Raw genomic sequence first — 71,359 nt, 5'->3', positions numbered from 1 at the left:
TAATAAATAAAAATTAAAGAACACACGATTATGAACTCGAACTTAATATCTTTGACTTTAGGGAATAATTAACGCCAGACCAACACACCCATACTGAGTACAGTTAGATTTCTTCTCTATTTCACAGAAAAAGTCAAAAAAATTATAAGGTTTGCAAATTACCTTATAACATTTTTTTTCTATTCTTCATTTTCAAAACTGTTACATAATTGTGTGTGTGTTTTGACCAAGTGGTAAGGAATTAATGCTCAAGGCCAAAGGTCTTGAGTTCGAGTCCTCTGTGGCGCGGTCTTTAAACTTTTTTATTTAATAGTGTTGATTTATCAAAAAAAAAGTTACATAATTAGCTTATGTCAATTGAAAAATATGGGAATTATAATTGATTGTGTGCATAATATGTCTTTTATAATACACATAATAAAGAAAATATATAAAGATAACAATATTTTATAACTTAAAAAAAGTTAGAATATTCATCCAGCGAAACCAAATTGAAATTAGATCCACGAATAAGTGGTATAGCTTAGGGTAAGCTAGTACTCCATGTTCTAATAATTCACTCTTAGTGAACAAAACACGTGATAACTAATAAATACAATCAATTAACACATTAACACGAACAATTAGTATTAGTTAAAAAAAACAAAGCATTTTCAATGCGGAAAATAGATTTTTGAGAGTAAATAAGTGGAATCTTACCAAAAAAGACTCGATTTGAGAATTTGAAAATACTACTATGAACTACAAAACACATTTTTTTTTGAAAACTACAAGATACGCTTAAGAGTGAGTGTCTAACTTTATTAAGAATTATTATAATTTTCATTGCTTTATCCATAATGTCACTTTATATTTTAGTGTATAACTATATTAATTATAAAACTAATAGCAGCAATTTAAAAAAAATACTCCCTCCGTCCATGAAAGAACTTCCTAGGAGAAAGTGGCACGTGTTTTAAGAAAAAATATTGTTGAGTGTATTGAGAGTGAATAAAAGGTAGTTGAGTGTATTGAGAGTGGTGAAAAGGTGTTATAATTAACATTGGGAGTTGTGAAAAGTGAAAAGTGAAAAGTAAGAGGATTATAAGTGGTGGGGTATAGTCCAAAAATAGATAGGAAATTCTTTTGTGGACGTCCCAAAAAGGAAAAATAAGAAGTTTTTTCGTGGATGGAGGGAGTATATAAAACTAGTAGGAGTGTATCGTATGTTAGTGTATAACTTTATTAATTATTTCGTTTAATAAAAAAAACTTTATTAATTATAAAACTAGTAAAATACATCTACACTTTAGAAAAATATTGAGGAGGAGCCAATTCCCTATCACTCCCTTAATTTGCTTGTCACTTGATACGAGCAACAGTTTGAAATTGGATTCTTTTTTGTATAAGGACAAATAGTGTTATCTATTCTTACACTACCCCTAGTGTTATATAATGACGACAAGTGTTATCTACTTTTTTTTATTTGAAAATTTTAATGTCACACCCCAATTCTTGAACGAATAAAATATAATCGAGGTGCGACTAAAATCATAGAAATAAATAAGGAAAGAACCTTGTGGGATTCAAATAATGGGATAAAAGTCGGGGAACAGCCTTTGAGTGAAGAAAGACAAAAATCAAGTGATATTAATCAATCAACAACATTCTAAGCCTTAGGATCACAAGTTCGGTTTCATGCTTCCGAAAACCAATGTTAATAACATAGAGCTAGAAGTTGAGAGTTTAAGCTCGATAAGAAACATAATTCAGAATTTAACATAAAAGTCTTAAGTTGGAGAAACAAAAGACAAATAAGAGCTAGTGCAACAGCGGAAGACAAAATACGGAGTTGAACTCTAGCCTCAGCTCTGCCCCGTCAGCACCGACCAATCAACCTGAAAACATTTGAAAGTAATTTTGGGCTAAGTACTAATGTACTTAGTGGGCTAGCATTTTTATAAACATTTCATAATCATAAGAGCAGTTTATCCAATTATACTTGACATGACTTAGAAGGTTTTAAATTGAAATAACTTCTAAGCATGTTAAAACATTTTATTATATTGCGCGCAATTGTCACACTCCCTTTCCGTTACTCGCTGTGATCCCGGACCTTTTAGCCACCGACGGATCCATTACTCCTGCTTTACTTGAACTGAGGGCGTAACCCAGTCAAGTTCCCATTTGGGACCCAATGCTCCGGAACACATCCCGTCGAGCACCCTTATAACGCCTCATACATGATTAGTGCCCGAATGGAGATCAACCCACCGAGTCAGCTAATAGGTGTACACAATTCTCAAATAACGTGTTAGGTCAAGAGAGAACCTCGATCGATTCATAGTTGCGAGCCTTAAACAGAGCAGAGTGCACAAAAATATTTTATTGGATAAACAGTTTATATTTCACGAATATTTAAGCTCAATAGCTAAATCATACATTTGAAAAATAAGCCCACCTGATTAGGCAATGCCTGTCGTTTATTTCTTAATTCTGAATCGGTATAGCAGTGCTACTTCTCACGATCCACAAAGCCTACAAGAAATCTATAATCTTAATAGGTCTCCTGAATCTAATCTTAAGTCATAGTGAAGTGCTTAATATTCTATGATTCACTTAGCCGGGTTTTCTAAATTTAATGAATAAATAATTGAAAATATTTCTCTTGAGTTAAGAACACCAACAATATTCTTACTCATCTTTCTTTAATAATTGGAATTATAATAAAACCAATTAAATCATAAATATTCTTATTGCAAAATATAATGCAAATCTTATCATGCTTAGCATATAATAAGAAATTTTCTTAAATATGCACATAATAATAATAAAATATTATTATGCAAATTAAAATAATTAATCAAACTTAATAAGTCTAATTAATTAAATAGTGTAGTCCATTTTAAATAAAGAAAACTGCACAGCCCAATTAAATAGATTAATAAAGGCCCAACAGATTTAATAAAAACCGGCCCAACTGATAAATAAAATAAAACAAAATTCGGCCCAACACTTGGCCCAACACTCAAAATAAATCGGCCCAACAGAAAAACTAAAGTCGGCCCAAGGCTCAAGCCCAACTTCCAAACCCTTTCTTCTTCACTTTAAACACAACTCACGCACACACACCTCACACACACACGCACGGCGCAGCAGCAGCTGCTGCGCCTCCCCCCCCCTCGCCCTCTTCTCTCATCCGGCAGACGGCGTCGTCGGCCATGCCGCCGTCCCCGACAACCCTCTGTTTCCCATTCCAGCCGCCTCCTATCTCCCTCAAACAGACGCCCATCCCTCTTCTTCTTCAACGGCGAGGAGCGCCGCTGTTCCTGCTGCTCCGGCGACCGCACAGCCGTAAGCCGCGCCACCGCCCCTTTCTCCACCGAACCCAGAACTCCCTCCGACGACTGCACCCGACCAGCCGCCGCTGCCTGAACTCCCTCACTCCTCACTTAAATCGGCCGACAGCAGTAGAAGAAGCGGACTGCCACCGCGCCCTCCACCTCCATCGTCTCTCTCTCAACCCTCCCCTATTTACAGATCCGGCGGCCGCAGCAGCGGAAACTAACCACCGCCGCCCTTCTCACCCTCTCTCTCTTCATCCTCGACAGCAGCGGGCAGAGCCGCCGTGCCGTAGCTCTTGACTTCCTCTTCCCTTTCCTCGGCCGGACAGCAGCTCGGAGCCACCGCCGACCGTACCGTCCCCATCTCCCTCTGACTTCCGGCGAACGACAGCGAGAAGCCGTCGCTGCCCTCCCCTCTACTCTCGACTCTCATGACCAGCAACAAACACACCACAAGTCGACATAACAAGACACAAGTTTGGATTTTTCTTTTCAATTTACCGATCTTGTTTTATCATCTTTTGAATGTATAACATTGTAAAAGCACAAATGTGTAGTAGTATCCAAGTTATGCAGTTTATTCTCATGCTTTGTTGGTTTGATAAGTTGTAGAAGTAAAACAGCATACATAGATAGGATGCATCGTATTGTCATTTATGCAGAGGAAATAAGTTGGAGTTTAGAAGGTAAAACCTTGATTGAATGAATTCTGCTATGTTATGTGGTGATCTTGTTTCTGTTTGAACTTCGTTGCTGGGGTGAGGAATTAGATGAATAAGGGGAATATTTAAGGGAGTAGGATGAACATGTTAAGGTAAGAAGCGTGGGTGAAGGAGTCAAAAATGGTAGGAAGCGTGCAAAAGAGTGGGCGCATGGTTGAGATGGGTGAAGGAGTCAAAATGGAGGTGCTGTACGCGCATGGTTGAGATGGGTGAAGGAGTCAAAATGGAGGTGCTGTACGCGCATGGTTGGGATGGGTGAAGGAGTGGTGCTGTACTTGGCAGCTATGGAAGCGTGGGTTGGGCTTCTCTTTTTTTTTTGGGCTTAATTATTAACAAGGAAGGCTTAATTAAAACTAGGGCCCAAAATAATATTTGTCGAGGCTCAACACATTCAAAATAATTAAAGCCTAACTTAGACTTAAATTAAATCATGTAGTATTAAAAATAATATTAGCATATAGAATTAATCACATTCATATAATTCAATTTATGCAATGCACATAAATTCAAAAGACTAAATTTTTATAAAGGCTTCTGAAAATAAATTTTGTTGGAATTTAAAATATAAATCATTTTTCATTTTTCCGGCGTAAATCATCCTAATCTAAGTTTAAAATAAATTCTAAACTTAATATAAATAGGCGGGGTGTTACATTCCTCCCTCCTTATAAAAATTTCGTCCTCGAAATTGCATATCTGGGTCATCTAGTTTGGTTACTAGACTTTCATTCCACTCAACTCTTATGCGGCACTAAATCATATATGTACTCAATTCCCTAACAGCGCGACATCGTTTAGCAAACTAGAAAATTTTCCTCAAAATCTGGTGCGTCGTTATGTCGTGGAAGGTTGTCTCGTCCTCTCCTAAAGATTGAAGAGGGATCATTCTCTTGTTAAAAAGTATCGTGGCGCTGACTTGAGTAAGTCAACCAATTCGAGGATTACGTCAAATTCTATCATAGGAATAACATGTAAGTATGTCTAAATGTTTCGGCGCCTATATCGAGCTCTGAGTTCGCGGTGACGTCCTTAGTAGCAGTCTTTCATTGTCAGTTGTACTAACTTCTAACGTTGTTACGGATGATTGTAGCGTAAATTCTAATTTCTTACAAGCAGCATATGAAATGGAAGAATAGGATACTCCAATATTGAATAAAGCTATAATCGACACGTCGAAAACATTAATGGTACCTGCCAGGTTTCCGTGATCTCCTGCTGCTTGGTGTTGGTTAATGGCATAGGCCCTAGCGTATTGTGGTTGCCCCTGATTTCCTCTAGGACCTTGGTTTTGTCGCTGTTGGTTCCCGGGATTTTGTTGTTGGGGTGCTCCACCTCCCTTCTTTGGGCAATTCGAGACATAATGCCCGGCCTCTCCGCAGTTATAGCAGACGTTCATTCCTTTCAGACATTCTCCCGGATGGAGTTTTTGACATTTTGGGCAAGGAGTTTGAACCATTGCTTGAGGTTGTGGATTCTGATGTTGGTTTCGATTTTGATTCGCCACCCATGGTTTCTTCCCATTTCCAATGTTTCCACCAGTTCCTTCATTCCATTTTCGCTTTCCCTTACTACCATCTTGAGATGGTACAAATCCAGACTGTTCGGGGGATTTTCCTTTTTCCCTTGGCAACAATGACTCAATAGTGAGGGCTCTGCTCAATGTCTGCGCGTATGTGAGACCCCCTTGACTTGCTAGGGAAATCGCTATCTCGTGACGCAGTCCGTTTCTGAACTTCTCTGCGCGTTTCTCATCACTGTCCACCAACGTCGGAGCATATCTTGATAGCTGATTGAAGGCCCTGTCGTACTCAGTCACAGTTCCCGTTTTCTGTCTCAGATTCCAAAACTCATTCTGTTTCTTCTGTCGGTAACAACCTGGTATATATTTCTCATACAATTCAGCCTTGAATTCTTCCCATGTGAAATTCTCCCACTGTTCGTCAGTCATAGTCCGCCTTACTGACTCCCACCAAAAGTCAGCTTCGTCCACCAACTGATAAGTTGCACATGCCACTTTCTCCTCATCATCACAACGGATGTAGTTGAAGATCCGTTCTATTGCCCTAACCCATTTCTCGGCATCCGCAGGTTCGCCCAATCCATCAAACGTTGGAGGTTTTTCCTTGCGAAACTTTTCCTCGGCTGTGCGATTTGGTGCTACTTGTGGAATAGGCTCTTCGGGTACAAATCCCCTACCGCGCCCACGGCCACGTCCGCGCCCTCTACCACGTCCTCTTGGTGCACCTTCCATTCTGATTGACGGACGAGAATCAGCAGACGAAGAGACTCATTCGGCATACATACATACATATATAGATATACATGAGATATATCACTTCTATGGTGTAACCATGTGAAAGACTAGTTCTATGTGGAAACTAATCTAAACTTAAATGGAATAACTTAAGTGAAACCTTAATCTCATGACATTTCTTCTACGTTATAACATATCTATGTTAAACGTTGCTATCTTATCATTTCTTACTTAAATCGATCAAGCGGAGCTTTCACGACTAACATTTCTAAAGTATCCTTGGGTAGTACTCAAACGGTTTGTAAGAGACTCATCATTCATATCGTACAGGCAGTGGACCTAACACGATAACAGAAAACTTTTCATTCATTTAATCATTTGTTTCTTTTGAAACTTTTAAACATATGGACAATAAATGCCCCTTTCATAAAATTTTTCTTAAGCCGGAAAGATTAATGGAATCTGACTCGACCATAAATTCATTGATTCGTTAAGGGCTCGGGTAGTCCCAAACACGACATACATACATACATTGGTTATATGAGTTAAAGGCTCAAAATAACAATATGAAAGGGATAAGCAATTCATATAACATCATACATTGAAAGCGCGCACTTCTTAAAAACTTTGTAAGCATTTAAAATCATTGAAATTTTTAAGTCGTACCTTTTGTTGCGGCAGTGTGACGGCGAGCTGAGGGTCAACAATTTTCTTAGAAGCCTAGAGGTACTATTCTAGACTCGACATTAAAAGCTTACGGTTATCAGAGACATGAAAGAAAACTTATGCTCTGATACCATTCTGTCACACCCCAATTCTTGAACGAATAAAATATAATCGAGGTGCGACTAAAATCATAGAAATAAATAAGGAAAGAACCTTGTGGGATTCAAATAATGGGATAAAAGTCGGGGAACAGCCTTTGAGTGAAGAAAGACAAAAATCAAGTGATATTAATCAATCAACAACATTCTAAGCCTTAGGATCACAAGTTCGGTTTCATGCTTCCGAAAACCAATGTTAATAACATAGAGCTAGAAGTTGAGAGTTTAAGCTCGATAAGAAACATAATTCAGAATTTAACATAAAAGTCTTAAGTTGGAGAAACAAAAGACAAATAAGAGCTAGTGCAACAGCGGAAGACAAAATACGGAGTTGAACTCTAGCCTCAGCTCTGCCCCGTCAGCACCGACCAATCAACCTGAAAACATTTGAAAGTAATTTTGGGCTAAGTACTAATGTACTTAGTGGGCTAGCATTTTTATAAACATTTCATAATCATAAGAGCAGTTTATCCAATTATACTTGACATGACTTAGAAGGTTTTAAATTGAAATAACTTCTAAGCATGTTAAAACATTTTATTATATTGCGCGCAATTGTCACACTCCCTTTCCGTTACTCGCTGTGATCCCGGACCTTTTAGCCACCGACGGATCCATTACTCCTGCTTTACTTGAACTGAGGGCGTAACCCAGTCAAGTTCCCATTTGGGACCCAATGCTCCGGAACACATCCCGTCGAGCACCCTTATAACGCCTCATACATGATTAGTGCCCGAATGGAGATCAACCCACCGAGTCAGCTAATAGGTGTACACAATTCTCAAATAACGTGTTAGGTCAAGAGAGAACCTCGATCGATTCATAGTTGCGAGCCTTAAACAGAGCAGAGTGCACAAAAATATTTTATTGGATAAACAGTTTATATTTCACGAATATTTAAGCTCAATAGCTAAATCATACATTTGAAAAATAAGCCCACCTGATTAGGCAATGCCTGTCGTTTATTTCTTAATTCTGAATCGGTATAGCAGTGCTACTTCTCACGATCCACAAAGCCTACAAGAAATCTATAATCTTAATAGGTCTCCTGAATCTAATCTTAAGTCATAGTGAAGTGCTTAATATTCTATGATTCACTTAGCCGGGTTTTCTAAATTTAATGAATAAATAATTGAAAATATTTCTCTTGAGTTAAGAACACCAACAATATTCTTACTCATCTTTCTTTAATAATTGGAATTATAATAAAACCAATTAAATCATAAATATTCTTATTGCAAAATATAATGCAAATCTTATCATGCTTAGCATATAATAAGAAATTTTCTTAAATATGCACATAATAATAATAAAATATTATTATGCAAATTAAAATAATTAATCAAACTTAATAAGTCTAATTAATTAAATAGTGTAGTCCATTTTAAATAAAGAAAACTGCACAGCCCAATTAAATAGATTAATAAAGGCCCAACAGATTTAATAAAAACCGGCCCAACTGATAAATAAAATAAAACAAAATTCGGCCCAACACTTGGCCCAACACTCAAAATAAATCGGCCCAACAGAAAAACTAAAGTCGGCCCAAGGCTCAAGCCCAACTTCCAAACCCTTTCTTCTTCACTTTAAACACAACTCACGCACACACACCTCACACACACACGCACGGCGCAGCAGCAGCTGCTGCGCCTCCCCCCCCTCGCCCTCTTCTCTCATCCGGCAGACGGCGTCGTCGGCCATGCCGCCGTCCCCGACAACCCTCTGTTTCCCATTCCAGCCGCCTCCTATCTCCCTCAAACAGACGCCCATCCCTCTTCTTCTTCAACGGCGAGGAGCGCCGCTGTTCCTGCTGCTCCGGCGACCGCACAGCCGTAAGCCGCGCCACCGCCCCTTTCTCCACCGAACCCAGAACTCCCTCCGACGACTGCACCCGACCAGCCGCCGCTGCCTGAACTCCCTCACTCCTCACTTAAATCGGCCGACAGCAGTAGAAGAAGCGGACTGCCACCGCGCCCTCCACCTCCATCGTCTCTCTCTCAACCCTCCCCTATTTACAGATCCGGCGGCCGCAGCAGCGGAAACTAACCACCGCCGCCCTTCTCACCCTCTCTCTCTTCATCCTCGACAGCAGCAGGCAGAGCCGCCGTGCCGTAGCTCCTGACTTCCTCTTCCCTTTCCTCGGCCGGACAGCAGCTCGGAGCCACCGCCGACCGTACCGTCCCCATCTCCCTCTGACTTCCGGCGAACGACAGCGAGAAGCCGTCGCTGCCCTCCCCTCTACTCTCGACTCTCATGACCAGCAACAAACACACCACAAGTCGACATAACAAGACACAAGTTTGGATTTTTCTTTTCAATTTACCGATCTTGTTTTATCATCTTTTGAATGTATAACATTGTAAAAGCACAAATGTGTAGTAGTATCCAAGTTATGTAGTTTATTCTCATGCTTTGTTGGTTTGATAAGTTGTAGAAGTAAAACAGCATACATAGATAGGATGCATCGTATTGTCATTTATGCAGAGGAAATAAGTTGGAGTTTAGAAGGTAAAACCTTGATTGAATGAATTCTGCTATGTTATGTGGTGATCTTGTTTCTGTTTGAACTTCGTTGCTGGGGTGAGGAATTAGATGAATAAGGGGAATATTTAAGGGAGTAGGATGAACATGTTAAGGTAAGAAGCGTGGGTGAAGGAGTCAAAAATGGTAGGAAGCGTGCAAAAGAGTGGGCGCATGGTTGAGATGGGTGAAGGAGTCAAAATGGAGGTGCTGTACGCGCATGGTTGAGATGGGTGAAGGAGTCAAAATGGAGGTGCTGTACGCGCATGGTTGAGATGGGTGAAGGAGTGGTGCTGTACTTGGCAGCTATGGAAGCGTGGGTTGGGCTTCTCTTTTTTTTTTTGGGCTTAATTATTAACAAGGAAGGCTTAATTAAAACTAGGGCCCAAAATAATATTTGTCGAGGCTCAACACATTCAAAATAATTAAAGCCTAACTTAGACTTAAATTAAATCATGTAGTATTAAAAATAATATTAGCATATAGAATTAATCACATTCATATAATTCAATTTATGCAATGCACATAAATTCAAAAGACTAAATTTTTATAAAGGCTTCTGAAAATAAATTTTGTTGGAATTTAAAATATAAATCATTTTTCATTTTTCCGGCGTAAATCATCCTAATCTAAGTTTAAAATAAATTCTAAACTTAATATAAATAGGCGGGGTGTTACATTCCTCCCTCCTTATAAAAATTTCGTCCTCGAAATTGCATATCTGGGTCATCTAGTTTGGTTACTAGACTTTCATTCCACTCAACTCTTATGCGGCACTAAATCATATATGTACTCAATTCCCTAACAGCGCGACATCGTTTAGCAAACTAGAAAATTTTCCTCAAAATCTGGTGCGTCGTTATGTCGTGGAAGGTTGTCTCGTCCTCTCCTAAAGATTGAAGAGGGATCATTCTCTTGTTAAAAAGTATCGTGGCGCTGACTTGAGTAAGTCAACCAATTCGAGGATTACGTTAAATTCTATCATAGGAATAACATGTAAGTATGTCTAAATGTTTCGGCGCCTATATCGAGCTCTGAGTTCGCGGTGACGTCCTTAGTAGCAGTCTTTCATTGTCAGTTGTACTAACTTCTAACGTTGTTACGGATGATTGTAGCGTAAATTCTAATTTCTTACAAGCAGCATATGAAATGGAAGAATAGGATACTCCAATATTGAATAAAGCTATAATCGACACGTCGGAAACATTAATGGTACCTGCCAGGTTTCCGTGATCTCCTGCTGCTTGGTGTTGGTTAATGGCATAGGCCCTAGCGTATTGTGGTTGCCCCTGATTTCCTCTAGGACCTTGGTTTTGTCGCTGTTGGTTCCCGGGATTTTGTTGTTGGGGTGCTCCACCTCCCTTCTTTGGGCAATTCGAGACATAATGCCCGGCCTCTCCGCAGTTATAGCAGACGTTCATTCCTTTCAGACATTCTCCCGGATGGAGTTTTTGACATTTTGGGCAAGGAGTTTGAACCATTGCTTGAGGTTGTGGATTCTGATGTTGGTTTCGATTTTGATTCGCCACCCATGGTTTCTTCCCATTTCCAATGTTTCCACCAGTTCCTTCATTCCATTTTCGCTTTCCCTTACTACCATCTTGAGATGGTACAAATCCAGACTGTTCGGGGGATTTTCCTTTTTCCCTTGGCAACAATGACTCAATAGTGAGGGCTCTGCTCAATGTCTGCGCGTATGTGAGACCCCCTTGACTTGCTAGGGAAATCGCTATCTCGTGACGCAGTCCGTTTCTGAACTTCTCTGCGCGTTTCTCATCACTGTCCACCAACGTCGGAGCATATCTTGATAGCTGATTGAAGGCCCTGTCGTACTCAGTCACAGTTCCCGTTTTCTGTCTCAGATTCCAAAACTCATTCTGTTTCTTCTGTCGGTAACATCCTGGTATATATTTCTCATACAATTCAGCCTTGAATTCTTCCCATGTGAAATTCTCCCACTGTTCGTCAGTCATAGTCCGCCTTACTGACTCCCACCAAAAGTCAGCTTCGTCCACCAACTGAGAAGTTGCACATGCCACTTTCTCCTCATCATCACAACGGATGTAGTTGAAGATCCGTTCTATTGCCCTAACCCATTTCTCGGCATCCGCAGGTTCGCCCAATCCATCAAACGTTGGAGGTTTTTCCTTGCGAAACTTTTCCTCGGCTGTGCGATTTGGTGCTACTTGTGGAATAGGCTCTTCGGGTACAAATCCCCTACCGCGCCCACGGCCACGTCCGCGCCCTCTACCACGTCCTCTTGGTGCACCTTCCATTCTGATTGACGGACGAGAATCAGCAGACGAAGAGACTCATTCGGCATACATACATACATATATAGATATACATGAGATATATCACTTCTATGGTGTAACCATGTGAAAGACTAGTTCTATGTGGAAACTAATCTAAACTTAAATGGAATAACTTAAGTGAAACCTTAATCTCATGACATTTCTTCTACGTTATAACATATCTATGTTAAACGTTGCTATCTTATCATTTCTTACTTAAATCGATCAAGCGGAGCTTTCACGACTAACATTTCTAAAGTATCCTTGGGTAGTACTCAAACGGTTTGTAAGAGACTCATCATTCATATCGTACAGGCAGTGGACCTAACACGATAACAGAAAACTTTTCATTCATTTAATCATTTGTTTCTTTTGAAACTTTTAAACATATGGACAATAAATGCCCCTTTCATAAAATTTTTCTTAAGCCGGAAAGATTAATGGAATCTGACTCGACCATAAATTCATTGATTCGTTAAGGGCTCGGGTAGTCCCAAACACGACATACATACATACATTGGTTATATGAGTTAAAGGCTCAAAATAACAATATGAAAGGGATAAGCAATTCATATAACATCATACATTGAAAGCGCGCACTTCTTAAAAACTTTGTAAGCATTTAAAATCATTGAAATTTTTAAGTCGTACCTTTTGTTGCGGCAGTGTGACGGCGAGCTGAGGGTCAACAATTTTCTTAGAAGCCTAGAGGTACTATTCTAGACTCGACATTAAAAGCTTACGGTTATCAGAGACATGAAAGAAAACTTATGCTCTGATACCATTCTGTCACACCCCAATTCTTGAACGAATAAAATATAATCGAGGTGCGACTAAAATCATAGAAATAAATAAGGAAAGAACCTTGTGGGATTCAAATAATGGGATAAAAGTCGGGGAACAGCCTTTGAGTGAAGAAAGACAAAAATCAAGTGATATTAATCAATCAACAACATTCTAAGCCTTAGGATCACAAGTTCGGTTTCATGCTTCCGAAAACCAATGTTAATAACATAGAGCTAGAAGTTGAGAGTTTAAGCTCGATAAGAAACATAATTCAGAATTTAACATAAAAGTCTTAAGTTGGAGAAACAAAAGACAAATAAGAGCTAGTGCAACAGCGGAAGACAAAATACGGAGTTGAACTCTAGCCTCAGCTCTGCCCCGTCAGCACCGACCAATCAACCTGAAAACATTTGAAAGTAATTTTGGGCTAAGTACTAATGTACTTAGTGGGCTAGCATTTTTATAAACATTTCATAATCATAAGAGCAGTTTATCCAATTATACTTGACATGACTTAGAAGGTTTTAAATTGAAATAACTTCTAAGCATGTTAAAACATTTTATTATATTGCGCGCAATTGTCACACTCCCTTTCCGTTACTCGCTGTGATCCCGGACCTTTTAGCCACCGACGGATCCATTACTCCTGCTTTACTTGAACTGAGGGCGTAACCCAGTCAAGTTCCCATTTGGGACCCAATGCTCCGGAACACATCCCGTCGAGCACCCTTATAACGCCTCATACATGATTAGTGCCCGAATGGAGATCAACCCACCGAGTCAGCTAATAGGTGTACACAATTCTCAAATAACGTGTTAGGTCAAGAGAGAACCTCGATCGATTCATAGTTGCGAGCCTTAAACAGAGCAGAGTGCACAAAAATATTTTATTGGATAAACAGTTTATATTTCACGAATATTTAAGCTCAATAGCTAAATCATACATTTGAAAAATAAGCCCACCTGATTAGGCAATGCCTGTCGTTTATTTCTTAATTCTGAATCGGTATAGCAGTGCTACTTCTCACGATCCACAAAGCCTACAAGAAATCTATAATCTTAATAGGTCTCCTGAATCTAATCTTAAGTCATAGTGAAGTGCTTAATATTCTATGATTCACTTAGCCGGGTTTTCTAAATTTAATGAATAAATAATTGAAAATATTTCTCTTGAGTTAAGAACACCAACAATATTCTTACTCATCTTTCTTTAATAATTGGAATTATAATAAAACCAATTAAATCATAAATATTCTTATTGCAAAATATAATGCAAATCTTATCATGCTTAGCATATAATAAGAAATTTTCTTAAATATGCACATAATAATAATAAAATATTATTATGCAAATTAAAATAATTAATCAAACTTAATAAGTCTAATTAATTAAATAGTGTAGTCCATTTTAAATAAAGAAAACTGCACAGCCCAATTAAATAGATTAATAAAGGCCCAACAGATTTAATAAAAACCGGCCCAACTGATAAATAAAATAAAACAAAATTCGGCCCAACACTTGGCCCAACACTCAAAATAAATCGGCCCAACAGAAAAACTAAAGTCGGCCCAAGGCTCAAGCCCAACTTCCAAACCCTTTCTTCTTCACTTTAAACACAACTCACGCACACACACCTCACACACACACGCACGGCGCAGCAGCAGCTGCTGCGCCTCCCCCCCCTCGCCCTCTTCTCTCATCCGGCAGACGGCGTCGTCGGCCATGCCGCCGTCCCCGACAACCCTCTGTTTCCCATTCCAGCCGCCTCCTATCTCCCTCAAACAGACGCCCATCCCTCTTCTTCTTCAACGGCGAGGAGCGCCGCTGTTCCTGCTGCTCCGGCGACCGCACAGCCGTAAGCCGCGCCACCGCCCCTTTCTCCACCGAACCCAGAACTCCCTCCGACGACTGCACCCGACCAGCCGCCGCTGCCTGAACTCCCTCACTCCTCACTTAAATCGGCCGACAGCAGTAGAAGAAGCGGACTGCCACCGCGCCCTCCACCTCCATCGTCTCTCTCTCAACCCTCCCCTATTTACAGATCCGGCGGCCGCAGCAGCGGAAACTAACCACCGCCGCCCTTCTCACCCTCTCTCTCTTCATCCTCGACAGCAGCGGGCAGAGCCGCCGTGCCGTAGCTCCTGACTTCCTCTTCCCTTTCCTCGGCCGGACAGCAGCTCGGAGCCACCGCCGACCGTACCGTCCCCATCTCCCTCTGACTTCCGGCGAACGACAGCGAGAAGCCGTCGCTGCCCTCCCCTCTACTCTCGACTCTCATGACCAGCAACAAACACACCACAAGTCGACATAACAAGACACAAGTTTGGATTTTTCTTTTCAATTTACCGATCTTGTTTTATCATCTTTTGAATGTATAACATTGTAAAAGCACAAATGTGTAGTAGTATCCAAGTTATGCAGTTTATTCTCATGCTTTGTTGGTTTGATAAGTTGTAGAAGTAAAACAGCATACATAGATAGGATGCATCGTATTGTCATTTATGCAGAGGAAATAAGTTGGAGTTTAGAAGGTAAAACCTTGATTGAATGAATTCTGCTATGTTATGTGGTGATCTTGTTTCTGTTTGAACTTCGTTGCTGGGGTGAGGAATTAGATGAATAAGGGGAATATTTAAGGGAGTAGGATGAACATGTTAAGGTAAGAAGCGTGGGTGAAGGAGTCAAAAATGGTAGGAAGCGTGCAAAAGAGTGGGCGCATGGTTGAGATGGGTGAAGGAGTCAAAATGGAGGTGCTGTACGCGCATGGTTGAGATGGGTGAAGGAGTGGTGCTGTACTTGGCAGCTATGGAAGCGTGGGTTGGGCTTCTCTTTTTTTTTTTGGGCTTAATTATTAACAAGGAAGGCTTAATTAAAACTAGGGCCCAAAATAATATTTGTCGAGGCTCAACACATTCAAAATAATTAAAGCCTAACTTAGACTTAAATTAAATCATGTAGTATTAAAAATAATATTAGCATATAGAATTAATCACATTCATATAATTCAATTTATGCAATGCACATAAATTCAAAAGACTAAATTTTTATAAAGGCTTCTGAAAATAAATTTTGTTGGAATTTAAAATATAAATCATTTTTCATTTTTCCGGCGTAAATCATCCTAATCTAAGTTTAAAATAAATTCTAAACTTAATATAAATAGGCGGGGTGTTACATTTAATCTACTTCCTAAAAAAAAGTAAATTGTCGATTGAAAAAGTAGCCTCAGCCGAGTTTGCCGCCCAAGCGACAACCTACTTTTCCGATCGATAACTTATTTTTGTCTTGCAAATCATTTGTTTGGGACATTAAAGATAATTTAGTCAATTTGGTATAAACATAAAAGTTATACTATAAAAGTGAACATTTTTTATTACAATCGAAGAAAAAATGAGTATTTTTAACTTTTACTCAGTATAGTATCCGTAAAGAAGAAAAAATGAGTATTTTTAACTTTTACTCAGTATAGTATCCGTAAATGACGTAAAAGTAATATATGAAATGCGGAGTAATTTATATTAGTCATTTGAATAATTGATTGACACCGCATTGTTTTGGAAATTGCTAAGGAAAAATTGTACTAGGTCGAACCTGTGTTATGGATTAAATAAATGTTTATCTCATTTTTTGGTGAACAAAAATAATAAATAAAAATTAAACAAACATAATACGTATTTTGTTTGCGAGTGACACATAGCACATGAATTGAAAATTTTAACTCGTAATTAAGTTTGTTGCTCTTCAATCTATAATCTATTAATCCGACCAGTTGAATATATACTACAACGAGTATGTACTAAACATTATAAATTACTTAAAGTACTATTAATTTATTCTACATAGATGGATACTGATAACTGAACTATTGATGACATTAGGTCTGCCTTTGAATGAGCCCAATTACTAAGTATTAAATCGCTCTTTATTATTGTTTGTTGGGCCAGAGACAAAAATATTAGTCGGAGATATATTCCAATAAATTGGGTCCACCCCAACAAAATCTTTATTACTATATGATTGCAATTTGCTCTTTTTGTATTACAAATTAACAAACATTATTATTATTATTATTATTATTATTATTATTATTATTATTATTATTATTATTATTATTATTATTAGATCTCCCTGAATTTCCATTTCCATGAAATAATTGAACCTATAATCAATAGACCGAGCACATAAAAAAAGTATCATTTCTACGGCTAAAAAAATAAGATATATATTTGCTTATATTTATAAGTAATACATTGAAAATGGGGCGATTATTTTGTATGTATTTTAAAGAGTAGGATTACTCTAATCTCATTCTTATAAGGGAATAAAAATCAAGTAAAATTAACTTAAATGATATAAATAATCATGAATAAATAAAGAATTAATCTTAATTTTTCAAACTAAACGTTAAGTCGACGTAACATGTGCAAGTTGTGACGAATAATTTAATTGTGATGGTTTGAAATCTTTAACAATTGATAACCCACATCTTATTACTGCCAGCTTCGCTATCTCTACTTATTTATTAGCCATTTATTTCGTTACTTTTTGTTTAATTACTTCACAACTACTTTTTGCTCACCTCCATATTAGCTAAGTCGCGTAAAAGATCATTATTTAGCCTGGGCAACATTTTAAATGAAAAGGCCTATATATCACGTATTTAGGATATATCCAAGTTTTATAATCCACTGTCTCAATATTTATATTTTCAATAAATATTTATTATAAAAATAAAAAATATTAATAATACAATGAATCCTAGCTAGTAATAAATTCTTAATCATAAAATAAAAGTTAAATGCTGAAAATGAGTATATACCCCAATAATCAACTCCATTTAACAATTGCGAAATTAAACTAAATCACAAAAAAAAATGATATTGAAAACAAATGGAAGAAATTAAAGACTGAAAAAAATAAATTAAAAGTGATAGATCAGTAAGTGAAACACTAAAATGTGAATATATATATATATATACATATATATATATATATATATATATATATATGTGTGTGTGTGTGTGTGTGTGTCCATACTCTGATGATTTACTTCAGTTATATCTTCGTTTTGTTCGTTTGAACTGTTGTGTTTTTCCTTCGAATGCAAGTTAATAGGTTATCTTGTTAAGGGGGAATAGTATTCACCCTGTTTAGTAACTTGTTGTTCTTGTTCTGCCTTTTCTTGTCTTAGAACTGTTGTGTGGTTTTGGCATAATCAAAAAGGAGAAAATTGTTGGGAACTTAATGAAATATCCTAACCCTAGTTTTGATGATACCAAAATCAATAGGTTTCACTTGTAATAGACTAGAACTGTTCGAACTCAAGTGTTAGAGTTCTTTTTCTAGTTTAGCTGGTGTTCTAAAGACTGAAGACTAAAGCCGAAGGATTGAAGACTGAAGTTGCCGACTGATGTGACGATTAAGGCAAAGTCAAATACTGATATTTGACTAACCAGTCCAAGAATCAGTTACGACTGATTAGTTAATGCGAGCCACGTGGATTCAGCGGACTGATACTAAAGTCAAGTATCAGTTAAATATTTTTCCTCGGACTGAAGCTCCAAAGCTTAAAGGAAGCCACACACTCCAGAAGTACAGCTGCATTAAATGCAGAGATCTCAGGATCGTCCTTCCTCTGCAGAGGCCCTTCCTGATGCAGTTCAGAGCAGAGTTCCGGATGCAGAGGCGTTCCAAGCTGCTCCCTCGGGGAGATGGTCCATTTCAAGTATTGGAACGGATCAATGATAATGCCTACAAACTCAATTTACCCGGTGAGTATAATGTGAGTGCTACATTCAATGTTACTGATTTAAGTCCCTTTGATGTAGGCGATGCTGTGGATTTGAGGACAAATCCTTTTCAAGAGAGGGGGAATGATGCAGTTCAGAGCAGAGTTCCGGATGCAGAGCAGAGCCAAGTTTCAGAGGCTGCACAGAGTGGAGATCTGGTACACGTGCCAGTTGGTCCGGTGACGAGAGCTAGAGCCAAGACATTCAAGGCTAATTTAATGACGTTGGTGGAAGAAATCTGGAGGCAAGAGCTGAAAAGACCAATTGGAGAACGACCAACAGATCAGAGCTCAAAAGTAGTAAATCTTATTACTTACAGAGCAGAGCCCAACAGCAGAGCAGACGCACCAAACAGAGCAGAGCCACACAGCAGAGCAAAGCTACAGAGCAGATCAGCAGAGCAAAGCTAAACAACAGAGCTGAGCATCAGAGCTGAAGTTCAGAGCGCGCGATATTTTCAGAGCTGAAGCCTGTCAGCTCTGCAGCTAGCAGAGTTGATTTTCTCGCTAGGGTTTCAGCTTGTAGAGCAAGTTTCGTATTTCCTTAGTTTTAGTTTGTTTCCTTCTTTACGTTAGGGTTTATTGTTACCTATATATATGAATGTTATGTGATGAATAACAGTTAGACGATTTTTTATAATAATATTGTGAGTTATTTCTCCTCAAGTTTCGAATTCTTCTTGAGTTTGCCAAACAAGAATTCAATCTATCGGCGAATCGACGAGTTCATCATCCCTCGTCGTGTGTCACTCAACGTCTCCGAGTTGCTGCACCGATCCCATCGTTGTGGTATAGAGATCCGTTCTCTAGGAATCTTTGTAGATTAGGTCAGGAGTTTTGGGATAATTCCATATTTTTTTTATTTCAGTTCTCGTTTCTAATCTTCCGCGTGTGTTTTCTATTCGCTCCGGCGAAGTTTGTATGATTACCGGCGAGGTTTCATATCACTTCCTTTGTGGTGATTACCTTTTCAGAGATGTCCTATCTCCTACTCCTCAAAGTAGCCGTTCTCACCAAACAAAGTAACCTCGAAGATTGAAGCCTTAGCTCAAGTTAAAATTACTCTCTAACGGAAGAATTCTTGAAGACCATTTCAGCCAACGGATCTATTCAAGATGTCTCCTATAAATAGAGCTCGAGGATCACTTCAATCTTTACCGATTCAACTACATAAGCTGAAACGCTGCCGAATTCGTTACTCGGCATTCAAAGTCATTCTAAAGTTTGAATCGAAGAAGAGAATCACAAAGCCAAAAATCAGTCACTACTGATTACATACATTCTCTTAGAACTTAGAACTTAAGCACACGCCCAGGTTTGCTGTGCACCCGTAAGCACATGTCCAGTGAAGTTGTCAGTCTGATCAACTGACCGTGGATGTAGGAAGTGTTTTCCGAACCACATAAACATTTCTGTGTTGTTTACAACTTTTAGTTTTTACATTCTTACTTGTGTACAAGCCTTCTCCAAGTGAAAACTGATTAACTGCAAAAAGAAACTTAATTTCTGACAACATGATTAATCTCACAGGCTATTTTGAAATAAAAGTTTTTCGCTGCGTGTGTTATTAGTCTAACTGATTTATCTCCGGATAGACAGTAAGATTCATAACATATCTCTGTTCAACAAACTTGACTGAAGCTTTGCGTGTATCAATTAAAGTCTTTGACTTAACTGATAACTATTTGCTAAAGAGTATTCAGTATCAGTCGCCAACCTTGTATTGCTAAAACTCTTTTAAACTGAAAAATGTTGTGTCAGTTTGTGTTTCAAGTTTCATTTTCAAAAATAGCCTATAAGTGTATTTCCCTCCCCCCCATACACCTATTTGAAATCCTCCGGACCTAACAAATCCCTTAGTTTGCAGAGGTCTTAAAAAAAATTGATTTTTTATTATACTCGATAACCGATTGAGTGTAATCAATTAACCAAAATTATAATAAATAAGACAATATATAATGTCAAATAAGTTGTTTGTAATGCGTGAATAGTCACAATTCAGTTAATTGGTAAAATTTTTGTCCCCTCTAAAATTTGAATCCAAGTTTCAAAGGTTATGAATGCATTACCAGCAGTTTATTAAACACTATATACTAATTCATATAAATTCTTATTATCATAATATATGACCATTCTCATTGGAACCATTTCCTATAGGGAATGACTAAGCTAAAAACAATTCTAAATATGAAAAATACAAACCAACTAAAATCTATGAATTCTATGCAGAACACATATAAATTCGTTGTATAAATTGTTGAATCTTGAAAATTAAAATTTTCTCTATCTATGAAATTCAAACTTTTGATCATGAATTTATCCAACAAAATGATGAATTAAACGTAAATCTTAACAATTTGAGGACTAAAAATGATTTTTACTTTTCCCTAAAAAAATAATTTTTACTTTTTTGTTTTAATAGGTGTTTTTATTTTAGTCCACCTCTATAATCTCTCTTTATATATATAAAAATGAGATAAATTATTATTTTTAAATATAAAAGGATAAATATCACTTTATGTCCCAACGTATTAGAGTTTTAACAAATACGTCTTATAGTTTGGATAAGTGCATAGAAGTACCCAACGTATCAATATTTTCTTATTTATGTCCCGAAAAAAATTTCCGGCATCAGAGTGACGACGTAGATTGACGGAAAGCCAAATAGGCACGTTACGTGGCCTTTTTGGACCAAAATAAAAATAAAAATCTCAACGTATATGAATTTTATAGAAATTGAGTTTTTATTTATTTATTTATTTAAATATTGAGTATAAAATACAAATACAAATTAAGAACAATACAGTTCGAAATTATAAAAAATTGTCAAAATTTATGTTTTTAAGCTGGATGGCCAAATATTATTGAGTTTCATTGCTCAATATGACCATCTCAAAAGTTGGTTCTAACCTAATTATATACGAAAATATGAGTTGCATTTTAAGTTTGTACTTTGTAATTTAAATTTAAGTATTATTTTCTTCGTATGATAGTTAAATAATTAGAGCCAAACATGTAAATATTACTACTATTTTATGAGTTCAAATAATTTTTAATATATTATATGAATTCTATAGAAATTGAGTTTTTATTTATTTATTTAAATATTGAGTATAAAATACAAATAAAAATTTGAAAATAAATAAATTTAATAAAATAAAAAAGAGCACATGCCCATCATCTCTTGATCAGACCCAGGCCAGGCTTGGCCCAGTCCAATTCGTAGATGGTCCTGGGTCGGGCCGAAGAACCTAACCCAAGTCCTGCCCGACTCAATCACGGTCCTGGGCCTAAATTGTGCTAGGCTCATTGGGCCTCGTCGACTCAAGCTACTTGATAACTTTAGTTACATTCACATACATATTAGGTCCCTCAAATCTCCATTTATTATTTGTAGGAGAAAGGTTTTATCAAATGAATTAAGTTTCATTATGAATAAAAAAAAAACTCTTAACACAATAGTAAATAAAGCTTTTGAAAGACTTGTATAAAATCACAAAGCAGCCAAGAAGAGAAGGTAATTTGAGTCTAGTGTGGAAATATGCTGTCGGAGAAGAAAATAGTATCATGGAATTGGTTGTCGACAGTTATATGTAAATTATTATCTATCTCTAATTATATAGCATCAAGAAAAGTTGATAATATGTGCAGATATTTTTTTAATTATATTTAACTTAAAATATTATTACTATATTGTACCATATCAATAACTTGCATAAATTCTTGGCTATGGTCCTATGTGGATCTTGAAGTACTCAAGATATATAACACATTAATAGCTTGCAGTATGAATTTTTTGTGTTCTGGTCTTTGTTATGGACTCAAAATGCGTTTTCATAATCACCAATTAAGCGAGCTTCTTGATATCTGACTATTTGATAGATCAAGATTTGAATTCGATGCATTAAAATATTAGTATAATTAGAAATATATAATTGAACATAAGTTATCAATACAAATGTGTTCAATGAGATATGTCAAATGATCTGACTTTATTTTTTATTTTTTGAAATTTTAATTTAATTATAAACAAGCTCGTTACATATCAAATCTAAGCCACCGCCAAATCCATTCAACTAAATTTGAAAATATCCATCCACATTAATAAGTGTTAGTAGGAGTATTTGATAGTGCAATATTCCAGATAGATGAATTCGAACTAAAAAAATGGTCTAAAAAATGACACCTGTCCATCTAAGTGAAAACGACGACTGTAAAACGTGTCATCTGCTCATAGGCAAGAAGAATACAAATGGAATTTAATTAAAGGAATATGAAATGATTGAAATCTCACTAGTAAGAGTGTCGGAAATGCCATCCGTTTTTTGTTTGTTTTTTTTACCTTTTTGACGTGTCAATTTTTTGGATGCCAATGTGTCGACACACTTGCTTTTTCTTTATTTGTCCTATATTTGTGTCTTGATGTTTATGAGGTATTGGTATATCAATACAATGATTAATGTCTAAGAGCACCTCCAACGGCGGGTGCAATGGCGGGATCGAACCCGGCCTATCGCACCCGCCGGCGTTGCTGCACCCGGGTGCAATGGGGGTGGGGCGATGGAACGCACCAGCAGCGAACGGGAGCGAAGGAGGGGGCGTGTTGACACGCGTTCCTTTTCAAACCAAAAAAAAAAGGAAAATTGAAAATTGAAAAAAAAAATTAAAATTTAAATAAATCGGCAGTAGCCGTTTTTTTCTTACCGTTCTATTCTATCCGTTGCCTTTTTTTTTTAATTCTTAGCACCTATATATATATATATATATATATATATATATATATATATATATATATATATATATATCAACAAGGGTAATTGGCAAGAAAATACACAACCTTTGAACCAATTCTCATATTTCCCATGAACTTTCAAGATTCTCAAAATAATTCATCACCTTTTCAAATTGTAGCAAACTTCCCCAACCAATTTTCTTATTATTAGAAAACAACCCCTCCAATTTTAGCATTTGCAGAAAAACCCCATAAAAAAAAACCAAACCAAGACAAAATACCCTTCTCATGATTTTCAAAAACAGTTTAGCACATAATCAGGCCCAACATGCTTCCGTAACACTTCAAAATAAATCTTAAATTAAACCAACATTATACCTTTGTCGACTGGTCTTCTTCAGGAGTCAGTCTTGTTGCGTTTTACGGCTCGTCTGCCTCCCCGGCACGCACCAACCACACACTCGCAAGAGATGGTTGCAACTCTTCTCCTTCACTAAGTGCCGACTAAATACTTTGTTGGAAAATTTAAAGAAAATATTTTTACTCAACCCGGATTTGTTGGACAAAAACAAAGCGTTTATAGAGGATTTATATAATAATTAATTTATTTCATAAAATTCTCCCCAAGGGAGGAGACTAACTTGTTTTAGCTACACATAGTAGCTCACACTTGTGTACATAAAAAGGAACTAAAACTTAAACGAAAAACTTTGAAAACTAAAATTTAAAAATACAAAGATATTTTTTTTTTCTAGAGAGAGGAAGTGTTGTGATTTTCCGGATGATCTTCTTCTCTCCAGCACTTGGGTTTATATAGAGGTTTGATCCCCTCTATAATTGCTTGGTTGTTGGCCTCGGATTCCATCCTCGTGGCCAGCTTGCTTGAATATGACATCCACCTTCTTTTGTCGGCCCTGATTGCCGACACTTGTTAGTGGCATCACATGGTGCTGGACCCCTGCTTTATCTTCTTGTGATAATGCTGGTAGGGACCGGCTGCTTTTCTCTCCACTCACTTTTGTCCTGGAGCTTTTGGTGAGTGGTCCTCCTGTTCTTCCACCCACTTTTGTCGTTTCTTTTGTGGGTGCGATCCTTGCTGTGAATCACATGATTCACTTAGTTTTGTCGGCCACCTTCCTTTTTTGGTGCCCGAGGTGTCCTTCCCTTTGGAGTCTGATGCTTATCATGTTCATCAGACCGGAACCTCCTTTTATCCGGCTTTGGAAAGAATCCTTTGCCGAATTCTGGCTCCTTCTGCGATGAGCATTGATCGCAGATTTTCTCGATCCAATGGCCTAGATGGGCCATATTGCAAAACTTGCGACGAGTCTCCTGGCTCCCCGCAATCTTGTTCTTCCAAATCATTTGCCGTTTCTTCTCGAAGGATTCTTCGGCAAAAGGAGTTGTTGTTCCTGTCATGGTATTAACTAGGAACGTTCCCAGATCCGAGCTTTGATAGAACTTGAATCTGGACTTCATTTTGTCCATCTCTGTTAGACAGACCCATAGACCCCATGCTCGTCTCGTGGAGATTTGATCCTCCGTAAATGTTGAGACGATTGCAGCTTGAAATTCGGGAACTTTGATCCGGTTAAGGGCTCCCGTATCAGGTCTCCGAAGCTTAATGAAGTGGAAAGCTTCTCGGATTCCTTTTCCGACTGGCTCTGGCGCTGCACTAAAACAGTACAATTCCAGAACATCTCCCCTTTTGAGGGACTCGTTATTCTCCCATGTGTCGAACACCGTTTTCTGGATCCATTTTGGTAGACCCTTGATTTCGGTGAAGACTGGGGCGGTGGTATAAACTGAGGCCAAAGCCCCAAACTCATACCATTCCTTGACATCGTTTGGATTGGCTCCTGGAGTCGTCCAAACCCTTGGATATTTTCCGGCAACATCAACCCGGCAATTTCCCGGATTAATGCCCTTCCTCGTGAGAAGTTTCTCCCACCTGTCCTGGTACATCTGCCAAGAAGGAGAAATTTCAATAAAGTCAGTATCAACCTTAACTTGGCCCGTCATGGGCCTAAGATTGATCTCTCCCTCTTTTACCCCAGAGGTGGAGGGTTGACATGTTGATTCAGGGTGTGACCCCTTAACAACATCTTTTCCTCGAGAGTCTGGCTGTGAAACCATTGTCTCAGGACTTGTGCTAGGGGTACTTGAATCCCCTGCTACAGGTAATCCGCCCTGTACGGAAAGCATTGCTTTAGCCCGATTTTCACGGACAGCGCGCAAGAGCGGCTTGTTGGTTGCTTCTTGAAGATTGAACATCTTCATGAAACAGACATCGATTTGGCTAGATACTTTGGCCTCGTCAGCCGCTTGTATCTTTCCTGCTTGTTTGGTATGCAGCACACATTTGTGCCACTCTTGTTGTAGCAGCTCTAGACTTTCAAAGAGCTGCCCCTGTATTGTCTCGATGGCCTCCACTTCAGGGAGCTCCATCCCTTGTAAGGAAATCTGCAAGAACATTCTGATCAGATTTCAAAACGACAATATCATAATCATAATATTGGCATTCTGCTTGCCATCTAATCAATCTAGCCTTTTCAGGTTTAGACTCAATCTTTTTAGTTAAGAAAGCTTTAACGTTAGTGTTATCTACTTTCAAAACAAATTTTTTAGCAAGTAAGAATAGCGGCCATTTTTTGAACGCCTTCCTGACTGCAAAAAACTCTTTCTCGTTTATGTGCCATCGCACAGCCTCGTCGTTGGAGAAAAGACCGCTACAGTATCTGCAAGGTTCTTCTCCATAAGGGGTGATCTTTGTGAGTACTGCTGCCCACCATGAATCACTTGCGTCGGTGTAGAGGACCAAGTCATCCTCGTCTTGTGGTATTGAAAGTTTTGGGAGATTTTTGCAAATCTCTTTTAACTTTTTCATACCCTCTCGATGTTCTTCCTTCCATATAAATGGAACATCTTTCTTCAGTAGTGGACTGAAGACTTTTCTGTGTTTTGCAAGGTTTTTGATAAACGTCCCTGCAAAATTGACAACTCCGAGAAAACTTTGGAGCTGCTTCTTCTCTTTGAGATCTTCTGGAAAATTCTGGACTTTCTCCACAATATGATCTTGTAGAATTATCCCAGATTCATCGATCTCAATCCCCAGAAACTCCATCTTCTGGGTGGCTATGACTGCCTTCTTTTCAGACAGCACCAGTCCTTCTTGTTGACAAACATCCGCAAAGATCTCCAGATGCCTGATATGTTCATGAATGTTTTTTGATGCAATGAGAATGTCATCAATATAAACAAACATAAACGAAGAATAATCTTTGAAGAGATTATCCATCTTTCTTTGGAATATCTGAGGCGCGTTGGCTAGCCCCATTGGCATGACATTCCAGACATAATGTCCTTGAGGAGTTGAGAAGGCTGTGAACTTCTTACTCCCTTCCTCCATGCGAATCTGGTAGAAACCTGATTTGTAATCGAACTTTGAGAATACCCTTGCACTTCTGATGCAGTTAATAAGGTGTTCTCTACTTGGGATGAAATATCCATCGAACTCAAGAATGTCATTAATCCCTTTATAATTAATGACTAATCTTGGCTTTCCTCGCTTGATCTCCCCATGATTTCTCACCAGAAATCCCGGACTGCTATAGGGTGATCTTCCTCCTTCGATTAGTTTCAAATCAAGGTGTTCCTTGATTATACTCATCATATCCTGTTGATCTTGAGGATTCATCAGGATAGGTTTGTACCTTACGAACTCATGCTCCTTTCCAGTTTTAACTTTCAAGGTTGCTCTGAGCTGGTTCTTGTCCCACCATGCCAAAGGATTCTCATGGTAACACCTCTGAATTCTCCTTTTGACGTCGGCAATGGACACCTGTTCTTCTTCCTTGATATCTTTGTTTGATATCAGGGATACTTTGAGGATTTGAGTTTCTTCCTCGGAGAGATCTGGGAATCCCTCAGTTCTGCATTTGAGCAAAACTTCTCCGAATCTCCTTTGATCCTTCATTTGAGGTCTCCGGAGTCTGCCATCATCACCACGCTTGCTGCGAAATTTGATTGGCATTGAACGATGAAAAGCTCCATTGAGCCTTTGCACAATGATTTTGTGATCACAATTGGTTGTGAACACTAGCCTCCTGGCTTCATTGTCCTGTACATACCTCTTGAAGCTTTGCAGAAAATTATTTCCGAATAATATATCTGCTCCGGTATCATGGAAATAAATTGGTGGAGTTTTGACCTTGTACCAAGGTGTCTGTCCTGCTCCGCCGATCAATATTTCCGTTTGCTTTACTCCCTTTGATAGAAGCAAAATCTTTTTGGAGAAATCCCTTCCTGCAATTCGAGGTAGATCTTTTTCCACTTCTGCTGGGAAGACTCCTCGTTTTGCTGTACAGATTCCTGCCCCCGAATCCACATAAGCAGCAAAATATTCTGCTTTGTATTTCTCGTATAACATCCCTACAGAGATGTATATTGAGAATGGACTTGTCATTGGATCATCACTCTTTGGCGTCCAATGGTGATCTCCATTCTTCCTGATTTCCATGACCATGGCTTATATTTGTCAAGGAAATCCCGTCCTAGAATCAGGACATCTGTTTCTTGTCCGGCTTGGCCTTCGGTCTGAATTTCAAAACCTCCAACCTCCAGAGTTCCGATGTATCGGTTATCCCCTGGATTTGCCATATAATACAACGAACTACAAGGAAACTGGTTTTCCCTGCTTGTTGTATCAAATCTTGTGGAAACTTGTCTCCATCCTTCTGGACATTTGAGTTTAACTTTTATGTCCGGAACTGGTGTTTCCTGGATCGCCCTTCTCTCATAAGAATGAGAGAAACTTCTTGTTATAGGCCCTGAAGTTAGCCTATTTCCTTGGAATGATAGCCTTGGTGCTCCCAGTCTGAGACTCTGGGTATGGCTAAGCACCGGTTTGTCTCCCACATCGATGTCGATTTCCCTGACTTGGGGAATTTCAACTCGGTTTGGAAGGGCTGCCTTGGCTACTTCTTTGAATATTTCTGGAATTTCAATAAATTCTTTCCCCAGAAATAACTCTGTATGATGGGAATTTGATAGGGCATACGAGACTTGATAAGTCAATGAGTATGGCCTGTTTCCATCTGTCATGTATTCCTTCTTTTTGTAGTCCTGATAGAGAGTCAGGGCTCGGCTGAAGGATGAATCCTGTAGATTATAAGCGATCTGTGGGTAGAACTCGGTTATAATCTTCTTGGCATAAAGATTGCCCGAAAAAGCTCCAATAACTGATTCTCTGGCATCTCTGACCCTTTTATCGCAGAGTGCGACGTCAATTGGTTGGTCTGTCCCTGGGAAAAGGGAAGATTTGAGTACCAATTGAATTGCTCCAATATGAATCCATTTCATCGTACTTGCGACTTCTGGCTTCATTTTCTTGAGATCCTGCCTAATATCTTCGGCCGGAACCAGCTGAATTTCCACCTGGTTACTTGTGATCTCAATTGGAAGCGCCGTTTCTTGGCTTGTGACGCCAAAATAGACATGATGCTTCCTCTTGGTTGGAATCAAGCTATTTAAGACTCGATTCAGTCTTCCATTGGAAAACCCTTGGTAGGTTTGGACCTCCTCGGTTTCCTTCTTGAGTTTTTTCACGAGCTGCTTCACCACTTCTTTTTGTGGAATCGGAAAATGGCTGGTAAATCCATTCTGATCCTCCTTCTGGGTGTGGTAAACTTCTTGTTCCTCTTTAGTCTGACTCGTCTCCGGTTGATCCATCGGTCATCTCCGAATCCTCAGAACTAAAGATCTCTTCTTGCTCATATATACTCTCATCAGAGGATATATCTTCGAATTGATACACGGGTATCAATTCTTGATGATAGATGGCGTCTTCGATATCCGGTGTAGATTCGAATCTCCTTATCATCTTTTTCTCGTTGTCTGGGCAATTGGTAGATATATGCCATTTTGCACCGCACGACCAGCAGTTGCAATCCTTGAAACTTTCATTTGTTTTGGCCTGAGTACGCCTGAAAGTTTTTCTTGCCGGGATTCTCTTTTGATTTGAGAATCGGGTTCTTGATGGTCCGCTCCGTTGGCCTGATTTGTAGGAGCGTGCCTTCTGTCTGGTCCATATAGATCTTGGCTTCCAAGAACTTCTTCTGGACTTCCTTTCATAGGGTTGGTACCTATGTTTCTTTCGGCTCCTTTTTTGATACAGCAACTCAGCACCAATCTCTGTTGGAAGATCAATGTTGTCGCACATCAATGGAGATTTCTTGTTGAGTTTTCTTAATCTCTTGAGATTTCTCTGGTCCGCCGCCTTCTGGCACCATTCGGACAGCTTCTTGTGAACATAAGACATCCTCCTCGAAGCACTGTCAAGTGGATATCCTCCTGGTGAAACATACTCATTGATGAGCATTTCCCTCCATGGACTTGGAAGCTTTGTAAAGAAAAGGTCCATGGCTATCTGGTCTTCAACTTCCCCCATATGGACATATAGGGTATACAAACGCAGAAATTCATTGAGAGCTTTGGGCTCTAGCACCATCAATCTTAGATTGTAAAGTGCCTGTTGATACTTCTTGCGCTTCTCCTCTGCGGAGCCTTCGAAGAAACCCATTCCCAAGAAATGGATTTTAATTTGTTTAGTAATTTCCTTAATGATATCATATAAAGACGTGCTACTAAACATCTCTTCCCTGGTTGGAACTTTAAGTCCTTCCCAGTATAGTCTTGCCATGCCTGCTAAGCTTGCTTCGAAGACTCTGGCAAATTCTTTTTTGTCGTAATCAATTGTGGCAATCACGACTTTTAATGATGAAGCCCATTCGTCGATGAGACCCTCCCATTCTTTGAAACTGGCTTCGTCGAGGTTGAGAATCAATCCGTATGGATGGATTGGTTCTAGTGTGACCTTTCCAACTGGAGTATCCTGCATCTGAGGCCTCCGTCGCTTGGTTCGTTGGAACTGGCTTGCATCGTCTTGAGCTGACCCCTTCTTCGACGATTCTTCTTGAGGCTCTGTTTTGGGTTCCTCATCTCCTTGGTTCATCTTTAGATCCACCATATTGAGATTAGCAAAAGATTCTGCTAACTCTTGAAGATCTTCTAATCCGATTCTGTCAAGGCTATCCATGATATTTGCCTTTCATGATTCGGATTATATCCTCCGGCTGCAACTCTTTGGGTGTTGCATCGAATAGAGATGTAGACGTCGGGTCTTTGGACCATTGATTCCGGATTTTTCCGAAACATGGTTTTCGCCTTTCGATCTCCTCCATTCTTTTCTGGATATCACGCAAGAGGGTCAATATTTCCTCTTGTTTGAGTGATATTCTGCTTAGCTCCATCGGTAGATCGTACAGCTTGACGCCATAATACTCCACCGTCTTTTGGATCTCCCGCAAGTTGACGTTGTCGGAAGAGCTTGGCTCGATCTTGTGGTAGCTTGGAAGAGCTACTCCCGCCTTGTCTTTTGGTTCCATCAATTATGCGACTGATGGGCCTCGTCTCTGGTTCGTTCAATCGCCGTTCTGGTAGCGGCGAGTCCCATGAGGTTCTCATGGTAGAATTGGATACTTGTGATAATATCACAAATAATCTCGACATCTTCTCCTCGTCGTACGTTGGTAACGAGGGCTCGATTGTTCCAGTTGAGTCCGTCTAGTAGACGGGTAATTTCACTCTCCACATGTTGTAGAGAATTCCTGTATGGTACACATCTTGGACACTCGTCCAGATCCATAAAATTCAGTGGAGTCTCCTCCCACATGGGTTAATAATAAAATAAACTAAAAATTATATAATTCCTCTATAAAAACCCGCTCTGATACCATTTTAAACAAGGATCCTTTAAACTGTTTTTTACTTGAAAGTACGTGGCATTGTCTCACAGTCCAGACCCAGATTATCAGATAATCTATCGGGCACGAGGAAAGTTTCCAGCCTATATACCATTCAAGTTTAACATATCTTGGTATAAATTGTCTTTAGTCAAAACTCAAAAGTTTTAGGGGTCAAAGTGCAAAAAATTAAATAATGGGGTTATTTTTAAATATTCAAAACTTGGAAATGGGAAATTTGAGACAAATCTCAAAGTTGGTGTATTTTTTAACAACTTTGAAAGTTGGTGGGAAAAATGAGAAAATGCTCAAAGGTTATGTATTTTGATGCTAAAAGCCCTATCAACAAATACCAAAAACATTCATCATTCTCCTCATTTTCTTCATCATCTTCTACTTATATTATTTCAACAAATAACAATGGAAGGCGATTGGAGCAACTATTGGCGTGAACACCCTCAAAATCCATCTCCCGGCGAATCAAATGCTTCCAGGCAAGGATTCTCGCCGTTCACGCAAGAATCGAATGCCTTTCAAGCGGCGGCCACCAATTTGAACCCCCGCTTTGCCGCCGTTGCCGACCCCGAGCCCAGGGGCGTAGCCAGGGGGCTAGAGCCCCCCCCCCCAAATTTTGAATTTTTTTTTTAATACTCCCTCCATCCCGCGAGTCTTGACACGTTTTCCTTTTTGGGTCGTCCCACGAATCTTGACACGTTTCCTTTTTTGGTAATAATTATTATCTTCTCTCTTCTACTTTATCACATTTATTATATTCTCTCTCCTACTTTATCACTTTTATTATCTTCTCTCTCCTACTTTATCAATTTTATACTTTATTAATTACACACTTAAAACACTAATCTACAACTCCTTAATTCACGTGCCGAACCCAAACGTGTCAAGACTCGCGGGACGGAGGGAGTAATATGTCTAAAAATGTTGTTATTATTATTATTATTATATTTGTATTTTAGTAAAAAATGTCTAAAATGTATTGAATGACCCCAAAAATTTTTTTAGTAAATGTTGAACTATATTATCTATGAAAATGTTGTTATTATTATTATTATTATTATATTTGTATTTTAGTAAAAAATGTCTAAAATGTATTGAATGCCCCAAAAAAAAAATTTAGTAAATGTTTTGAACTATATTATCTATGAAAATGTTGTTATTATTATTATTATTATTATTATTATATTTGTATTTTAGTAAAAAATGTCTAAAATGTATTGAATGCCCCCAAAAAAAAATTTAGTAAATGTTTTGAACTATATTATCTATGAAAATGTTGTTATTATTATTATTATATTTGTATTTTAGTAAAAAATGTCTAAAATGTATTGAATGCCCCCCAAAAAAAATTTAGTAAATGTTTTGAACTATATTATCTATGAAAATGTTGTTATTATTATTATTATTATTATATTTGTATTTTAGTAAAAAATGTCTAAAATGTATTGAATGCCCCCAAAAAAAATTTTAGTAAATGTTTTGAACTATATTATCTATGAAAATATTGTTATTATTATTATTATTATATTTGTATTTTAGTAAAAAATGTCTAAAATGTATTGAATGCCCCCAAAAAAAATTTTAGTAAATGTTTTGAACTATATTATCTATGAAAATATTGTTATTATTATTATTATTATATTTGTATTTTAGTAAAAAAAATGTCTAAAATGTATTGAATGCCCCCAAAAAAAAATTTGGGGGGGCTACCGCCCCCGAACCTCCGTAACAGTTCAGCCTCCCCCCCAAAAAAATCCTGGCTCCGCCACTGCCCGAGCCCGACGTGGAGGAGATTGCTTCTATGCCAGCGGCCACCAAACGTAGCAACTATTATCCGCCATAAACGGTGCTAATTTGCCGTTTGTATCTCGAGCACACCCACGACTCTGTGGTGGGTGTCGACCAAAAAGGGGCGAAGTTTTGGGGCTCCCTCTGCACCCAATACAACGCTGAAAAGCCTCGAGGATCTATTTCACGCGATGTCACGCAAATCAAATCTCACTTGTATTGCAACTTTAATTCAATCAATGTAGGATTTGAATTTGAATTGAATGAAATATTAATTTATCAATTATTGTAAATTTAAAATGGAAACCAGAATAAAACTATATCAAAAATAAAATAAAATCCATTGCACCCAAGTGGGTGCAATACCATTGCTGGAGTGGGTGCAAGGGTTGTTGATGCTCTAATATTATAGATTTTAAATTTGAGTTTATCATGTATTTGTAATGTTGTTTTTAAAATTTAATTGCTAATTTATCTCAAAAAAATCATAAAAATTTAATGTTTAAATGATATTCAATTAATTTCATATTATAATAATTGTTTTTACAGCTTATCCCATACCGTTTGAAAAAAAGGCCAAAATGCCTAAATGATTAACAACTGTCCCAACATAGTTTACAAAAAATCATTTTTTTTCTCTTGCTATTGATGCTCAAGCTCGGAAAATAATTTCAGGTCATTCGGATTTTAGGTTCGAATTCGGGCTAAGGATAAGTCTGAACCTACTCATCGAAAGATGCAGATACTACTTTGTTTCAAGTAATTAGGTAACAAAGGACAAGGACCCATGGAGCAAGCCTTTGCCATTGACAGTCAACTAAGTAGGGTCTGAGACCCCCGCGGATCTGTAAATTTGAGGAGCGTGCAAGCTCGGTCACAAATCTAACATCGAGTAGCTCCTCCAACAAATGGAACCCACCATTATTGCACCATTCATACCAACTACACCTCAATCGATATAATGTTACATAGCTTCAACTCCAGCATGTCAGTGTCATTGCAACTCAGATCCATATACTTTAACCTTAGTTACTCGAATGTCGAAACAACGAGGTTTGTTCTCTGACATCAATCTAATCGTCAAAAACACTTCTGCCACGCCGCTCAATTTTTAGGGCCACCAACCTAAATGTAGGCGAAGTAGGAGTGTAGGAGAATTCATTGGATTATCTTAAGTCTCAACACTCATTTTTTTGTTGTTGTAGTCATTTTTGCCATGCCTCCATAACTTTCGTATCAGATCCAACACCGTCTACTGATATCTTATCTCTTGAAATTGCCAAATATGTGTGAAAGAGAACAACAAAAGAAAAAAAAATTATTTTTCCTAAACAATGTTTAGATAACTGTTAATTGGAAAAGGGTTTTTGCCTATTTTTAGGAACAAGAGGAGCTAAGTTGCAAGAACATAAAGTACCTAAGAGAGTTAGTCGAACTTTTATGTAAATTTTAAAGATGAATTTGCTACTTAATCTCATATTCATTATTTTTTTTATAACTTACATAAATAAATAAAGAAATTCAAGACCGCGCGACGGAGGACTTGAAACCAGGACCTCAGGTCTTAAGCATTAACCTCCTATCGTTAGGCCAACATACGCACACAATATTCATTGTTTTTTTATAACAAATAAAGTTTGTTGGAGATGTAGTATAACTATTAGTATTAATTATATATAGAAATATAGGTTATGTCGGGCTAATAATTTCATATTTTTAAAGTAAATCATTTAACAAGAGTAAGTTAATGAGTTAAATACTTTCAATCTAAAACTTAATTTTGTTATCTGACAAGAAAGCTCTACCAAACCACCTTGAATGAAATTTAAATGAATTGAAATTCCAATAATTGGAGTCATTTCAACTTTTTAAAGAATATTCAAACTTTCTAATTTGCTCTTGCATAGATTAAATTATGGAAAATTGCAGTTTACAATCATTGGTAAGTTTCTCTCTCTTTCTCTTTCCTTGACAAATTTGAAAGAAATGAGAGAGGGAAGAGATTAGGCATCCACCACTTGTGGCAAAACCATTGGCGAAGAAGAGAGGCCTGGCAGCATGGGTCTCGTTAGATTCTCATGCATCCCACTTTTTAGTTATTTGATTAAATTCCTTTAAATGATGGAGTATGTATATTCCTCACCTATAGCAAGGACAAGTGGCTATATTTCACGAAATAAGAAAATAGTACCAGAGTTTCTTATGTAGTACAAATGTACACCTTCAAAATATGTCTTTAGCAAAATTCACAACTATTGGAAAGATAAAATCAAGATGATTGCAATTTTCCACCATTAAAATTTTAGTTATTACAAATTAGACTAATTTTTTAAACTGCTAATATTATTTTAATCTTTCTATTTTTAGTAATTTTGTCCATTTTGAAATTTAAATATTCGTGCAATATCTAAATTCAAAATTGATTATTGGATTTTGAAGTCCGTCGTCTAAATTGTCCTTCATATTATCATTTCATGGGCGAACATCTTGTGGTTAAGTAATTGACTTAAGAGTTGGCACACAACCAAGTTAGAGCCTTTTGATGATGTGAATTTATATGTGACAAACAAATACTAGTTTCTAAAGCTCTTAATCATTTTAAATTTTGATGTCAAATAAATATCTAAATATTATATACTCTTGGGTAAAAAGATTAGAAATACGAATTCATAACATATCGTCGCGCGGACTGTAATGTTATTGAAACGTTTGATTACATTTTAAATCCAATATTTACATAAAATATATCAAATTACTTGTTGTCATCTCTTTTGGATGTATAGCAAATACTATTTTATAATTAACTAAATTTTAAAATTTTGGAAAAGATATAAAATAAAAAATAAGAAGATAAAGAAAAAGGAATTAAAAAGAAAAAATATAGCTTATAAATAAATTTTCAATTTTATTTCAAATTAAAAATTTCTTTTTAATATATTATGGATAGATGTTAATTACAATTCATTCTATAATAATAACTTTTATTTTTTATAACAAATATTATTTAAATAATGAAATTTATAGTGGAGCACAGTGTGACCCTATAATCGCACGAGAGGAGATCCGAACCAAGGCCTCTTGCAATTTGATTTCTCTACACCAAAATATGTTTTATTTTCTACACATTAATACATCATGTTATGTCGTTCAGTGGAGATGATATATAGATGCTATAAACACAAATTTCGTATATTTAATTTAATAAATATAGAGTATAACTTTAATATTTATATTATAGGTTAAATGTATTTGTGCAGATTGCTATCTCTATTTGATCATTTGATTCTGCTCTTCAAGTTGACTCATGGATGGTCTTTAAGTAGCCCTTGAGATTTGTTGGAGAACTATGCATCCGATCTTATTGGACTTTATTATTGATCTTTATGATGTTGATGCAGAGGGCCTTCGCTTTGTTTTCGGAATAAATGTTGAGCTTGACTTGAGCATAGAGCTTTGGAACGTTGATGCACAGCACAGGGCATTCACCTTATTTTCGAAATAAACGTTGGGCTTGACTTGAGCTTAGAGCTTTGGAACGTTGATGCAGAGGGCTTTCGCCTTATTTTTGGATCGAACATTAGGTTTGACTTGAGCTTTGGACTTTATAACGTTGTTTCAGAGGATCTTTGACTTATTTCTGGATTGAACGTTGGACTTGACTTGAGCTTGGGGTTGCTTCCACGAAGAACGCCTTGAACCTTGACGAGAATTCTCCAATTCTTGAGCTCTTAAATTACGATTTCGTGTGTTTGGAACTGATATGCAAACCTGTATTTATAGTTGTAGGAAGAGTCAGGCTTTGAGCCTGAGCCCGCATGATTATGGGCCTAGAGTTGACATGACACGATTTTATTGGCCATTGAAGATTGATATATATCAATATTAAGATTGATATATACTAAAGATTAAGATCTTTATCAATAATACATCATATTTAATATTGAATTTTATAAAATTTCAAAATAAATGAAGATATAAATTAATAAAAATAAATTTATATTTAAATTTTAGTAATTTAAATTAATGCAATTTTAATTTTAAGTAATTGTGTTATTTAAATTGGTGCAATTAAAATTAAATGAAAAATATAAAAATCAAAACCAAAGAGAATGAGTAAGAAAATGAGTCACCTCACTATGAGCTTTTTAACTCATAAGTGGCCCCTCACTCTATTGAGTAAGGAGCTTACTCAACCACTGTGAATGCTCTTATAGATCTAGTCTAAGGTAAAAGGCAAATATATTTTGCATGGGGGACTGTGAAGGAGGATTTGGTACAAGTCCTGAAAGAGTTTCATTTGCATGGGAGATTACCTCGAGGGAGCAACTCATCGTTCATCGTCCTCATCCCAAAAACAGAGGAGGCGAGTACGATCCAGGAGTTCAGACCAATTTCACTGATTAATAGCTTGTATAAAATCATTGCGAAAATTCTCGCCGGGAGAATGAAAAAGGTTGTGGGCTCCATCATTTCGGATAATCAAAGTGCCTTTATCAGCGGACGCCTTATATTGGATGGAGTAGTGATTTTGAACAAGCTGATTGCAGAAGCAAAGAAGAAAAGATTGGGTCGGTTTTTTTTCAAGATCGACTTCGCTAAGGCCTACAATTCAGTTGAATGGGACTTTATTGACACTATGCTTGGCCTTTTCAATTTTGATCCAATTTGGAGGAGGTGGATCAAGGGTTGTCTTTCCTCGGCTTCGACTAACGTCCTGGTGAATGGATCTCCGTCGGGCGAATTTGCTTTGGAAAGAGGGCTGCGTCAAGGGGATCTATTGTCTCCCTTTCTTTTTCTTATCGCTGCGGAAGGTCTTCACGCCTTGGTTGAAAGAGCTGTGGAGAGACAATGGTTGTCGGTAGTTGTGGTCGGCAAATATAAGATTGGTGTCTCCCATTTACAGTATGCGGACGATACCATCTTCATTTTCGATGAAAAGGATGGCAATGCGAAAGTGGTGAAGGATATCCTGCATCTTTTTCAGTTCTCCTCAGGCCTTGAAGTTAATTTTTCGAATTGCAGCCTGGTTGGGATTGGGGTGGAGGAGTCACAGGTGAGTCGGATGGCAGAGGTGCTGCAATGCAAGATGGATGACCTTCCTATAAAGTATCTTGGAATCAAAGTGGGGGTCGAGCAAACAGCATTGTCGACTGGAACAGAATTGTCGATAAAATTCGAAAGAAGATTGGTGGGTGGGCTAAGATAAAACTCTCGCTCGCCGGGCGCATTACTCTGGTCAAAGCCGTCCTTCATGCAATCCCTCTTTATCAGCTTTCTTTTTCTTTCGTTCCTAAAACTGTGGTGAGATGTCTGGTGTCGATTTTTTGCAAATTCTTGTGGGGGGGAGGGGTGGGGGAGATTCGAGCTATATTGCGTGGGTCAAATGGAAAGAATTGTGTTCCAAAAAAGAAGAGGGTGGGCTGGGTTTTCGGAACCTTGAGTGGTTCAATCAGGCTTTGTTAATGAAGTGGTTGTGGAGGATCCTAGTGGGAGGTGAGGCGCTTTGGGCAAGGGTGGTCCGGTCGATTCATGGGCAGGTGCTTTGGGGGGAAGGGGGGCTGTCGTGTAAAAGGGGAGGCGGTGGGTGGTGGCCGAAAATTCTGGCGGGGGGGGGGGGGCTGAATGAGGGGTGGCTTTTCGAGAATTTATCTCGTTCTGTGGGTAATGGTAGAGACACGAAGTTGTGGGTTGATTGGTGGGTGGGGGGAAAACCGCTGCGGTTTGCCTTTCCAAGGTTATACCGCCTGCGTGCAAATACGGAGGTGACAATCGAAGAGTCGGGGAGATGGGAGGATGGAAGATGGGTTTGGGTTTTTCAATGGAGAAGAGAGTTATTCGAATGGGAGAAGGGGTTAGTCAATGATCTTATTGAGCTCATTTCTGTTGTTGCACTTTGCCCAGGAAAGGAAGACAAATGGTGTTGGAAGGCGTCCAAGCATGGGGAATACACGACCAAAACAGCCTACGACACTATTGCGGCAAGGAGGGGAGGTGTACAAGCTGTTCAAGTCTCAACTGCGGAGCTTGCAAGTATCTGGGAAGCACCGGCCCCACATAAGGCGAAGGTGACAGCATGGAGCTGCCTTAGAAATAGGCTGGCCACGACCGACAACCTCATCAAAAGAAACGTTGCTATTACAGTTGAAGAATCGTGGTGCACCTCGTGTATTTCGAGGGAGGAGACGATTTCACATCTTTTCCTCAATTATGCGAAAGTGGAGATGGTGTGGGATGCTATTCTCAGATGGATCGGTACCAGCACGGTCAGGCCGTCCAACACTACACGAGGTTCAGTCACCTGGGGAGAGGTAAAAGGAGTAGGAAAATTCTTAAGTCTCTTTGGTTGTGTACTGTTTGGGTCCTTTGGAAAAAAAGGAATGAAGGTAGGTTCGAAGGGAAAACGTGGGAGGTGCAAAATCTGGTGTTGGAAGTGAAAGGAAGGCTTTGGAGTTGGAGCAAAGCTTTCAAGCTTTTTGAGGAAGAAGTTAGTTTTGAGATGTGGTGTGCCGGAGACTTCCTCCTCTCTTCTTGTATTAAACTTTAGGTACTTCTGGTACCTGTTCTATTTTTTTTTAATTATTTTCTGATCAAAAAAAAAAAAAGGCAAATATATTTTCTGTGCTTTTAACAAATAGTAAAATTTATCATACGTTCCTAAAGATGCTCATACTGTGACAACATAATATGAAACAATTTGATCTATCTTATAGATCTAGGGCAAAAGGCAAATATATTTTCTGTGCTTTTATCAAATAGTAAAATTTGTCATAACTCATAAGAGGTGCTTCAATAATTTAATTATTATCATTTCTATTATATAGCTATGGGTATTTGGATAATTTATTAGGTCAATGAAGTCAAGAAACATCTTGCAAATCCGAAAGACTTTGTTCATTATTTTTTATTTTACATATGTGTCTATATAGTAAGACAGTTGTTGGATATACTTTGAGATAGAGACTTCTGGCATTTTCCGAACGAAATATTTGTTTTTTACCCACAAATCAAAGGTTAAGTGTAATATGTTTCCCATGTTTGTGAGGAAGTAAAAAATTTATCCTCTCTACTAAAATAGATGGTCTAGAAACCATGCACCCCCTGTGAAAAGAAAGTCTTCTAAAAGAATGATCATGAACAGTCTCAAATATTCTTCCAAAACCTCTTTTCTATACATATGTAGCTAATTGTGGCAAACACTAGAAGGCCTCTCTGGTTTATGAAGTGTATCCTTATTCAATTCTTATTAAATTTATCATAAATTTTAGAAAACATAGAAAGATAGTTCTATAAATTTATTGTTTAGTGCAAAGGATGTAAAAGAAGATAGTTCTATAAATTTATTGCTTATGATGTCTAGCTCAAACAGCAAAGGTAAGTCATTAAAGTCTATTTATTACAAGAGGTCATTGTGAGACGGGTCAATATTCATATTCAGACCATACTCCAATGGCATATTTGTAATTTTATTGGTATTTATAATTATAAATATATATTTGAATTTATATCTTAATCGACTCACAATGAGACAATTCACAACACAAGATCCCCTTTATAATTTATAATTTATAATTTATTGATGTTCGAATTTAGGTATAAGTAACATCTCATATATTTTGCCTCGTGAGACAGTTTCACAAAATACTCTCACTTATATGTTCCGTACATTCACAAAAACAAAACAAAATGCATATTTCTATATTTAATCCAAAATTCTATGCTGAAAGTAAGGATAATAATTTCCAAAAAGAGATATACAATACATATATATATAAATAAAAATGCAATGGGACATTAAACTTACTTTTTAAAGAATAAAATAACAATATATAACTTCACAAGAGGAAACCATATGATTGATAACCACATGCTCTACTTGTAGTAAATTAATCAAAGAATTTCCATAAAATGTATAGTCATTCCATTTCAGGCAAAGCATCCTTGCAAGGATAAGACACTTCTAATCCCTTTTGTCTGAATTAATACACGTCCCAAGCATCGATGATAAGTTTAATTTTATTTTTTCCCTTCTCATGTGTATTGTATTTAGAGAAGCACCTCAAAAGTTGAATTCCCATTTGCTCAAGATATTATATTATAGTGCCAAAAGTTATATTCCAAATTCTCCTCCAACCAATCACCCACTGACATTTTGTATTTTATTTCTAGAATGCTTTGGAAATGGCAAACTCTCAATTCTAATAGGAAGGTCAACAAATAGCACTTGCAACAAATCAATGGTTGAATTACTCAATCACATGAGCCTATGAAAATTCAAGATTTTGTCACATTGAGTTTGAGTAATAATTTGGCAATCTCTATTCAACTTCTATTATCAATTCTTTGTAAAAAGAAAAGAAAAATACTGTTGATGGGATAGAGGGTTGATAAAGAAAGTTGCGAATGAATTCAATTAAATTAGAATAGGCAACATGTGAAGTACGAAAATAGTTATAATTATACATACGTGTGTATATATATAGGACAAAGTTTTATTGAAAAAGATAAATATTTAAAGAAGTGAAAAAGAACCACATCCATTGATCACGATCCATCAAGCGGTCCAGAATTAAAAATAAATCTCGTGTCCAAATTTTGATGAACATATAAATAATTGTGATGAGCAAGTCAGTAATTTTTATGAACAGACGTATTTGTTGAAAAAATGTATTTGTTTATAATTTCGCACTTCAGGTCGATCCCCAAACGTTCAATAAAATTATTGTTATGTTCATAAAAAACTATTGACATGTTCAACGTTCCTAACTTTCAGAAAAAAACTTAATTTCTCCATAGAACCTAACCCTATATATATAGGTGCGGTTTCAGTGAGAATTACTCCTTCTGTCCCCTTAGGTTTGTCCCATTTCTTTTGAGCACAGTTATTAAGGAGAGTATAATTAGTGTAGTAAAAGTGTGAGGCCGTATTATTTATAGTGTAAAATTATTACCAAATATAGAAACAAGACAAGATCAATAGGACAACCTAAAAAGAAAAACATGACAAGATTAATAGGACGAAGGGAGTATAATTTTTGTAAGAACGAGAGAACCATTAAAATTATTGTATCTATTGTAAATTTAATGCACTTGAAAAAAAATCATTCCCTTCAATTCAAGATTCAAACCAAGTGATGCATTCATCCATCAAAAGGGCTGAAAATAGTTATACGTTCTTATTTTATTTAGTGGTTCATAATTGAACCTCTCCTATATATCTAATTAAAACATTTTAAAATATAAATATGTTAAATGAAATTATATATGGATATAGTGTTTCTTAAAATAAATTATAGTAATATGCAATATGGTATTATTCCATAATAATGTTTTATTTAAAATAAATAAAAATACATAATTTAAAAAGAAAAGAAAGAAAACAAGATAAAATTGAAAAACGATAAGATTGAGGACAAATACATATTATAAATTGTATGTGTATATATATATAATTCGTTTCGACTTTTTAAATGTCTATAATTTGTTTATTTTATTTTTTTTATATATAACATATATCAAATTAAAGCTCGTGTCGCAATCTTCATTTCAGGAGGCTGCTTATGTCACATAATTTTCTAAACAAAATAGCATGATTTTGAGAAAAAAAGGAATTATAGAAAAAGGAATAAAAAAAGAGCAATTTTTTTGCTTCACATAATAATCAGCCATTATTTTGAATGAAACTACAAAATTGCCGTCCAAATCAACTTGAAATTGATTTCAAATTAAAAATGATATTTATAAAATACTAGTATAATATAGATATATGAGAGTTGATTCCTAGTAATTAAGAAGTGGAAATTGAAGAAATGGTCTATTCCATGTGCCTCCTTCTCCCAAAAGTTGATTAATTGGCATCATCTGCTTTCCCAGCTCAGTAGCAAAGTTCTATCAGGCATGTTTTGTTGAGCACATAGACACCTTTTTTGTATGCATGCAGAGATTCCTAAGAATCTTTTCAACTTCAAATCCTAGCCCTCCACTTCACTATAAAAAGCCCCCTCACAACTTCAACATCTCTCACAACACAAAAACAAAACAAAACAAACTTAGCTGCAGCTGGCATTCTCAATTCTTGCATAATGTCGAGGTTGCTAGACTCTCTCTCCGTAGGCAGAGTTGTGGGAGAAGTTGTCGACAACTTCGTACCTTGTGTGAAGCTGATTGTAACATACAACAGCAACAAGCAAGTCTGCAATGGCCATGAGCTCATGCCTGCTGTCATTATGGCTAAACCACGAGTCGATATTGGTGGAGAAGACATGAGAGCTGCTTACACTCTTGTATGCTTCATTACATATCATTTCTCTGTGTTTTACATTTTATATATGTTTGCATGGCTTTTTGTAGGTCATGACTGATCCTGATGTTCCAGGCCCTAGTGATCCATACTTGAGGGAGCATCTTCACTGGTTTGTATCACATCAACTTTATTATGTTTTCACTTATACCTCAAACTTATGATTTCATTTTTTTTATTTGTTTCAGGATAGTTACAGATATTCCAGGCACCACTGATGCATCTTTTGGTACGAATCTCAAACCTCAAATAGAAATGGCAAATCACTCATTTCCAAAAGTTAAACTGACTGTTGCATAGCATAAATTTATCCCAAAAAAAAATAAAAAATCATTTTCAAGATTGATTGATTTCTTACCAGGGAGGGAGACTGTGAGCTATGAGGCTCCAAAGCCAGTGATCGGCATCCATCGCTACGTGTTCGTGTTGTTCAAGCAGAGAGGGAGGCAAACTGTGAGGCCGCCAGCTTCAAGAGATTGTTTCAACACAAGGGCCTTTGCAGAAGAGAATGGCTTAGGTTTGCCGGTTGCTGCAGTCTATTTCAATGCACAAAGAGAGACTGCCTGCAGAAGAAGATGAACCTAACTCAACTAAACAACCAATAAACTACCATGGATCAATAACTGTATAAGTCTGTTATTCTCTTTACTCAAACACTAGTACACACCCATGTTCTGTTTTCATTATATTTTTATGATTTCTGACAATTAAAATTTACAATGTCTTGGGAACTATTAGTTGGTCCCCACCAACCTTTTTGATGTGTTTAAGGTTTCTGGTGATCTTATAATAAGAAGTAGATACATTTGTACCAGATTTGTATGATGTTGTGTGGTCCCCTCATTTCATGAGTCACTATACTGATAATGCTATCACTGTTTTGCTTGTCGTTGTTGCTTCTACTTATTCAAAACTCTTACTGTTTCTTGATTCATACGTGTCATCCTTTTACTTGCAATGTCTATTAACATATGAAATCTAGAATAAAATTTGATGAAACAAGACTTTGAAAAAGTAATGAATTGTAGTCAAACCAATCTGCGGCTATTATGAGATTTACACAAGCTCCTACGTTTCTAAAGCATTGATTTCAGCATTGCACTGATGCTCCCTGCTGCAGCTTCTCCTACCCCAGAACATGCTTGAACATGTAGTTTTCTCCAATCTCATTCCTTCCGTTTTCCCCTGCTCGTTCGAGGGTGAGCGTTGTTGGGGATCGTTTTCTCCTGAATCGAATCTGGGGCAGGGTCCCTCGTTGCACGTGCACAGAGGCAGCACAAGGGAAGGAAATGGGCTGCAGGTCACGGGGCAGGAAATATCGGATGAAACAGAGTCTGAGCGTCTCTTTCTCGTATCTGGCGAGCCAGCAGCTTCGGATTCATCTTCTTCCCGGTGGTGGTGAAGCACGCAGGGTGTGCACAAGCTGAGCGATAACGGTAGTTTGAACTCCTTGGTTGAAGAGCCAGGCAACTTGACGAAAGATACAATGCCATGTCGACAGAGTGGGCAGGGGATCGAACCGGGTGGCGTTGATGATTCTGAAGGAATGTTGCTGGTTGAGCAAAGGTACAGAGCACATCTTACGCAGAGTTCATGCCCACAACCTGCAATGCCAAATATTCCACTTCGTTACTACTGAAAATCAAGATTTCAATATTTGCCATAAATCTAGTTTATTGAAACAATGAAGCTGATTGCCTTGATGCTTTTAGAGTAAGATAATCCGCAACAGCTATCTAGTTGATAACAGAGTAAAAACACTAAACCGCCACATTTTTGCACTCTGATGCTCCAACAGTACAGCAATGAACAAAAATGAAAATGTTTTTTTGAACAAATAAATAATAAAACGATAAAAACAGAAGAACAAGGGGTTGATCAGAATATATTCGCGATTTCAAGGGAAAGAGAGCACCTTCAGCAGCTATAATACATGGTCTCTCCAAGCAGACAGCACAAATTTCAGCATCATCATAAGCACTAGCTGATGGTTGCAACCCGTAGTCTCTGCAATTTTCAAGGTCCGTATCGATGATATTATTAAAGGGAAACAATTACAACCATTTTTCACATATAAAAGAAGATAATAATTCTAGATGGAGTCACATTATGTTGCATCATACCTTGCTATATTTAGCACGCTCATGAGTGGCAACGATAAATAATTAGAAGGAGGAAACGTTGGGATTGGCAGATCTGAATTAGGGTTGAGCAGCGGCTCAAGCCAATGGCGGCCCCACATCCTTGCAACATCAAGTGGAAGCCAACTGAAACAGAAGAGAGTTCATGACATGTAGTGCAAGACCAGGTACATGATCAAGTCTTGAAGTAGTATATTAACAGAGCATTACCCGTTGCAGTTTAATGCTAAACGACTAGCACCTCTTGCAAGAAGGATCTGGCAGCATTTTAGATTTCCACCACAAGCAGCATAGTGCAAAGGAGTGCTTCCAGCCCCTGACAAGTGCGAACGAGATAGCATCAAGTAGTAATGAAAAGAGGTCTTTCCCTGAAGAAAATTACATACCTATCAAATCCATTGATGTTCCATAATGGAATGTGACCGCTGATACATTTGCATGAAGGTTAAGAAGGAGCTGCACACAGTCTAAGTATCCATTTAAGGCAGACATATGAAGTGCAGTAATACCACCATCAGCAGCCTTGTTTACGAACTTGGAGAGAGCACTGCAGTCAAAGAATTAGGCAACGTATATGAAGCAAAAGGTAAAAGTTTACGCTTTAGCTCGTACCATTTTGATCTAAAAGTAGGCTAAGTTTGGAGTTAAGAGAACCTAACCGGACCAATGTTCTAGCAAAAGACCTTCCACATTCTGCCATCTATAATGAAGTACGTATATAGTAGTATCTTATAACTTCATTCTTCTTGTGATTGTGATTAATCAAACAAGATGAAAGGTCAACGCAGAATTTTGATCATCATCATCACTTGTCGAAATCCTAACAGCTAGACCAACCATCTTCATTGGATGGTTCTTTTTTTTAAAAAAAAAAGATCAATCTTTCCCATTTTCCATAGGATTAGAAATTTGTCTACCAGCAACCTCAAAGATGCTAGTATTTTCTTTTTAGATTTAGTCGACCTGCTTAAACTAATGCAGTTCTGACGGGAGTGGAGTCTATTTAAATAGAAAAAAATATGTGAACTAAGATAAGGCCTCACGTTTAGTTCAATATTGAAACTATACACGATGTCAACACGCTTGGAGAAGGTTGAATTGCGTGTAGTAAAACACAAACCTCTGGTCGAACTTTGTTTTAGTACTGGAACCATCACTTATTGTTTGAACATCCAAAGAATCATAAGGAGCACTCGGAACAAAATCAGCAACCACTAATCTCATACATCGCACGTGTCCATTGACGGCTGCAAAATGGAGAGCAGTCCTCCCACTCAGATAATCTGCTCTAGTAACCTAAAAGGAGGTTAAGGAAAGTAGACAAGCACCCGGAGTTTATCAAATAAAAGGTCCCATATCAAATCTAGAATGTGAAGATTTATATACAAGATTTGCCTAACATAGAAACGAGAGAAAATGGAGTAAGTTTATCGATGTGAAGACTTACATTGCATTTGAAAAGAATAAGAGTTTGAACAACTTCCCAGTGTCCATATCGGCATGCTTGCATTAAAGCTGTCTGCAGATGCAATTATACATGTAGTTTAAAAAAAGGATGGAACGAATATCAATTCATCAAAGATAAAACCCACCAGTAATACCCCTCAGTTCTCATCTACACAATCATATTTACAAATTAATTGATCTCCAACAAAAATAGTTATACAGAATTCCTTGTAAAATCTATGACATTCCTATTTCACCTTCCATTCGAATTATCGAAAGCACGGATGAAAATAATAGTGAAATTTTTTTACCTGCCCACAGTAATTTCTCGAATTTACATCAGCTCCATTCTCCAACAACAATGCCACAATCTAAAATTTCAGAACTCCACTAATCAGAGGTTACATCCAAAACCCACAAATTGGCACAAGAAACAACATTCCCACACGATAATTAAAATTGATAATGGCCGATTAGAAAAAGGGCAAAAAACGATGGGATTTCCCCAAATTCAAAGAAAAAAAAGATCTTTTCGTGAACCTCATTGTGGCCTTTAGCAGCAGCAAAATGAAGAGGGGAATTCAAGCCACCAAAAGTTGAGTACTTTGCAAGGCATGGATTCCACTCCAAAAGAATCTTCGCCTCCACAAAATCTCCATCTCTTGCAGCCGACACCAATCTCTCTCCAGAGGCGGAGCACCCAAATGAATTGCCCATTTTAGAACTGTTTTTCTCTCTCTCCAGGCAAGAGAACTCCCAGCTTTCTCTCTCTACGTGATTGTGTATACGCGAGTGGATTTGGAGATGCTAGAGCACGAGGATTGGGGAGTTTATAGGTAAAGAAGAAAGATAATGAGGTCAACTGTCGTTAAACAAATTTGCATGAAAGTTAATTGGAAGAAAATGGCTCCCAATTAGTCTTCAAAATTCAACTCTGCCTTTTCTATGCCAATATCTTTAAAGATACAAAAGAATGGGGAAAAGAAAGTAATCTTGAGTTCAACTTTTATAAAAGAAAAACTATATTTATTTTATTGTAGTTTCAGAAGTGAAGAAATAATCTTGACATAAAAGACAGAAAATGTCACAAGATTGGTATCAGTAGATGGAAAAAGTGAAGAAAATGTAGTTTATCTGGGAATATGTTGGTTGGTCTATTCTTGTTATTAAAAACCACAAAAATGTGTTGGTTTGTGAAAACAGTAGTGGGGAAGAAAAGAGAGCATGGACACTAACCTCTCTGCTCCACCTTCTCTCTCTCGTATAGGATGCGTGACAAGTTTATTGTTATTTTATTACTCAACTTTGGATGTATGTGTAACTTTTTAATTGTGGTTTCAAAATTCGTATCTCAGATCAACTTATGTGTTTGTCTTTTGGGATTGGGGGTTCATTTTATTAAGGGCAAATTGCATGAAAATACCTCACTTTATACCAAAATTTGGTTTTTTGACAATCTTTTTAATTGTAGCAAAAATTTGAACTACCTTTCAATTTGTTGCAATTGACTTCCGGAGTAATTTTTCGGCCAACTTAATGCTGATGTGGATTCCCGTAAAGTTGATGTGGCATGCCTCGCTGGACGACAAATTGCATGAAAATACCCCACTTTATACCAAAATCTGGTTTTTTGACAATCTTTTTAATTGTAGCAAAAATTTGAACTACCTTTCAATTTGTTGCAATTGACTTCTAGAGTAATTTTCCGGCCAACTTAATCAAACGACAACGTCTCTAATTACCTTAAGCGATGTCGTTTTCCACGATTTTAAGCAAATTACAATTTCTAGTTTATATATTTGTCGATTAGGGCTTCAAATGTCCTCATTTCTTCTCCCAAATTTTCTCATCTCAGTTGAAATTCTTGTTCCATAAATTCTCATTTGCAGCAAAAATCTTTGAACTGGTGGATTCTTCTTCTCAAACGGGACGACTGAGCTCATACAATTTCCCTTTACCTCCAAAATTCTGCAGATGCGAAGAACCAGAGCCGTGCATCTTGCAGGCTTCAAATAGTGTGACTAATCCGGAGAGGCGCTACTTTTATTTAATTCATATGTTTTTTTTTTTCTTTAGAAAATTTATGGAACAAGAATTTCAACTGAGATGAGAAAATTTGGGACAAGAAATGAGGACATTTGAAGCCCTAATCAACAAATATATAAAACTAGAAATTGTAATTTGCTTAAAATCGTGGAAAACGACATCGTTTAAGGTAATTAGAGACGTTGTCGTTTGATTAGCCGGCGAGGCATGCCACATCAACTTTACAGGAATCCACATCAGCATTAAGTTGGCCAAAAAATTACTCCGAAAGTCAATTGCAACAAATTGAAAGGTAGTTCAAATTTTTGCTACAATTGAAAAGATTGTCAAAAAACCAGATTTTGGTATAAAGTGGGGTATTTTCATACAATTTGCCCTTTTATTAATTACTTCTCCCTAGATTTACCTAAAAAGAGTTTAACGAATAATGCCTTCTTTTGTAATACTCCTATTTGCTTCATATAAAATCTGTTGTTTTTAATGAAATAGTAGCTCAAATGACTGTTATTATTACTAATTTAATAACACGTCTGAAATTAATTAGCATTTTACTTTTCTAGCATGATTGAATTATCTAATTAATTCCCTTTGAGTGTCTTCATAATCTAACAAAATGATTTTTATTTTTATTTTTTGTGATGAGGAAAACTCATGGTCCTACTCCTATCTGAAATACGTGCTGAATAAATTAGGAGTTGAGATTAGATAAAAAAATTCAACAATACATACCGATAATCCATTCAATTATATGACAAGTTGGCGAAAGTGTGTGTGCGCGCGCTTGTTTGGTGAAAGGGTATTGGATGGAGTATTATTTTAATAGTGACGCAAAACTTATTTAGCATATTTTATATTTTACAGCTGATTTGAAAATTAATGTTTCAGTTATAGTAGGTATATAGTGGAGACCGTCAAATTCTTTTATTTTATTTTTATGTCAAACTGTATACCACATTTAATTTATATTCCATTTTTAACTTCAAAATTCACACGTCGTAGGATATTTGACGAAGAATGAAATAAAAAAAATATACTTATCTTGCATTATAAAATTCTTAATGTATTTTGTTTTCTATTTTAATATAGTGGTCACGATCTATTATTTTAAAGGGGGATTTGTAATATGTCCAAGACAAAAAGTATTTATAAATATGTCCATGATTATCGTACGGTACGTGTATGTCGTAGACCTATGTATCAATATACGAATTATTCATGATAAGTTTAATAATTAGACATAGATTCTACGTAAAGAATTAGGTGGTGTGAGTGTCAGAAGACATGAATCATTATTCATGTTCCTGCTTTGAAAGAAAGGAGGATATAGTGATATGGCATATGTTATTATTTATTTCGTCTCAGATTTGATCTATTTTTTTCAACCTCTTTTTTTTTTTTTTTTTTGAGGTGGAAGAAAAAGAGTTTATAGCTGCAGTAGGTACGTGGCAACGTGAGTTCATATATATTTAATAGTATAAGGTTCAAATATCCATTAAATACTAAACTTTTATTCAATTTTAATTTTGCATATAAACTTTAAACTATAACATAATAATTACTCCCTTCGACCCGTGAAGCATGAGCAATTTATTTTGGACACTAATTTTAAGGAATTAATATTTTATATATTAAATGTGGTAAATGAAAAAGTAAAAAGGTGAATGAAGAGATAAACTTTTGTTATATAAGGAAAGTGCTCAAGCTTCGTGGTACAACCTGAAAAGGAATGATGTTCAAGCTTCGCGGGACGAAGAGAATATTAAATTATTAATTTTATTTGATTTTGTTATTAATCAAAATTTCGGCCAAATTTCATATTGACATGGCTTGCCATATATTTGACACGACGTATTTATTCTTGCGTGACAATTAATTACCTATAAAATACTAAATTTTCATTAATTTTTGCTTTTGCATACAAGCTTTATTAAACTATTCTGATTAGTCAATTCTCATTATTACGCTAATATTATTCTTTTAAATTTCATTCATTCCAAAATAGCATTACGTGCATGTATACTAATTCTTTTCATCGGGCACAATGGTAGAAGCTTCAATAGTTGAAAATATTGAAAATAAACTAGCTCGTAATGTAGAATTTCTTGATATATATATTATGATTAATAATGCAAGCATGTGCTAAAGTTATGACTAAGTGCAAATTAATTTCATTAATTTCAAAAGATTCACTAATGTGCATATATACGTACTAATTCTTGTTCACATCTAATTCAGGACTATACCAAAAAAGAGCGGGACTCTATACAGAATAAATGTTTTCTACTTCTAAGATGCCAAACAAAGTTTAATACTGCTCATGATAACAAGAAAAGCCTAGGATAGCCAAACTAACAAATATTACAAATGATTATTTATGCTTTCTTGTGTTGTAAAGTCATGATTCATTACAACACTCTCTTAACCTTGTGAAGATGATGCACCAAAAATATATTCAACTCTTGAGTATGAAACTCCAACACAACTTGTTGAAGACAACGAAACAATACGAGGAGGCTCGGGTCGGGTCGGGCCCAGGAGACCTACAAAACATGAGGCTCGGTTCGGCCTAAGTCCATAAATGGAATGGGCCAGACCTGGCCCATATAGTGCGAAACTGAACCCAGTCTAGCCAAGCCGTGTTTTAAGTGGGCCGGGTTGGATTTCAAGTAGGCCAAACTACTTATTTCGATTTTCAAACGAAGGTTCGATACAAAATCAAATTGTAGCCCGCCTTAAATGAATGGCCTAGTTCAGACCTGCCTCATTTTCCTATTGAGCCCAAGCTCGACCTCGACCCACTTGACATATTTATCTTGGGGGAAGGGTTTTATTTTTTCTTTCAAATGTTAACTCTTGTTAAATAAAATTCGGATATTTAAATTTAAAAGATTTTAATTATTAGCAAAGTTTAAAATAATAATAATAATAACAACAACAAAGCAATTTAGTAAGAGTGTTTATAAGTATGTTATTATTTTTTGTCGCTATCATTAACATTTGTTTAAGCAAAATGATTATTTCAATACTCTCTCAGTCCACGAAAATTATGATGTGGTTTGCAGGTATAAGTTTTAATAAATGACTCTAAGATGATATTTGTATAAAGTGACAAAGAGACCCATCAGACATGGTGTGTTAAATGGTTGGTTTTTTTTTTTCTTATAAATATCGAGTGTGAATATGGTTTAAAATATAAAGGGTATTGTACCAAAAAAGAAACACCATAATTTATGCCCTAATCATACCTTATTGATGAGGCACTCTTTGATCACTTATTTTGTTATGCTTTGTATGGGCTTCTGCTCAAGTGTCTCTGCTTCCCTATTATTACTTGACCTCTGTGCTAGCACCAAATTTGTGAGTGGGAAGATGCCTATCTTCCCATCAAATAGCACACTGCCATCTTGACCAAATAATGGTCGGCACACTGCACACATGAACATTACATTTCTTATGAACTTTTTACTCTTGCAAGTTCTATGTGGCTCAGCCTCTGTTGGAGTTAAATAAAATCTGTGAGAAGATTTGGTGATGTAGAACCACTTCTCATTGATGTGGATTGTGATTTGCATGTTCTTGAACTACAATTTCTCTAGCAGCTTGTCATACTCTATTGCCTCTAAAAAAAACATCAACCTTAATAGCTTATTTGGGGTTTAAGGTCAGGCTTTATAGAACTTGTATGAGCCTTGATGAGCCCCTGATTTATCCACCTCCCTACGATACTCTTGCTACAGTTTATGCCACTAGCCAATCTTCTTATGGTTGACCTTTTAGTTAATTCCAAGCTTGCAATTAACTCTAGGTTAATTTGAAATCTTCTTATCCTTGGTCTACATATTTTCTTGCTTGTTGAACTTATAAACTGAGCTTGTTGTTGTTTTTGCTTCGCCTCAGCCCAAAGAGGAGAAACGATCAACCGAGAGATGTTGAAATTGAGTTCGACAACCTCCATTTTGCCTCGTGGTGGCTTGCCATTCTTGCTGTCAACGATCAAGAACTAAATAATTCTAACTCTTTCTTTACTTGTCAAGTCTTCTTCTCATTTTTTTATTTTTGGATGTAATGCTAGAATGATTTAAGAAGGTAGAATATCTCTCTTTTCATAGCCACTAGCAGTTGTTAATTTTGTAAAGGGAAATGAATTGGTGTAATTCGAAATGTTTGGTAAAATGAAAAAATTTAGGTTGCTTGTTAAATTTCAGTCTGTCGCCTTTTTGTTTCTGTTTCAACCGCCAATTTTTGGCCTTTACTAATAAAGAGTGTTAAGGAATAAAATAATTCAAATAAATATCTTAATCTAGTGGACCCTTCTATTTTTACAACTACTTTAACTCTCCTAAATACATATGTGCCCAAAAGTTTTGAGTCGTGAATATTAGGACGGAAAGAGTAATTTTTGTGGATAGACAAAAATAGCAAAAAAAATTATAATTTTTGTGGATAGATGAACATTTGCCTCATTTATAAATGTCATTAAATAATATTGTGACATCATGAGATGAGTAGTTAATATGTGTGTCATAAATATTAAATATGTCACAAAATTTAGTGATATTTGAATGTGTAGCTAATTTTATGACATGTGAAAGTGTAATTACTTTTTCATGGCAATATATTTATAATTAGTTCTTTAAAAAAATATTATTTTTAAATTAATAATTAAAGTAATTTAATAAAATTTGTGTGTGTGTGTGAGAGAGAGAGAGAGAGATGGGAAGAGAGTATATTGTGACATCTATGTGTAATAAAAATATTTTGTGAAAATTTTAGATGTAGCAAATATAATCACGTAGATTATAGTAGATGTCACAAAAATTTGTTATATTTTTAAATGTACCAGAATCACTTACGTTATTATATGTAACAAAGGTATATAAATATATATACGTTGGTGTAGCTAAAGTTTATTACCCATAAAGATATAACAAATTTTTTGACACATCTCTTGATATTATTAACATTTTCATTGTATAATTACTATATAAAATTATAGTAATAGTATATTTTATATCACTGAACAAAAAAGGTAAGCACCATTTTCAATCTCTTTTATTTTCTCGAAAGGTTCGATCTTTTAGTTTTTGAAAATGAACAAACGACACGGAAATTTGGCAGTCAGTGGGTGTAAAAAAAGGGGGGGCAGAAAAGTGGGAGTATTCTACTTGAGGTTTGCCCATTTTCCCCACCAGATTTGGCCATTTGTTTCTTACCAAACGTGCGTGGATATACCTCGTCCTCTTTAAATTTATAAAAAAAGAATTATTTCATTTTTCATATACTCTTTCGTATTTAAAATGCTTGCTTATTTGAGAATGACATATATTTTAGTAAATTAATTAAATGTATTGTGAATTAAATAAGATCTCATTTTGCGGTAATAATAAAGTGATGGCTAGCTTAAAAAAAAAGTGATGGTTAATTGTGTCAAGAGTGTAATTAGAATGAAGCCTGCAATGACAAGTATGATAAATAAGGAATAATATTGTTAATATTAATTAATGAGTTGGGTTAGATATACTTATCAAAAAATTGAAATGAATATATATTTTAAGACGGACCAAAAAGAACATATATGTATGAATTTCAAAGACGGATGAAATATATTATAAACTAAAATGTGCAACTGTGTATCAAATACAAAAAAAGCTGTCGAAATTCTCTATTTCAAGATTAATACTCCCCCCGTCCCGCTTCAAATGGTCCTAAATTTTTTGATACGGAAATTAAGAAATGTGTGATAAAGGTGTAAAGTAGTGATGGGACCATTCAAAAAATAGTGTTAAATATTTTTAAATTTGGGTTGGGTCATTTGAAGTGGGACAATTTAAAATAGAAATAGGGTAATTTGAAACGGGACGTAGGGAGTATTTGAATAAGTAACTTAAGTTTCATTACGTATTGTAACTATTAACTTGAAATACATGCATCATCAAATTCGAGTATATTTGTGTTAATCAACATTTGTGATGGAATAGTTTAGAGTTTAAAATGCACGATGGCGTTAACCAGTTCGGACAACTATAATTGTTTTTTTGTTGAGGAAGGAATGTTAAGCTGGATGCTAAAAGAATATGTTTTTTTTTTTTAAAGAAAAAATGTTCTTTTTATTCAAAGTTTACTTACCTAATCGACAAAAGTATCTGGGATTGGCTACTACCACAAGAAAATGACACATGATTTGATGACTATATTTTGGAAATCTACTGAATGTATTTGGGCCCAGGATGACCTAAAGCACGGCCTGCCTTGTTTATGCTTTTGTCAATTACGGTTTCACTATAAGTTATACTCTTTTTATTTTGAGTGTCTCATCATAAGTGAGACTATTTCTTTTTTGGATAAAAATTTTACTCTTTAAATATTTTTTTTATTTCTTCACCTATACATAAAATACGTTTTTCGTAATCCTTGTGTTCAAAAAATGAATATCGCTTATAGTGGGACGGAGAGAGTATTTACTTTATTTGATTTTTTGAATAACATTACTATACTCTTTTAAACACTGAAAAGTCTGAAACTGTGTGGATTTGCTTCATCTATTTTCGTTGAAATATCCATTTCCAAGTTTATTTTTCAGACAATTCATTTTGTAGATTATACAATGAAATATTGGCATGAATAAAGATTGTCATGGCTTTCTGACATAAATGAAGATTGCCATAGTACAATATCCTCGGAGATTTCCTATTTACAAATTGATTTTAAGCTAGTGAGTTAGTATACAAACATTTAGATTTATGGGATAAGTAAAAATTTAAAATGCTTTATTCCTTAAATTATGAAAAATGTTTTTTTTTTTTTTATAAACATAAGCTTTCTATGATTTTTTGTGAAAGTCTTTTATATTTAACCGATTTGACAGCTAGCTATCAGTTAATGATTTGACAGATCAGTTTACTTAATTTTTGTGAAAGTCTTTCACATTTGACCGATTTGACAGTTATCAGTCAAGCGTAAATATGATAGGCCGGTGAAATGATCTGACCGCCCGGGTGGTCAGATAATCTAGCCACCCATCGATCACATGTACTCTTGAGTGATAGCTGTCAAATCGTTGAATGATAACTGTTAAATCCATCAAATGTGTAAGACTTTCACAAAAAAACCAAACAAATCCGTCAACATCAAATGATAAAATAGGTTCTTCACTTAATTTGGACATAATATGCTTAAGTTTATAAAGTATGCCATTTTTAACATACAACTTAAGGAATAGGACATTACTTTCACTATCTATCACTATATACTGTAAAAATAATAATTATAAGAAATATCTATCACTATTAATATTTATTGTATAATAATTATTGTATAATAAATTATAATTAATATAAAAATAATTATTGTATCTATACTTTCATTAACATATAAAAATAATTATTGTATAATAAATTATAATTAATATCTATCACTATTAATATTGAAAATTATAAGAAATTATATACTGTAATTATGGATTAATTAACCCTAAAATTATTAATTAAAAATTGAAAAGTAAATATAAAAAATAATTATAAACTCTAATTGGAATGGACCCTAAAAGATGAAAACTTAGGGGGGTGTATTCGTTGTGGATTTTAATAGATTTCTATGGATTTTAAAAGTCTGGGTGTATTCGTTCCAGACTTTTAAAAGTCTGCAGAAATCTGGGTGTATTCGTTTAAGACTTTTAAAAGTCCATATAAATCTGGGTGTATTCGTTTCAGACTTTTTAAAATCCATACAAATCTAGGTGTATTCGTTATTCCATTGACTTAAAATCTGGAATGACTTTCATGGATTTCATCCAAAAAATACACACGACGAAATCCGGCCAAGAACCACGAGAATTGAAATCCATGAAATTTTAAGCGAGCGCTGAGTTCCAGCGCCCGCGGCTTGAGAGAGTCCAGCATATGCTGGATTCGAGCGAGTCTGAATTCTCTGCCTCTCTCTCTACGCGCTCCGTGTCTCTCGCCACGCCGTTGCCGCCGCCGCAGGCCCACAGTCCCCCAGCGCAGTGTGAGCGCCGCACCATCTCTCCTCTCCCCGACTCCTCCGGGACCGCCCCGGCGCACCCCTCACCTCTCAGCTGCTGTGCCGTTTTGGTGCCCAATGCATTGCTCAACACTGGGTTTCCATGATGCCTTTTTGGTTTCCAGCGCTCGTTGGATTCCCAGCGGTCGCTGGGTTTCCAGCGGTGCTGGGACTCAGCGGGCGTTGGCATCATGGATTTCAATTCCAGAATTATCCCCTAAATTCTTCGAAAATCAGTGAAAATCGGGGTGAAATCCAACCACGAATTCTTTGAAAGTCGTCTGGAATCTATGTGAATTCCATGGAATTTAAATTTCATGGACTTTTTAAAGTCTGTGGAAATCCACAACGAATACACCCCCCTTAAATTAAAATAGAGTAATAATTAAGAACTAAGAAAAATTAAAGCACTAGTAACTAGTAAGTACTCTCTCAGTCCCACTAATTTTGACACATTTGCTTTGGACACCGAGATTAAAAATAAGGTGTAATAAATGTGTAGAAAAGATAAGGACTAGGTACTATTTTTGGGTGGGATGGAGAGGGTAGTATACCATTGCTACTACATTGCTGCCTGCCCCAAGCCCCATTTCTAAAATCACAATTGGCTCATCAACCAACAAAGGATTGAGTGACTGTGAATTATGAGGAATACTCATTGCTTAGTCACGACCTTTTATGAACCATCTTTCTCATTCAAATGTTGTACTTGATTGCTCACTCACTGCAGTTATGTTTCCATTCTCGTCTCAAGATTTGTAGAATGTGGAACAGAGAGGCCAAAATACAAATCTCTCTTTTTCCAAGCCTATGCAATGAAGCGTTTCAGCATCAAAGTTTCCATTCTAGTCAGTCTGATGTGCAGGATTCGTCATCCTCATCTGAGTAAGCAGCCACCAGATCATCAAACTCAGCTTCCTCTCTCCCCACACTCTTGGTGTGATCATCCAGTCCGTCCCTCCGATAACTAGCCAACTCCGGACCCAGACGGGCCTTCCTCGGACTGATGAGCACCAGTTCTGCCAGCTTCCTCCTCGCCAGATACAGCTCATTCGGCTCCACCAGCTCCCCTTTCCTATACGCCTCCTTCAGAAACACCGTGTGCAGCTTCCCGTGATTCCCTCTTGTCGACAGGTAGAAGATCCCCTGCTGCTGCAGCACGAACTCCTTGAGCTTCTTTGGCAAGTCCATTGTCATCCTAAAATGGGCTATCCTCTCCAACGTCATCTTCTTCTCCACCGTCAACGACAGCAGCTCGTGGATCATGGCCACCGCCCTCTTCTCCATCCTCTGCTGCGCCTCCAAAGACCTCAGATCATACCCCGACACATCCTCGTACGGAGACCAATACGGCAGCCTCTGCCATTTCCACATCGCAATCTTGTAATACTTGCCAATTTTGAACCCCGGCGGGAAATTCACTATGAACGAGAACCGGATATCCTCTGCGTCCACGCCCCTCTCTCGATACTCCCTCTCCCTCACTCGCTCAATTTCACAAACACCTAGACTGCAATCCCTCTCCACCATCTCAATGTACTTATTCCTCGTCTCGTCAGCATCGAACAACCGGAAAAACTGTGGGTGCTTCAGAATCACCGAGTATTCGAAATCATCGGGCAGCCCGAACTCCTTGCGCGCAATGCGGATGTGCTCCAGCCTGACCCGACCGGTTTTCGACAGCATCAGCAGCTTCCTTATCCGGGTCACTGCATCCGATATCTGGCGCTGGAGGGCTGCCTTTTCCTGCTCCATCTGCGCCACGGCTTTCCGGGTCAGCCGGCAGTACAGGATCCGCTGAACCGGGTGCTCGAACACCTCGAAGACGGCGGGGAATTTGAGCACGAACCGCCCCGATTCGAACTGCTTGAATCCGATTCGGCGGGAGATGCTGTCCAGGCGCGAGACCGAGATCATGTTGTTGGGCTGGGTGAGAATGAGGTCTTGGAATTTGAGGACTTTCCGCACTTTCTTCTGGATCTCCATATAGTCATCGAAGCCGTGGTCGCGAACTCGCACTTGTTTTCTGGGGATGGAGGTCGACTGCGACATCCATCGAGCCGTCGTCTTGGAGAGGAGCAGCTTTGCAGTGAGCGAAATCAGGAATCGCATTTTAGGGATTAGGGCTTCTGATTTGGGGATTAGGGTTTCTGATGGGGTTTTGGGAGCGGTTGGAAATTCGTAGTAATTGTGGGGGCTATGATGTCATTTCAAAAATCCAATGTGAAGCCAAGCTATACTACACGAGTAGTGTGCCCTTTTGAAATTGCAAGCAAATAATCGTGGGCATCAACACCTAAATATTAGTGGACATTGACAGAGTCAAATAAAAATTATTGCAGCAGTCCTACTAAATAATGTTAATAGCGGTGATAAATATTAGAAATTTGGGTTATTAGCCTGTAAATACATGATCTTTTTATATTTTCTGAAATTTAATATGACTTTTATTTTTAGCCCATAAATACACGAACTTAGCATTTTTTCTGATTTTTGACATTGACATGAAAAAAACTCTATTTATTGTTGAGGTGGAGGCCGGAATACATGACGTGGACTACGAAATATGCACTTGAATAGAGTAATTTGATTCATTATTTTGATTAGAGAGTGAATCACATGGTACACCGGCCTTCACGTTAATAGTAAATTAGTATTTTTTTTATTATCGATGTCAAAAATCAGAAAAAATGCTAAGTTCGTGTATTTGTGGGCTAAAAATAAAAGTCATGTTAAATTTCAGAAAATATAAAAAGTTCGTGTATTTACAGGCTAATAACCCTAGAAATTTTATATAAAATTATATATTAATTAATTAAAATGGGATTAATAATAATACTCCCTCCGTCCCGGCCAAGACGCTACATTTGCTTTTCGGCACGGGATTTAAGGAGTTGTAGATTAATGTTTTAAGTGTGTAATAATAAAGTGATAAAGTAGGAGAGAGAATGTAATAAATAAATACTCCCTCCGTCCGCCAAGATTATGTAAAAATTACTATATTTGGCGTCCGCCAAGATTATGTCACTTTCCTTTTATGGCAATGGTCCCACCATCCTCTTTAATATTTTATCCTTACTAACACTCTTTATTTACAAAAAACCCACTCAAAATTCAATCTCAACCACACACACATCTCATAAAGTAGTGGAACCCTTTCTCCACTATATCAAAATCATTACCAATTTTATTAAATCTCGTGCCCAAGCAATTTTACATAATTTTGGCGGACGGAGGGAGTACTTAATTAGTGTTAATTAAGTGTTTAAAATTCCTTATTTTTGTCAAATATAGAAATATAGCATCTTCATTGGGACGACCCAAAAAGAAATATGTAGCATCTTGGACGGGACGGAGGGAGTAATAATAATAATAATAATAATAATAATAATAATAATAATAATAATAATAATAATAATAATAATAATAATAATAATAATAATAATAATAATAAAAACCTAGAACCCTTAAAAGCACATAAATCAGACTAAGGGTCGAGCCTCGTTAAAACCTTTTGAGGTAACTCGAAGGGAAACCCTAAAAAAAAAAAAAAGTGTTTGTCTATCAAAATCTCAATCCAACAAAAGGAAAGAAAAAACCTCGGCCAGTGACAATTCGTCGATGAACTCTAGACTAACTATTGCCCACTACATATTGTCATGTAAGGCCAGACCCACAAACAAAACTCCGACCTGACCATCGGTCCACTATAGTTTCGATAGTTTTGCTATTAAACAAAACAACCTAAATAAGGATACAAATATATACATATAATTCGGATCTCAAAGTATTTTTCTCCTGATAAAAAAGTTTTTTAGATACTTCATTCGTCCTACAAAAATATATACATTTTGTCATTTTTCTATGTCATATAAAAATATGCAATTTTTATTTTTAGACATTATTCCTTATCGTTTAACTTTTTTTAAAAAAAAATTGTTACAACCAAAGAAAGGAAAAAACCCACTCACACTCTAGCTCCTAAGATGACTCGAACCCCCGACCTATTGGTTGGAGGGGAAGCGTCTTACCAACAGACTGCGCTTCATCGTCATTATCGTTTGACTTTAATATCTCAATTTACTTTGCTAAAAAAAATGTATGCATTATAAATTTAAAATATCTACTTTATGGGCGAGCACAAAAATGTTGTCGAATTTGGATGATAGTTTTAGGCTTTTAGGTTGTGTTAATGGATTAAAATGCCTATATTTATAACTTATAATTAAAAATGTTTATTTTTTATAAAAAAATTTGATTTTATACCCAAATTAAAGTGAAGAGTCGAAATTGCCTATGGATGTTGATGGATTTGCATCATTTTTTATATAAACTCTTACACTTTTCTAACACATGTATAAAGGTGTAACCGTGTAAGAAAAGTGTAAAAAAAAAATATATGTTGTCGGACAAATAGGTTGTCGCCCTGACGTCAATCTCATTTTCTGACCGACAAGCTATTTTTTTATTGAAATTTTTAATTTGCTACAAGAAAAAATAGGTTGTTGGCCGTAATGTGGCAACCTACTTTTCTAGCAGACTATTTTTGTCTTGCAAGTACATTGATTGAGACATTAAAGATAATGTAGTCAATTTGAACATAAATATAATAATTCTATAAAAATAAACATTTTTCATTACAAATTAATAAAAATGGGCATTTTAAAGTTTAATCTTTTATGTTTCCAACAGTGCAACTATATTAGTATAGAAAAAGTAAAAGATAAAACTCAAAAAGGAAAATTTTTAAATTGGCGTCGCCCGGACTCGAACCGGAGACCTTCAGTGTGTTAGACTGACGTGATAACCAACTACACCACGACACCAGGATGACGGAGATCCATCATTTAATCCTAAGTTTAGTTATTAATATTTTAAAAAAAATGAAGCGAAATCAAAATCTCAAAAACTTCTGATAATACATTAGCTAGAGTGAAATATACTTTTCCAACTATTCTCAATTATTTTCTTAATGAAATTTCCGGTGAAGTGCTAATTCATTTTTTATTTAATTATATTTTTTAGTTAACTTTCAAATGAGCAAGGAAATTGTTGCATCTCCTGAAATTTTGTAACTGTGGCCTGAATTCATACTTCTCTGTAGGTTAACTAAAAAAAGAAGTCATTTTTTTTTCAAACTTAGGTATAATATTAAGGACGATAATTTACTGAATACCCCTGCTTATGAAGTGCATGGAGGTGTATGTTAGTCAATTTTTAAAAGATTTGTCTTAAAACTTTCATTTGTGACGCAGCTTGTCAGATTTCAAAGTGACTGAAATCCATTTAATTCAAATTGCGAGATTAGAAGACAAGCTACCCTTTTGTTTATTTTTAACAGTTTTCCTGATACTTGACTCCATCTACCACCATTTCAATACAAGTCAGATTTTATAGAAAGAAAAAACCCTAAGAAGCCACGAAAGCACAAAAAAGTTGACCAAGGGCCGAAGCCTCATCAACAAACTCAATTATGCACAAATTTACGATAGGTAAATATGAGGTACATAGTGAGGAAATAAATTGTAGGCAAAACACACGACAGTACCTTGTTTTTCAAAACATAAGATTGTACTACATACAGAGAGACAGACAATGCAGGCTGTTTGAGTCAATACCCGAACCACAACCCATCTCCATCTCCATCTCCACAGAGGGTTTTTTTTCCACAATTCTTCACCAAAAGGTTCGTTCTTGACTCAAGTTCCTGCCCAGCGAAGATGTCCATCAGTTGCAGTGAAGCCCGGCTTTGATACCCTGATGCGTACGAGCTATGAGCGACTTCACCGTGTTCACCGACTCCATCGTTAACTGGGCTGCCGGCAGGTTGCTAACCAGTATCTGGAACCCGATAGTCAGCAGCGACCCTCCCCCCTCGTTGCTGCTCTCCGGGAAACAATCCGGAAATATCGCAAATCCGGACGGCAGGATAGGTACCGCGGAAGAGTCCCCCCCGCTCATTGCCACGTTCATCTCCGCAGCCGGAACCGCTGCATGAACCACCAACGACCCCGACGCATCTCCACAAGTTTCCTGCAAGATCAGCACATTGCTCTGGGTTGCGTCTGAGCTCGCAGCCTGCACATACGAGACGACATGCATGAATAAAAAACAAAAGGGACGGCGATATTTTCCATGTTCGGGGCAAAACTCACGCTAGTTTGAAGAATGCAGATGTTGTTGTCTGGATCCTGGCCCTTGTGGAGACGCAGCATGGATCGCATGGGACCGTCTTGAGATAAGACGTCCCAGTGGTTCCGGGTTTTCTCATTCTGTAAGAAGTCGAGCAAGTGCTGCGCTGATACGGGCATCCACACGGTCGTTGAAGCACTCAAGATGACGCCAGGTGGCACACCGCTATTACCTGAGCTCTTCCATGTCATCAGCTTGGTGTTGTCGGCATCCTGGACCACCTCCCACTCGTCTACAGTCGAACAAATGCCAGAGCAGAAGCCGCGTGTCATTCGCTGTGCCAGCTTTACGATACTCTTTTTGCCACTAGGAGAAAGTGCTGGAAAAACATGGGGAGAGATATGAGCATCCACTTCTCAAATCACTTTGTAAAACATATCAAAGTCATACCCGAATGATCACCACCAGATGACATGATGGAAGCAAAAAGTTCGCATTGTCTTTGCAGATTGGTTAACCACTTTTGGGCACCAAAGGCCATTCCGGACCTCAGTAATGGCCGGTACAGATGATGGGTGACGCTTTCGTCATATTCAGTGTGCTCAACCCACGTCACCTGAATCAGCATTTTCAAATTAACAACATAATAAAGAAAACCAGTGAGGTATCTTGGAGAATGGAATACATATACAAGGTAATCTGCACTCTTCTATATGAATAAAATAAAATCATGAAATTAAGAGACTTTTGCTTTCCTCTGAAACTGGAAGTTCATGTCTCGCAAATAGATGAAAATATAGGGGCATAAATAAGCTTTTTTGCTTACAATGGTTAAAAAAGGCAACGGCACGTATACACACAATAAGACTGAAGCCATATTGACATCAAATGAGTATTAAAAGATTGGCATATCCCCATAAATGAGAAAAACAATATTCAAATGGTTACATGTGAGTGAGCGAGTGAGAGAGAAAGTACCATCATATCTTTAGTTTTTAATCTCACATAACAAGGCAATATTTAAGAAAGCTTGCAAATAGTCTAATTACATTTCACATACAGATGTCAAGGTCATCTACCAATATAATAGTCAAAGATTAAACTATCAAAAAACTTCCCAGAAGTTTTCCTTACATTACCCTTTTCCGAGGAAACCAATGCCGAAAGTGGGGCGGCAAGGAGATTCCACAAAACTCAATAAATATAATTATGGATATCAATATCAGTTGGTCTGTAGTAAAAATTAGATATATATCCAGCAAAACCAAGCAAATACTTGAACATGTGGAACTTTTAAAACTAAAATAGAAAAGGTCTTTAAGTACCAAAAATATCATTAAAAAATTTTCTCAAAATTTTTAACAATATCGATATCAATGTATCCACATATAGTTCCATAAAATCAATATTGGCATCCTTAATTATAGTGCACTTCATCTATATTTATTCATCTGTAAACTGAACTCAGATCTTATTCCAAAAGGTCTATCACAGAGAACCATTGATATCAGATTAAGAAACTCAGTTCCAAAAGCAAGTCAAGATGGTTGTAATCCAAATACTCGAACTACCAAATCAACACTACTTGCAGCTAGTGGTGAAAGTACCCTAAATATGCAAAAACACTTTCAGAAGTCATCGACTCCAATTACCTTCGAATAGCCATTCGGCATTTCTCGCACGATGCAACCTGAAGGGAGCCTGCGGCAATTGACGGGGACATTTCCCGTTATACCATGTAGTAAACTATCGACAGAGATGTCAACCACAGCCCACGTGTCCTCTCCATGCTGCTTGCAGAAACGAATGAACTTCACTTGGCGGATAGGAACCAGAGGTGAAGGAATTTGGAACTCGGCTTGCATCTGGAAAACAATTGATAGATCTGACTTCAGAATTTTTATAAATTTTTGTCCGGTTTGTTTTGCTGGAGGATGGTGAACAAGTAAGAATAACAAACCAGTTGCAGCACTCCATTTTTACTTCCAGCTATCCCAGGTGAAATTATGTCAAGAGTTGAGGCACTCCCGATGTTCCATGGGAACAATTCTGTCCATTGCTTCTGCACATGGTAAGCAGACACAAAAATCATACATACCAAAAACAAGGGGACGGATATTATGACCTTGAAGCTAGGAAGAAATAATTGCAAAAATCATTTTTAATGAACATTATTAAGTTGAATGATAACATATTACTTTGGTAGTGTAAGTAATTAATAAGCAAACAAATTTACAGGTAAACATTAGTAGGCAAATAGAATGAAACTAACTAAATAGGACATCAACAATAAATCCTTGTGATAGTAAAGAAATTACCGTGTCCATCAACGCCTCCACAAGTTGCATGCTGTTGGTCATAACATTACAAGTAGCTCTTGTTGCTTCAGTTACAAAATGACTGGGCTTTACACCAATGCAAGGAGAAAACATCTTTGCATACTCCTCAAGATTCAAAGATTCTCCATTTCCTGCCAAGCTTTTGAACCATAGAGGGCTATCGAGCTGGGCTAACTTTATCAGCTCATCGATTCCAGCCATTGCGAGCTCTAGAAACAACGATTTATCGAAAGGAGCACTGAAGTTGATCATGTTCAAGGCAGGCCCACTCGGTGGCATAACAGGAAAAGAATTTGACATCCTATTGCCAAAATCAAGTCCTAAAGGAATCCCATGATCCAAAGAGTTCAAACCACAAAATCCATTTCTTCCGACTGAGAGATCCAAACTAGAGTTGCTCATTAATGGCGGCACAGAACCATTACTCCTGCCTAAGAACTTGTCTCCTAGGTGGTGTAGCCGGCTGAGTTCATCCTTCAGCCTTGCATTCTCGATCATAAGATGGTGCTGCTCGATAGGTACATCTCCAAGAATGGCCGGACTGCCACAATTCTCGCATATTGGGCTCCTCATGGCTTCTTTCATGGCAATGTTCTCAATTCGGAGCTTGTCATTTTCTTGTTTCAGAATTGAATTCTCATGGCGCTCTAATTGTGTCTTAATCATCACAGTTAAATTAGTAATGCACATCACTAAGCAATTCTAATATTGATAAAAATCGATGCTCTTCGTATGAAAAAAGTACTACATTGGCAAATTACCTTCATTTGGGTTCTTCTGTTCTGAAACCAAAATTTGACCTGCCTGCCCTCCAAGCCGAGTCTCTTCCCAAGTTCTAATCTCGCTTTCTCGTCGGGATGTGGATTATCCTTGAAACAACTATAGTGCACAACATTCGGAGATTACTAAAACTTCATATCATCTACTTGCAATATAATTCAAAAACAATACAACCAAAATATAGGAAAAAAGCAAGCTAAGCTTACGCTTCAAGCTCTTGAATTTGGAATGCAGTGTGCCTATGGTATTTTTTCCTTTTGGATGATTTATTATGAGTGGCATTCTCATCATCTCCGGATGCACCTTCAAAGTTGTCGCTGCCCGACCTACTCTCGAGCTCATCCTCCCTCGTTCTTCCGATCAAACCACTATCATGACTTTCCCCCAACAAGCCCATCTCCCCAAGATTCTCCATCTTGGGCTGCCTCCACAAAAACATAAACATATTACACCAATCACAACAATGAAGCACATAAGCATCTCAAATATACAACAACATAAATCCTAGAGCAAAAATTGATTCTCAAACACAGAGAGACAGTGAGAGAAGAGTGCGTACAAGGGCAAGAGAGAGGGGAGGTGTGCTAAACAAAGGTTGAGAATAAGATGATTGGACCATTTGCACAGTGTGCGTCATAGCATTTGCACCAGTTGACATAAGATTGTATGAACATAAGCCATCAGCAACCATTTCCTCTCTACCGCTACCCTCACTCACAAATCCACTAGTTTTACTAGGAAATCCCCCAAAGCTCATCTAAGAAGGTGGTGGAAATGACCAAAGAATTCAGTACAAGACTTCTAGTGTTCCAACAAAATTATGTAGCAAAATGTTTCTCTCTCTACTCTCTCTCCCCCTCTCTCATCTTTCTACTCGATCGTGCAAAGCCCTCCTCCATAAATGAGTTTATGAGCAGTAAATAGTTATTATAAGACACGCAAAAATCTAACCCCTCCCACCACAAGCATTCAGTGTTTGGCTATTTGATTGAATTTGGCCACTCAATAGATGAACTTATTCACCAACCAAAACCCCAGAAAATTTAAGAACAGCCAAACGGGGTTGGTAGATGACAACGGAGCTTCCTTACTACACTCTCTCTCTTAAAGATCAAAACTCCCTCTTGAAACCCTACTTCTTCTAATGAAGATCAGGATTCTAGGTTTTTTACTATCTAAGCCGTCATCCCATCCCAATAAAGAAGAAAGCGAAATACAAAGGGCCCCTCGTTTCACATTAAAAAATACACCATTACAATATAGACTTTTCAATACCTACAAATATATAAAGTAAGTAGAAAATTCATTCTTTCTTTCAATCAAATCTATATAGCCCTTTCTCGTCTCTCTTTTCTAATCAAACACCACTTTTTGAAAGCTTTTTTTCCCGATTCTGGCTGCCAAGTATATTGAACAAGACAACAAAAAGCGAAAAAAGTACGCATAAAAAGACAACCTTTTTGCTTGTGTGAAAACTCCAAACAAACAACAAAGTCCAATGTCACGACTTTGAGTGCGACTTTCACAGTAGAAGCTAAACAAAGCATTATTAAAAACTATATAAAAATCAGAAAAATACAAATTCTCAGAATCGCGGGCTTCTCTTATTCCTCGAATTGATTAATTTATGTCGACTAAAAAATGGTTCTCGGCAGGTTGAGAGCTGACTTACAGTCACTGGAGTCGCACAACTTTAGTCAATCAACTATTTCTCTCTCTACTTTTTTCTTATACACACATACATATATATATAAGCTGCAGAGGCCCTTTTCAAGATTGAATCTGTTGGAGAAATCAAAAGCCCGGTCGCAGAGGGAAAAATAGAATTTTTTGAGAGAATAAAAGAACGAGAGAAAGGGCCTTGAGATTGAAATTTCAAATTTGATAGCTAAATTCTTGGAAAATCGGAACGACAGCAAAAAAAAAAAAAAAAATGGGGAGAAAAATAGTGCACGAAAATTGGGAAAAAGGAAATGAATTTTATATATGGCAATCGCGTTTGCAAGATTTCGAGATGGGTCGACGTGGGGTCCGCTATTACCAATGTACGTGTGCAGTGTCTGAAATTACTTTCCCCACGCTTGTGATTTGGCGCGTGTGTTTTACTGATTTGTGATACATGCTGCAATATTAATCATGCTTCTGATAAAATTACCTTGCACCAGTTTTCAACTTATGTCGAAGTACATTAAACGCCAAATATATATAATTCACCGCAATACGAATTTTAATAAAAAAATATTAAAAATAATAGTAATAAAATGATCTTACATTAAAAGTATTATTAAATAAATAATACTGCTTCCGTCCCAACCAAAGCTGTGCGTATTTCTTTTTGAGTCGTCCCAACGAAAGTGGTACATTTCTTCTTTTGAAAATAATTTTACACTACAAACAATGTGGTCTCACACATTTTTACACTATAATCTTATTTTCCTTAAATCTCGTGTCAAAAAGAAGCTCACCGCTTTATAAAATTACAAAAATAAAATTATACATATGATAATGTTCAAAAATAGAGTAATCATAAATTTTAAAGACGTACAAAAAAAAAAATATGCATAAATATAAATATGGATGAAATATTATATACTCAAGCAAAAGAGACTCATATCATATTGAACATGGATTATAATAAAATTGTTAAAGTATTTGTAAGTAGAATAAAAATACAATTTATAGAGATAGTGTTAATATAAAAAAAATAGAATAATGGTACATTATTAATTAAAAATAAAATAAAATTATAATTTATAATTAAATATAAAAAAAATACGATGTGATAATTCACAATGTGAAATAAGACTATTTTTGTGTACAAGAAAAATGCGTATGTGGGAGTATATTAATACCTAAATGTATATTTTTTTTATTATTTAATTTCTTGGATTTGGATCAGCAGTTACATATTATTTTCACAGTGGATTATTCTTAAAAATCTTTCGCCTACATGCTTGTTGTACGTGCAAAGAGTTGGGGAATATCACCCTTACATAAATGAAACAATCTAAATGAAAATTTTATACGTATAAAGATTTTGCCGTTTTTCCATCTTGGAAAAACAAGGACATGATGTTTTGGGATTTTCTTTTATGGAATAGAAAGTGTTGCACATGGATGGATATTAGGAGTAACGTAGATCTTGATATGATAATTTGGGAAATGAAATTATGGTAGAATCTATTAGAATTTAATGTTACCTGTGCGCCAATTATTGTTCATATCTACTTATATTTCATTTTAAAAATCGATATACTTATTTTTTTTTTCCAAATTTTTATCGAATTTTTGGAAGGAAGAGGATGGAGATTAAATTCTAGGAACGTTTTCAGAACATGATATCTTGGAAGAAAATTTTATATGTTTAAATATATAGTTCAGCTTAGCCTATCGGATTACGGGTTATTCGGGTCCGGGCTAATCGAGTTGAAGTTTTTTTGGGTTAGAAATTTCTAATCCTAATCCTAAATATTTTTGGTTTCGGGCTAGTCCATCTGGTTAATCGGGCTCAAAATTCTATTTTAAAAAAAAATAATATATTTTTCTTGATAATATTATATTTGTACAAATACACGCGTAAATAAGCAACATTTCAATATCAACTTACATAATAACTATCATGCAAGTCTTAGAGATATAGAGATGCAACATTTTTATTAAATAAGTAGTAGTACTATTTTGGGCAAATAGCGTCAAAATCCATGAAGTTTGACGCGAATTCTCGTTTTTTCCTTGACCTTAAAATCTCCCGTACAAATCCGTGAACTTGTATCTGATTTGTAATCTTCCCATAAAATTAAACTTCCATCTAAATAATGCTGACATGGCAATCGAAAAATACACGTAAACTAATTTTTCTGGTGACTAGAACGACTGCGTTGCATTAAACCATCAAACGTCGTCGTTTTAATTGTTTTTTGGGGATTAAATCAAAATCAACTCAAATCCCTCTTCAAATTAGGGTTCTTTACGAAGAAATACCCAAAACTTTCTCATTTCTAAATCTGAACAATTGTCATGATACCAGATATATTTGAATTCATGAATGAAATCACACTAAGTTGTGCTTGTTTTGGTCGCTGTTTTACGAGGGGATAAGATCCGCAGTGGTGTTGAAATCGAAGGGCCTAACATGCGAAGAACTCGACAAGTCCGAGGCTAAATTCTGTGTTGATGATGAGCAGTAGCGGTCAATCCGAGGCTAATCGAAGGATCTCATCTCCCATACGAGGTGTTGCTGCTCATGAGGCTTGCAAATGAGGAAGGATTTTCCACTTCTTCTTCTTATCTTCTTCACTTGTGTGTCTAGAAATAAAAAAGTAGGTGTTTCTGGTTAGTGTTGGGATTGAGCATTTGCCTTTAATACAGTGACATTTTGCATTGAGATGCAAAACGATGACGTTTTGCCCTTAATTAATCTACTTAGCATAAGTATGACACGTATGCGACACGCCATCTAATTAATGGCCGGAAAACGTCATTTTTCGTCATTAAGGGAAAAATAATAATTAGAGCAACGATCATGGATTTATACGTGAGATTTTAAGGTCAAGGGAAAAACGAGAATCGCACCAAACTTCATGGATTTTGACGCTATTTGCGCTATTATTATTAAATTTTATATCTAAATATTTTCTGTTAAGTACTGGATTAAAAATATAGAGAAGTCAAATGATGAGTAACATTGAATTTCTAATATTGAATCAAAATAGAGTTCATAAACTTTTGGAAAAAATATTTTATTATACTAATTTTCATTAGCAAAGTAATGAAATTGAAAATCAAATATGAAGAAAATTTTCATATAATCAAGCGAATACATTATTTTAGGGTCAGCTCTATAGGGTTTTTGGTTATTTTTGGGTCGATCCTATTGGGTGTCGGCTATTCGGTTACGAGCTATTTAGATTGTAATTTTTATAAAGTTGAAATTTTTCAGCCCTAACTCTCTTGAATTGTCGGGTTAATCAGGCCAGCCCACGAGATTCTGGCTGGATTGACATCCCTAAACATAAATGTGCATAATGTTACACACAAATATGCATAGTAATATCCGACTATATGCATAATAATGCGTAATTATGGTGGCGAAGCCTCAGCCCAAATTCAAATTACTCTCACAACAGATGAATTCTTGAAGACCATCTCCGCCAACGGATCTATTCAAGACCTCTCCTATAAATAGAGATCGAAGATCACTTCAATCTTCACCGATTCAAAAGCACAAGTTGAAGCGCTGCCGAAATTGCAACTCAGCCATTCAAAGCCATCAAACTTTGAATCGAAGAAGAGAATTCACAAAGCCAAAATC

The 71,359-nt window shown here is 36.7% G+C and overlaps 4 protein-coding genes, 3 long non-coding RNA genes and 1 other non-coding gene across 10 annotated transcripts; 1 reads left to right on the top strand and 7 right to left on the bottom strand.

Moving 5' to 3' along the window:
- Positions 1–1,603: 1,603 nt before the first annotated feature.
- LOC131014577 (uncharacterized) lies at positions 1,604–4,115 on the bottom strand. The gene is made up of 2 exons (XR_009098265.1): positions 4,017–4,115; positions 1,604–1,877 (listed from the first exon to the last, which is right to left on the bottom strand). It is a non-coding gene; the product is annotated as an uncharacterized LOC131014577 (long non-coding RNA).
- A 3,111-nt stretch (positions 4,116–7,226) lies between these two features.
- On the bottom strand, positions 7,227–9,737 carry LOC131014576 (uncharacterized). Its single transcript, XR_009098264.1, has 2 exons — positions 9,639–9,737; positions 7,227–7,500 (listed from the first exon to the last, which is right to left on the bottom strand). It is a non-coding gene; the product is annotated as an uncharacterized LOC131014576 (long non-coding RNA).
- A 3,112-nt stretch (positions 9,738–12,849) lies between these two features.
- On the bottom strand, positions 12,850–15,360 carry LOC131014575 (uncharacterized). Its single transcript, XR_009098263.1, has 2 exons — positions 15,262–15,360; positions 12,850–13,123 (listed from the first exon to the last, which is right to left on the bottom strand). It is a non-coding gene; the product is annotated as an uncharacterized LOC131014575 (long non-coding RNA).
- A 27,260-nt stretch (positions 15,361–42,620) lies between these two features.
- LOC131014574 (CEN-like protein 1) lies at positions 42,621–44,030 on the top strand. Its single transcript, XM_057942586.1, has 4 exons — positions 42,621–43,128; positions 43,196–43,257; positions 43,334–43,374; positions 43,507–44,030. Exons 1-4 carry the CDS (start codon positions 42,928–42,930, stop codon positions 43,722–43,724), a joined length of 522 nt encoding a protein of 173 aa, XP_057798569.1. The 5' UTR covers positions 42,621–42,927; the 3' UTR covers positions 43,725–44,030.
- A 79-nt stretch (positions 44,031–44,109) lies between these two features.
- Positions 44,110–47,992, bottom strand: LOC131014573 (E3 ubiquitin-protein ligase XBAT33-like). Of its 2 annotated transcripts, none has more exons than XM_057942584.1 (9): positions 47,273–47,992; positions 47,044–47,103; positions 46,734–46,805; positions 46,407–46,582; positions 45,673–45,833; positions 45,497–45,602; positions 45,269–45,412; positions 45,061–45,152; positions 44,110–44,749 (listed from the first exon to the last, which is right to left on the bottom strand). In XM_057942584.1, exons 1-9 carry the CDS (start codon positions 47,447–47,449, stop codon positions 44,214–44,216), a joined length of 1,524 nt encoding a protein of 507 aa, XP_057798567.1. In that variant the 5' UTR covers positions 47,450–47,992; the 3' UTR covers positions 44,110–44,213. The 2 variants fall into 2 exon arrangements, with proteins under 2 accessions (XP_057798567.1, XP_057798568.1); XM_057942585.1 differs by having other exon boundaries at positions 46,407–46,533; positions 47,273–47,290.
- A 9,074-nt stretch (positions 47,993–57,066) lies between these two features.
- LOC131014572 (protein ROOT PRIMORDIUM DEFECTIVE 1) lies at positions 57,067–59,067 on the bottom strand. The gene has a single exon (XM_057942583.1). It carries the CDS (start codon positions 58,907–58,909, stop codon positions 57,647–57,649), a length of 1,263 nt encoding a protein of 420 aa, XP_057798566.1. The 5' UTR covers positions 58,910–59,067; the 3' UTR covers positions 57,067–57,646.
- Positions 59,068–61,549: 2,482 nt separating this feature from the next.
- Positions 61,550–61,623, bottom strand: TRNAV-AAC (transfer RNA valine (anticodon AAC)). The gene has a single exon. It is a non-coding gene; the product is annotated as a tRNA-Val (tRNA).
- Positions 61,624–62,221: 598 nt separating this feature from the next.
- On the bottom strand, positions 62,222–67,997 carry LOC131014571 (homeobox-leucine zipper protein ANTHOCYANINLESS 2-like). Of its 2 annotated transcripts, none has more exons than XM_057942581.1 (9): positions 66,608–67,997; positions 66,255–66,469; positions 66,030–66,147; positions 65,248–65,925; positions 64,890–64,991; positions 64,582–64,794; positions 63,380–63,545; positions 62,953–63,308; positions 62,222–62,875 (listed from the first exon to the last, which is right to left on the bottom strand). In XM_057942581.1, the coding sequence occupies exons 1-9, from the start codon at positions 66,803–66,805 to the stop codon at positions 62,525–62,527; spliced, it is 2,397 nt and encodes a 798-aa protein (XP_057798564.1). In that variant the 5' UTR covers positions 66,806–67,997; the 3' UTR covers positions 62,222–62,524. The 2 variants fall into 2 exon arrangements, with proteins under 2 accessions (XP_057798564.1, XP_057798565.1); XM_057942582.1 differs by having other exon boundaries at positions 67,505–67,689.
- Positions 67,998–71,359: the final 3,362 nt, after the last annotated feature.

Source organism: Salvia miltiorrhiza, chromosome 3, assembly GCF_028751815.1.
Source record: "Salvia miltiorrhiza cultivar Shanhuang (shh) chromosome 3, IMPLAD_Smil_shh, whole genome shotgun sequence".
NCBI classification, from domain to species: Eukaryota; Viridiplantae; Streptophyta; class Magnoliopsida; order Lamiales; family Lamiaceae; genus Salvia; species Salvia miltiorrhiza.
This window is presented reverse-complemented; position numbering and strand designations above follow the sequence as displayed.

What these genes read in the sequence shown, in the direction of transcription:
- LOC131014574 (XM_057942586.1), top strand. Translation starts at nt 42,928, where the DNA reads ATGTCGAGGTTGCTAGACTCTCTCTCCGTAGGCAGAGTTGTGGGAGAA. An exon ending in TGAGAGCTGCTTACACTCTT is followed by an intron (nt 43,129 to 43,195) that starts GTATGCTTCATT and finishes GGCTTTTTGTAG; the next exon opens with GTCATGACTGATCCTGATGT. An exon ending in CACCACTGATGCATCTTTTG is followed by an intron (nt 43,375 to 43,506) that starts GTACGAATCTCA and finishes ATTTCTTACCAG; the next exon opens with GGAGGGAGACTGTGAGCTAT.
- LOC131014571 (XM_057942581.1), bottom strand. Translation starts at nt 66,805, where the DNA reads ATGAGCTTTGGGGGATTTCCTAGTAAAACTAGTGGATTTGTGAGTGAG. An exon ending in AAAATGGAGTGCTGCAACTG is followed by an intron (nt 64,795 to 64,889) that starts GTTTGTTATTCT and finishes ATTGTTTTCCAG; the next exon opens with ATGCAAGCCGAGTTCCAAAT. An exon ending in TGCCGAATGGCTATTCGAAG is followed by an intron (nt 63,546 to 64,581) that starts GTAATTGGAGTC and finishes ATGCTGATTCAG; the next exon opens with GTGACGTGGGTTGAGCACAC.
- LOC131014573 (XM_057942584.1), bottom strand. Translation starts at nt 47,449, where the DNA reads ATGGGCAATTCATTTGGGTGCTCCGCCTCTGGAGAGAGATTGGTGTCG. An exon ending in CTGCTAAAGGCCACAATGAG is followed by an intron (nt 47,104 to 47,272) that starts GTTCACGAAAAG and finishes CTGAAATTTTAG; the next exon opens with ATTGTGGCATTGTTGTTGGA. An exon ending in CGAGAAATTACTGTGGGCAG is followed by an intron (nt 46,806 to 47,043) that starts GTAAAAAAATTT and finishes TTGCATCTGCAG; the next exon opens with ACAGCTTTAATGCAAGCATG.
- LOC131014572 (XM_057942583.1), bottom strand. Translation starts at nt 58,909, where the DNA reads ATGCGATTCCTGATTTCGCTCACTGCAAAGCTGCTCCTCTCCAAGACG.